This window comes from Diadema antillarum, unplaced genomic scaffold (genome assembly GCF_040938485.1).
Source record: "Diadema antillarum isolate AM-2024a unplaced genomic scaffold, OU_Dant_1.0 seq00000687_RagTag, whole genome shotgun sequence".
Taxonomy (NCBI): domain Eukaryota; kingdom Metazoa; phylum Echinodermata; class Echinoidea; order Diadematoida; family Diadematidae; genus Diadema; species Diadema antillarum.
Genome location: NW_027271592.1, coordinates 538,482 through 610,570, shown reverse-complemented (window position 1 = coordinate 610,570; position 72,089 = coordinate 538,482). Strand labels below are relative to the sequence as shown.

General features: G+C 38.5%; 3 protein-coding genes across 3 annotated transcripts; 1 reads left to right on the top strand and 2 right to left on the bottom strand.

The window, feature by feature from the left end:
* Nucleotides 1-17,921: 17,921 nt before the first annotated feature.
* Nucleotides 17,922-21,990, bottom strand: LOC139737245 (EEF1A lysine methyltransferase 4-like). The gene is made up of 4 exons (XM_071647921.1): nt 21,819-21,990; nt 20,831-20,987; nt 19,550-19,676; nt 17,922-18,233 (listed from the first exon to the last, which is right to left on the bottom strand). The coding sequence occupies exons 1-4, from the start codon at nt 21,988-21,990 to the stop codon at nt 17,922-17,924; spliced, it is 768 nt and encodes a 255-aa protein (XP_071504022.1).
* Nucleotides 21,991-28,489: 6,499 nt separating this feature from the next.
* LOC139737244 (cholesterol oxidase-like) lies at nt 28,490-52,605 on the bottom strand. The gene is made up of 8 exons (XM_071647919.1): nt 52,561-52,605; nt 42,951-43,003; nt 39,577-39,815; nt 32,069-32,202; nt 31,439-31,632; nt 30,537-30,711; nt 29,570-30,003; nt 28,490-29,087 (listed from the first exon to the last, which is right to left on the bottom strand). Exons 1-8 carry the CDS (start codon nt 52,603-52,605, stop codon nt 28,490-28,492), a joined length of 1,872 nt encoding a protein of 623 aa, XP_071504020.1.
* A 1,569-nt stretch (nt 52,606-54,174) lies between these two features.
* On the top strand, nt 54,175-54,681 carry LOC139737243 (D-galactoside-specific lectin-like). Its single transcript, XM_071647918.1, has one exon. The coding sequence runs from the start codon at nt 54,175-54,177 to the stop codon at nt 54,679-54,681; it is 507 nt and encodes a 168-aa protein (XP_071504019.1).
* Nucleotides 54,682-72,089: the final 17,408 nt, after the last annotated feature.

Below are 72,089 nucleotides of genomic sequence, written 5' to 3'. Positions count from 1 at the left end.
ATCTCGATGATTTTAAAAAGTCCCAATTTCTCTACATAGACTTGCGTGTATTAAAACTCTGCATAAGTCGAATTCTGTAAGTCAAATTATCGTCGATCAAATTCTCTGGTCCGTTTCCTATAAAAAGCATTAAAATTACTCCATCTAAGTCGATGCTGTTTACGAAAGTCTAGACTTGCCGTCACGCGCTCAAGGATTCCTATCTTTCGTCTCTTTCCCATCGATTCTTAGCTAGATATGCATGCAGTTACTACACAATTGAGCGATTGCTAGTAACAGAGACAATGTTTTGGTTTCCCATCGCAAGCCCGGGCATTTACTACATTGTACACTATATGTATACAACTGTGAGCAAAAGATATCATGTTCGTGCTTGCAAGCATGTTGTGCTTTCTTCGGCAGTCATGATAATGCATGTGTGCACCAACTCTTTGGTTGTAATGTGCATGTGATGAGTGCGTTGACAATGATGCATTTATGTGTTCGAAGCTTATAGTGAGATCACACATGAGAGAGTTACTCGTAAGCGAGATTTACTCGTAAGCGAGAGTTACTCGTAAGCGCCAGCTAGGAATCTATAGTAATTAATCAGTATTTAATTGTAACTAGTTTTTGCTTTACTAAAAGTAATGACAGAAGGGAGAATTCAGTCAATACAGTTCGAATACTGTGCATGGCAAAAAAAAAAGAAATTTATGTGTACTGTTTTAAACAGTAGCAGCTGCAGCTGTTGGCGCGGCTGTGCTGCCAGCCCATGTTTTAATGTATACCATGTACAATGTATATAGTGTATGTCGAATTTTCGACGTACGCGTAAGCCGAATATCGCCTAAGTCAACGCATTTCGCGCGGTCCCGTGAAAATCGACTTACGCGGAGTTGACTGTACTCTAGCTCTTTCTAGACATGTTGTTATCATATATGACAACATTTGCAAAATCCCAAAATTAACACAACACAATTCCAAAAAAGCAGTATTTCCAGGAAAGACAGTAATTGCAAAGCGTAAGGCCAGTGTCATTACATCAACATGCATTGCTAGTGTTGATTCTGATGGGAAACTCCAGTCATCTGAAGACTTAAAACCAGGGCATTGGCAATCCAGCGAAAACATAGCACAACAAATAAATGTCATTTTAGACAAGAACAGTGAGTTCAATAAAGCGGTGGACTCAACACGTTACCAGCAGGTTTACAAATCATTGCAAGAAGCAATCAGTACTGTGCAAGAGCAACAGATCCAAAAACATGAACAAATTCAAGACCATGTAGATGATAAAATTGACGGAAAAAAACTTGCCAAACAATGGAAAGTCTGTGCCAATTGTGGTACAAACAATGTAAGGACAAAACGTGTATGCCTGTCATGCTCTACCACCCTAAAAGCACAAACTCAGAGTGAGTTACTGCAAGATCAGCCAAAAACCTCTACCCAACCACAACCTCAAACTCTAACCAAAGGAGTCGCATACAAAATTGAAATATTTAATATACTTATGAAGATACATCTGATTCTCAAGGGAATGATTGTAGTAGAGTCAAAGTGCATGTAGGGGAGCCAGTTTTTGTCAACCCTAATTCATACGCAAGCGTGCTAAAGGTCTTCCAAGAAATCGGCAAGCAAGTTGGCATAAAGAAAAATGTTCCAGGAGGAGAGAGGGAGTGGTTAACAATCACCTGTGATGGACTGCCTTTCTTTTTTGCGCAGCAAGTGTTAAAGGAAACGTTTACGTGTCAGCACTGCAGGAAAGCAGTACGGGTATTCACAAGGACGGCCTATGAAACTCACTGTGCTGAACATCAAATCTACAAGGACATACCACCAACTGAATTACCCCCAGTTTATGAATTTGATTGGGAAGTATTAAGAATAGGACATGGACATGTTGAGATGAACATGGTTAGATCCTTTTTTGCCTTAAATTGGGAAGTATGCATGAATAAGGATCTGGCAAAGTGCATGGGTTTTTGTTCAGAAAATGCACAAAAATACGCCAAAGCTGGCTCGGACCACCACAAAGCCTGGGAGCTACTACAAATTCTCTATTATGGCACACTTCAGGAACTTTTTGTACCCTATGTAAGGGACTGTGTTGGAGCCAATATCAAGGCCACTGCTGATGGCTTTCTGCGATGGAGCCGAGATGTCCAGAGTCCAAGATACCATAGATCCACACATTTTATTTCCACTTGTAATTTTAAAAATAGGCAGTCAGCAAAGCAAGGTTTTCCCCTACGTCCGCTCATCTTATGAATATGTACGTTTACAGCAGCTCTGCTGTAAACGAATGGACACAGCTGCGTGGATGTGTACAAAGTGTTTGAGAAATGGATTACGTGTATCTGCAAATAACGTATGCTTTTGCTCTTGCTGCAAATTCTAGATCCAGAATCAGTTAACAAACGACGTCGAAGACGACTCCAGAGGCGACAATATCGTGAAAAAGGACCTAATTTCACATGGCATGTGGATTCTTATGATAAACTTAGGCCATATGGAGTGTGCATTAATGGTTGTATTGACGGATTCTCAAGGAAAATGATATGGTTGCAAGCCCATCATACCAGTAGTGACCCGCACTTAATTGCAGGATACTTCATCAAGGCAGTGTTGAACGTGGAAGGCTGCCCGCGACGAGTACGTGCAGATGGAGGAACTGAAAATGGGGTTGTTAGGGACCTGCGGACTTTTCTCAGACGAAATGATCAGTGAGGATAGTTTAGCAGATCAGAAAAGCTTTATGTATGGTAGAAGCATCACGAACCAGCGCATAGAAGCATGGTGGAATATTCTGAGAAAGCAGTGTGCCCAATATTGGATGAATGTATTCTCAAAACTGAAGGATGATGACCTTTTCAACGGAGAGTTAGTGGACAAAAACTCGATCCCTCTTGATCCTCCACCTCCCCCTCAAAATTGTTGGCAAATGCTTCAACCTCTACTCCCCCCCCCCCCCCCCCCAAAAAAAAAGGGGGGGGAAGGGATAAGAAATCTCATCCCCATGGGAATGCTACTTGCCAAGTTTGGTGAAAATCCATTATGTTGTTTTCAGCAAGATGAAAATTTAGGCCCGCATTTGGACCCCCCTTCCCATCCCGCTTCCTTGGGTCCCAAGGGGGTGGGGTAGGACACCCCTGATTTTCCCATGAACAAACTTGAAACAACAGTCATCAATATATTGACTCATTGTATCAACTTAGCTCAATCACGTCTGGTTCCAGAGAAAATCTGTAAAGATTCCATACAGGAGGGGGAGGGGGGAGACACCTGGGACCCCCAGGTGGAGCATGGTGCCCATTTGATGGAATGGAGATTCTTTCCCTTTAAGGATGCTACCTGCCAAGTTTGGTGAAAATTTGAGATAGGGTTTTCAAGAAAAAGATAAAAATTTACAATTTTGGTTCAAATTTAGGCCCCCTGCCTCCCGATGGGGCATGGTGCCCATTTGATGGAATTGAGAGTCTATCCACCTAGGGATGCTACCTACCTAGTTTGGTGAAAATTTGTGATAGGGTTTTCAAGAAAAGATGAAAATTTACAAATCCGGTCCAAATTTAGGCCCCCTGGGGGCCCCCAGGTGGGGCATGGTGCCCATTTGATGGGAAAGAGATTCTATCCCGTAGGGATGCTCTCTGCCAACTTTGGTGAAAATTCATAATGGCATTTTCAAGAAAAAGATGAAAATGTACAATTTGGGCCCCATTAGGACCCCTCCCTTGGGTTCCAAGGGGGGCACCCCTGATTCCGCCATGAACAAACTTGAAACTACAGTCATCAATGTACTTATTCATAGTATTAACTTAGCTCTATCACTTCTGGTTCTAGAGAAGAAGATTTTTTAAAATTCCTTAATCTTGGGGGTTTGGGACCCTCTGGAGGCCCCCCAGGTAGGGTATGGTGCCCACTTCAACAAATTAAGATCCTAACCCCCTAGGGATAGTACCTGCCAAGTTTGATGAAAATTGGTCAAGGGGTTCTCAAGAAGAAGATGAAAATGTAAAAAGTTTGTGCACAACGGACAACGCACGACGGACAACAGACACCGGACGAAGAGCGATCGCAATAGCTCACTTGAGCCTTCGGCTCAGGTGAGCTAAAAAGCAAGTGAAAGAATCTCTCTGTGTTTTTAACTGTCCAATGCCCCCCCCCCCCAGCTTACCGTACATGTGTATGTCATGTGCATGATAATCACATATATAGGGAGGATGATTTATACAGTTAAGGGCAAATCCAGACCAAAATTGTCACCATTCCATTTTTTAAAAAGGGAAATTTTCCTTACAAAATTGGTACAGAAATCATTTAAAAATGGATAAGAAAAGAGGACGTTTTTGAATTTTCCAAAATTTTTTGAAACCACTTCTTGACCAGTACCTATAATGAATATTCATCTGACAGAAGTGATGATGTCATACCCTCACAATTTTTCACACATATCATACATGAAAATGTGAAAAAATGTCATTTTTGGGCAGATGCAGGTAAAAGTATATTCCTGTAATCAAATGTGTAGAAATTTGTTAGGGTATGAAATCATAACCTCACCCTATTTAATATTCATAAGGACTAGTCAAGAAATGTTTTCCGAACACATGGGCAAATTTCAAAATATCATATGTCATCTTTACTTCTGGGCTGATTTTCATCATTTTTGCACCATTTTGTTTAGATTTTTTTCTCTTTCTGATTAAATTATTTATTCTTGGCCTGGACTTCTCCTTTAAAGGACAAGTTCACCTTCATAAACATAAGGATTGAGAGAATGCAGCTATATTCGTAGAACGCATCAGTGAAAGTTTGAGGAAAATTGGACAATCAATGCAAAAGTTATGAATTTTTAAAATTTTTGTGTTGGAATCACTGGATGAGGAGACTACTACAGCTTGTGAGTTATTATGCGTACAACAGTATAAAGAAAATGTAAAGAAATGTCAACATATTTTCACTTTTTTCGCACTTGACTTGCCTCTTTCTAAAGGCAGGGGGAATAATATTACCCATAACATATGTCGGTAACGAGTCAAGGGAATGTGTACTTTTTTCAAAAGATGAAATTTTGTGAAATTCTCTTTATATTTTCCTTATATTGTTGTACGCATGTGACATCTAAGTTATTCATACACTGCAGTAGTCTTCTCATCCAGCGGTTACTGCACAAAAACTTCAAAAATTCATAACTTTTGAACGGATTGTCCGATTTTCTTCAAACTTTCAATGATGTGTTATACTAATATTGCTACATTCTCTCAATCCTTATGTTTATGAAGGTGAACTTGTCCTTTAAGGTGAAATTGTCAAGATCTCTCGCCTTAATAGTTGTATTAACTATAAAGTAAGCTTTGTTTGAATATCAAAAAGGATGGTCTCAGAGAACACATTAATTATATGAGCTACATTTTTTCTATCATACTTGTGATATTCAAGTCTTTTACAAAAACAGCTGCGTAAAAAGTAAATGAAAAAAATGTAAGCACCAGGAGTGTCATCTACACACTGTACCTAATAAATTTTCAAGAATCATTAATTAATAAAAGACATGATATTTGTACTGCTGGTTTACATGGCCAGGCCTTTGGCTTCTACAGTGGCACTAACCCCAAAATAGCATTATTCATTAATTTCTTGCAGGTGCAGACCGACGGACCAGAAATTCGTAACAGGGACTGTGGTATCTTTCAGAATCCTGTGACCAACATTGGAGTAGAGTCTGTAGTGGATGAAGCTGCTCAAGAAGATGACTATTGTGCAGAGAGAGCTGAACTTGAAAACTCTCTTGTTCTTCTGGGGTTAGAACGTGATGGTTCAGCAGAAGAGTCCTCTGATTCAGAGACTGATTCATTCTAATTCTCCAGCACCTGTCCGATGTCCTAAGAATGCCGAGTTCTGTTGAATGACATTTCATTTGATTTCTCCTGGTACCTCTAGGCTCTGACTCTCGTGAGAAACAATGCTGAGTTGAAAAGTGACATTTCATTTGATTTCCCCTGGCACCTCTACTCTAGGCTCTGACTCTCCTGAGAAACAATGCTGTTATTGCTGTTACCATTCTGCATTATACAAATATTGCATTTTCCTACACTGATTTTTTTTTCCTTTTGCTCTCTGTCTTTGGTGCTGACTGGGTGCGTTGTGAATTTTTGATTTCGTTATTCATTAAATTGTTTTTCTGCATTCATTTTATCAAGTGCACTGTTTGTCACTATGACCTCCAATTCTGACATGCCATCTTCTTCTCGATCTCATTCTTCATTCTCCTTCATCTCCTGCATATTTCCTCCTCAATTTGCTGGGGATTTTCGCTCTGACTTTACTCAGTGGTGTCAGCAATTTGAGGTTTCAGCACGCACTGCTTATGGCAACGACGAGGCTAAATTTGCGCAAATTCTACCCCAGCATCTGGGGGATACCCCTCTTGATTTTTGGCATAGCCTCTTTGATTCCGAAAATGACGACTTCCAGACAGCAAAGAAATGCTTATCAGAGGCGTTTTGTTTGGAGGACGATGTTGTTTCTTTTCAGAATTCCATCTATGCTCAGCCTCATCAGCTGATCTCCGTTGCCTAACAAAGCTTGCATTGCCTGATCACAATACAAAGAGGGGGAGGCCAATCCTGCCCGGGAGGGTGCCTGGGGCAGTGACCTAGACATGGAGGTGGGGTTAGCATACCTGCTGGGAAGCCCTATCTTATCCTCCATCCAGACTGAACCCCCACCTCTCTTTCTGGCCCCCACCAACCGTGGAGCCGACCAACAAGAGCCTACCAGTAATGCCAGTGGCTCTATGCCTATCCTGCCGGCAGGCCTGCCAGCACGACCGCATCTGCTGGCAGGAAGAAATTTGTCGGCCCAAGGGAGGGCCAAAAGTACAAGACGTGGAAACACCGGCAGGAGCAGCTGGGAAAGTATTTTCTTGTTTCTATACAAACCTAATAAATATTCATTACATCGTTTGCATGCTCTCGCCTTGTTTTCTTTACTTTTTTAGTGACGTCATGTTGACACCTACTTCCTAAGCTTTAAATTACTACCTCATACTACTCCGTAGCTCTATCCATCGCAGAGCAATACAACAAATCACATGCATTAATACATGACACTGCCAAACTACACCAAAATTCACAGTAGAATTAGTTTTAGTATTTCGTTTAAGTGGATTTTGATTATCTTGCAAATACACAAAGTCAAGAGCGCTTCCTTTGTTCCATGTTTAAGCTCTGAAAAATAAAATGATATAGGAGTTTATGTCATTTAAACGTTTTGCATCAGGTTTTTTGAATCACATGTTTGAGCGATAAGGGTTTGATGTAAATCGGTAGTTTGTGTCAATGAAGATAAATGCTTTGTTGCGAATCGGAGCGCGAGAACAATTCATTTTCAGAGTATGGCAATAGAAATTTAAGCAAAACAAATATGGCGACTTAGGCAAGGAAAATCACACATCATATTTCAACTCAGTCGGCACTGAAAAGTTATCTTGACAGAATCATACAAATTCACACACATATATTCGCATCAACGCATTTGAATTTAAATCGCAAAGTTGCATGCAATTCGGGGAATATGAGTTTGATTTTTCATATCAAATTTAAAACGTACAGTGTCAAGAAACGGGCCCAGGTTTTCGATCCCGCTCTCTCAAAATCTCTGTAGAGATTTGGGAATTGTGCGTTGTCGTTAATAATCCACGCGAGATTTATGCATCAACTAAAACATAATGTATTATTGTTCTTAATGTCAGTAGGTATGTTTCGGCGGCAAAAGCAGTAAGATTTGGGTAGCGATCTGCATCGTGATCTCACTCTGTATAGGGGAAATTAGTTTTCATTTATAAGTCGACAAAATGTCAACTTACGCGTAAGTCGACATGTTTTTCTCAGTTCCGATTATGTCGACTTACGCGAGGTTGACTGTACTTGTAATAGCTGAATTTCGGTATTTATAGTTTCCTCTCTCATTTTACATTTCATTGTTGTAGCTACAAGAAGAAATTCATTCCCCGCGAGATGAGAGATCGAACGGTGCAGGCAGTATTGGATGCCACGGAACGTATTGCCCTAATCAAAAGGGATACCGGGCGGGAAGATGCAGCGGCAAATGGAAGACAGGACGCTACAGAAGGGGATGATGACGAAACGCAAGAATACGGCGTGGACGTAGAGGATGAGCCAAGTGACGGCCGAGGCGAAGTCAACGTTGCCGACCTCCTCAGCTCCTCAGATGAGGAGATACCTCCAGAAGTGAGAGGTGACAATGACCGCATCCATGAAGTTTCACCTGTGAGACGAAATGATGGAAGGGATTTTGGCCGCAGGAACCATTGATGAGGAAGAAGCTCGAGCGGATGTCTCGATCAGGCAGAGAGCGGAAGATGACTTGAGGCGCTACCTCGAGCAGCCAGCTTTCGACATCCAGTCTACGCCAGTCTACTTTTACCATAAACAAAGAAACAATTCCATGAAGTCAGTTCTGGAAATACAGAAAAAATGTCAGGTATACCTTGTGTTTAATAAAATACAATTATCTGAAATGTCTCAATAAACTGAGGCATGATGACCTTGACCTTCGTCATACCTAATTGAAAGTCACAAATTTGGACAATTCATTGTCTCAGCTTTCAAATGAGGTGCAATTTAGGTTTAGCCTATGAGTTTTGAAATTTCACCCTGAGGTTGTCACATTTACGGAATTGCCCAAATACTAATGTCCACTTTCTCGTTTTAATTGGATTTAAGACTAGAAAGGTAATAGCTTTAGGCTAGCTAGTTACATACAGTCCATAGAATGCATTTTATGACACTTTTTATCAAGAATATAAAGAACTGCTAAAGCATCTCTTGCAAAATAACACATTTGCCTGTGGTACACAGCCCCAAATCGTAAAGAGTACCCAAAACAGATATTTTGTCCCAACACTAGAAATGAATATCTTTAGTTTAATTCATCCGAAAGACATCACAGATGGGTTGCCATCTCCCGTCTTGATAGTCCAAATGAAAGAAAGGGCATGGACTGTGATAGCAACTGCTGTAAGACTTGTCAATGGAAACATCTGGACAACAGATAAATTAAGAAAGAGGTTTTCTTCAATGAAGTCAGAAGTCAAAATGAAAATGGCGAGAAGGCGATGGGATAAACAGAAGACTGGTGGAGGGCCCCCGCCCCCTGAACTTGACGAAGATGAACTTCTTCTCTCCCACTTCTTAGTGGAGGAAGTTGTGTCAGGTGTGTCCTCATCCCCAAAATTTGAGACACCCACTTTCTTGGTAGAGAGCAATCCTACAGTCTCCAGCGGGAAAACTGCCGCCCTCAACACATTGGCCGGTCTGGCCACAGGATTTAGTTTCTCCCTCGCAGGGGGTGAGTACATGTATGAGATTTTGTTTAATTTGTATTTTTCCGGCAATCATGTCATACTAGTAATATAATGGTAGGCTTACTCAAATTGTTTTGTCTCATTGTCTATGATTGGATTTTCACTTTAGTGTCTAAGAGTTCTACTTAAAAGAATACTAATGTCCACTTTCTCACTTTCAATGGATTTAAGACTAGAAAGGTAATAGCTTTAGGCTAGCTAGTTACATACAGTCCATAGAATGTATTTTATGACACTTTTTTATCAAGAATATAAAGAACTGCTAAAGCATCTCTTGCAAAATAACACATTTGCCTGTGGTACACAGCCCCAAATCGTAAAGAGTACCCCAAAACAGATATTTTGTCCCTTAGAAATTAATATCTTTAGTTGAATTCATCCAAAAGACATCACGGATGGGTTGCCATCTCCCGTCTTGATAGCCCAAATGAAAGAAAGGGCGTGGACTGTGATAGCAACTGCTGTAAGCCTTGTCAATGGAAACATCCGGACAAAATACATATTAAAGGCATAATTTACCACTTGCAGATGAAACAGAAACAAAGCATTAGTGATTTTAAATAGTTCTAAAATGCGAGTTAGGGATAGAAACAACCACTGTAAAAATTCAAATCCGTATAATCGATGTTAAGTATTATTTAATACACAAAATGTGAACAATAGTTATAATAAGAATGCTTCCACACTAAACCATCTACAGTTACGGTTAATGGAGAAAAATACTGATATCACCTTATATTTTAGGCTTTATTGCGAAAATTTTATATGGTAGTATGTTTTGTGATACAACAGATCTACACATATGCTTCAAATGTGACATCTTGAACATTTTTAAAATCACTCCTCCTTAAGGTAAACTGGACCTTTAAGGAAGAGGTTTTCTCCAATGAAGTCAGAAGACAAAATGAAAATGGCGAGAAGACGACGGGATAAACAGAAGACTGGTGGAGGGCCCCCGCCCACTGAACTTGACGAAGATGAACTTCTTCTCTCCCACTTCTTAGTGGAGGAAGATGTGTCAGGTATGTCCTCATTCCCAAAATTTGAGACACCCACTTTCTTGGTAGAGAGCAATCCTACAGTCTCCAGCAGGAAAACTGCCGCCCTCAACACATTGGCCGGTCTGGCCACAGGATTTAGTTTCTCCCTAGCAGCGGGTGAGTACCACATGTATGGGATTTTTTTTTTAATTTGAATTTCCTGGTAATCACGTCTTACTCACTTAGTGAATATATAGTATAATGGTAGGCCTACTCAAATTGTTTTGTCTCATTTTCTATGATTTTCACTTTAGTGTCTAGAGTTCTACTTAAAAAACAAAAAACAAAAACAAAAAACTATTAATTTCCACTTTCTCATTTTTATTGGATTTAAGACTAGAAAGGTAATAGTATTAGGCTAGCTAGTTACATACAGTCAATAGAATGTATTTTATGATACTTATATTCTCAAAAATATTGAGATAGTTCATGTATGATAGTAAATTAACGATTACTATTACTAAATTTTGTGCCTCTATTTTATTAAAAGATAATATACATGTACATGTGTAATGGGGCACAGTGCCCATTTTCAGTAGCTGGTTTCGCAGCTAGTTAATCACGAATAGTAAAATATGCATATTTCGTTTCTTTTATTCTCTCTAATGATCAAAATCATATGCTGAAATGGTATCAAGTGCATCTTTGCGTGTTCCATATGTCCCACATTAGCTCATATCTTATCTGATAAATCCTCACATAGAAATTTTTACTGACATGAACAGCATGTGACCAGTGTGCATTTTGACTAACAGTAAATTTGTAAAAATGCACTATTTTGTAAATATTATTTTTTTGAAGTAATGATAAACTTCTTGTTCACATTCATTATTGAAATGTGTAGCAGAAATATTGTTCCTGCCAAATACAGCCAAAAAAAAAACTTTTTTAACTTTAGGTATTCATTATCATTAACTTAAGGTATCTACGTATGCCATTTTTTATAAATTGGGAAAGTATTTTCTTGTTTCTATGCATACCTAATAAATATTCATTACATCATTTGCATGTTCTCGCCTTGTTTTCTTTACCTTTTTTAGTGACGTCATGTTGACACCTACTTCCTAAGCTTTAAATTACTACCTCATACTACTCCGTAGCTCTATCCATCGCAGAGCAATACAACAAATCACATGCATTAATACATGACACTGCCGAACTACACCAAAATTCACAGTAGAATTAGGTTTTAAGTATTTCGTTTAAAGTGGAATTTGATTATCTTGCAAACAGACAAAGTCAAGAGCGCTTCCTTCGTTCCATGTTTAAGCTCTGAAAAATAAAATGACTATAGGAGTTTATATCTTATGTTTTGCATCAGGTTTTTTGAATCACATGTTTGAGTGATAAGGGTTTGATGTAAATCGGTAGTTTAATGTGTCCATGAAGATAAATGCTTTGTCAGATACTTTACCATCGTTTATCGATTCTTGAGACCTTATTTAATACAGACAGGAATGAAGGAAAATTGAATTCATGTGTATTATTTGCTAGAAATCTTTTCTAACTTTATTTTCACCGTCTCCTGTGTGTTTTGGAACTATATCAGTAAAAAAAGAAAAAAAAAGTATTGTGGATTGGGTTTGTTTGGTTCTCTTATTTCACATCAATCTCAAAATTTTATTGAAGATCTTCTATCCAGGATGAGATCATTCTTTACGTTTAGAAGTACAGTGTTTTAATGAAAAGAGTCACATTGTGATGTTCTTACAAGTTAACATGAATTTATTAGTACAATTGGGGTTGAGTCTGCAACGTACAGTGTACGCCAACGGAACTTTTGATGCGTCAGATACATTACCACATACCGTTCTTCTTACAAGCCAAAATGTATTTAATCTGGCAGAGATGTTACCTGGCATTTGCTATTATTGAGAAGTGTGATACTTATTCATAATGTTTCATACAGAATCAATGAGACTGATATTATAATGCAAATGCAGGTGAAAAGTTAAATTAGGGTAACATATTTTAAGCCGAAATATGTATATGTTCTTGATTTTTATTTAGCAATCACTTTATAAATCATGATAATTTTTATTACAGATTAGATCAAGGCTGACTCCAAAATGTTTCCATGATGATTGTTTATGTTTTAGCTTGCAGTTTTACATAAACATTGCCATTTCAATGCAAGAAATATTAAGCAGAAAATCAATGATTTTTTAAGATGCTACGTACCTCTTGTAACGTTTCTGATATGTGGCTTTAACATGTAAAAATGGACTCTGCGTTTTGAAATGTTTCTAGAAATAAAAAGGAGCATTCAAAAATCATCCATTGATTGTCTTGTATTCCTGGGGGATTAACATTTCTGAATTGATGAAAAATGAATGAAATGTTTGATGCTGAATTTTTGTCGTTTGTACAACTGTAATTGCATACTTTTTGCCCACGAACAGCGCAAATTGGAGAAATGGTTTCGAACTAAATGTATTATTACCATCAATTGTATGTTTAATGAAGCTCTTCTTTGATGAATAGTTTTAGACTACTAGTACTTAATCATTTATTCATTATGTATTTGATAGGTTACTTAGATTTTTTTTCAGACTGTTATGTGGACTATGTATATTAATGTTGATGTTAACACAAAAGTGTACCATATTTTGTGTTCACATTTTTGTGTGCATATGTTGTTGCTATAAATGAATAAACTCAAATAAACTCAAAACTACCGAAGACGCAGCGCACAGAAGGGGAAAGTCGGAAAACACAAGCATCCTGCGAAGGTGCATGTGTGGGCCGGAATTTTGAGACGGGGTGCCACGAAACTTTTTATCTTCGATGGCATCATGAGGAAGGAGTTCTTCACTGACACCATCCTCAGAGCCTACTGGGTACCTTTCATCCGTATCCACAGGGATGTCAACTGATGATGGATAATGATCCGAAACATTCCAGCGTCTACGCTCATCAGTTTATGCAGCGAAACAACGTGAACTGGTGGAGGACACAAGCAGAGAGCCGAGACATCAACCCCATCAAGCAACTTTGGGGACACATGAAGGAGTTCATTCGGGGACGCGTCAAGCCAACAAAGCAATAACTCATTGACAGCCTCAAGGAGTATTAAGAGAATGCAGCTTGTGCATTATTGACTGTAACATCAGCAAACAACATAAAACAGTTCTACCATAAGTCTTTCTGAAGGGCAGAGTCTGAACCTAGTATTACGAGTGGACACATTACATATTTTAATTAAAAGTCTAATTGGAAAATAATTGCATAGACGTTAATATAAAAAATCGACAACCACAATGGGACATACATTTTTGTCAAAGAGGAAAAAAGGCAACATCAAACTGCAGTTGGTCTAAATATCATGCATACATTACTCACATAAATTTGATTTTTCTTGTTTTACAATAGGTGTGAATGTACAGCTTTCAGCCATCCAGTTCATCATGACCCGTCAGACTTCAAAATACAGGGCATATGATGTTTACACGGAAATATTGAGTGCATTATTATGTGTATTATACATTCATTAATCTAATGCTTACTTCTGTTCATAACATTCATTTGATACTCCCACTCCTAACCATAAAATGATTCAGTGTTCTGATCTGTTTGCTGAAAAAGTGCTTAATAATTAATGCTTTTATTCCTCTGGGTCATGGATCATATTCATGAAATGTGTGAAAAAATACAAACAATCATCCAGCAGAAATATGCAGAAAGGGCATCAGAAATTTGATTCAGACAACAAACAAAGGCACAAGAATCCATAATGTCACCAAATCAAGACTGCCTTCAGAAGCATATAGTGCAGAACAAAGTATCAGCCAATGATGCTCGATTTAATCATTTAACAACCCAGACAAAGGCACTGGGAGTCTGCAATGCCTCCTAATAAGGTCTCTTTGACCAAACATATCCACTGTGCCAACTATCAGGCAAAGATCTGGAGAAGGTCTCTGAGAAGCTTTATGACAACGCCCCACTCCAGTGAACCATGATTGGAAGCTGGAAGATGGAGCACTCTCCATTGACTGCGGACAGACATGTGGTTCCAGCCCCCAAGGAAATGTTGGACCATACATAGTGCAAATCAAAATGCGGCAGCAAGCAATACTCGCGCATTGCTCATAGCTTGCCTTGTACCAAGCTTTGCTCCTGTGTTGACTGCAGCAACCAAGAAGGTAACAGCTTGGCCAATTCAGTCAGCCATTGATGGAAGCTCTAAGAGGAAACTTTGTCCATCGACTGCATAGACATGGCTCCAGCTAGCCCCTAAAGTAGTGCTGGAGCTCACACAATGCAAATGCAAAAAACAAAATCAAAAGTGCAGCAGCAAGCACTGCTCATGTATTACTCATACAACCTCAGTACAATACAGCCTGGCAAACAAGTAACAATATTTTATTTTGTCTTTGAATTTACAGAAAGCTTCTCTTATTGGTGGTGGACGTCCCAACCAGACACAAGGTCTTCAGCCCCCAGCCCAGACCATCATGTATGGCACAGAGCACAGACGTGAGCTACTAGACAAGGCAAGATCCAGTATTGCTGCGATCCAGAGAGAGCTTGCCCTACAGTCCTCCAATCCAGGAACCTCCCAGCCACCAGCTCCCGTCATTCAGCCACCGGCCCCCGCCATCCAGCCACCGGCCCCTGTCGTCCAGCCACCGCCCCCCGCCGTCCAGCCACCAGCGCCCATCGTATAGCCAACGGCTCCCGCCATCCAGCCACCAGCCCCCGCCGTCCAGCCATCAGCCCCCTTCTTGGCTTCACTTGTCTCAACGTTAAGGGCACTTGAGGCCGAAGTTCAAGATCTGCGAGCCTGGAAGAGACGCGAGCTGGAGAACAGAGGGAGGACCCCCATGGCCACAAGCAGGGCAGAGATTCAGAGTCGTCTGGAGTACGTCTTTGTGGATGGGAAGCAAGTGCTTCAGATTAAGCAGGTTGTGATTGAACAAATGCTGCCATTATTTTGCTTCCTCCCACAAGAACATAGCCAGACGGCTCGTGAATCTTCTGTTTCTGTTTGAGGAGAGGATTGACAGAAACGTGCGAGGTAGGAAAAATCTGGCAATGGATCAGGAACGCATTGCGGCTATCGAACGCGGAGTCTTCTTGATTTGTCCAGCGGGAGGAGAGCCGGTGAAGAAGATTTGGGATAAGTGCGTTGAGGCAATCAACAGCCAGACTAGAAACCTTCGCCGGCCATAGGGACTTTGTATAGATTTGCCCAGTTTTTAGTTACTGTAACTTGTAAGATTTGAAAGGTTTGCTACTTTTAGTCCACCAATGTGGAATTTTCATATTGTTTCCATATAATTTTCAAGACCCCGTACACTTCTTATTTGCATTAAATTTCTTTTGTAATATTTCTTGCGATTATGCTAATTAACCGGATTATTCCCTTTTTATAGTTGGCAATGAACATATCTTCCGCACTCTAAATATCTTTCTGATTCATTTTTGCTTTGAATGCGAGATGTTAGGGGTCTTGTTAACTGCATGGTATGTTGCAGACCGCATAACTTACCACACACGTAACACAAGGCCCCTCAACTAGGAATAGGTCTCTCAGTCTAAAGACGTCAGGGCCTAGTGCTAGGGTAGCAGACTAGGCATAGGCCAAGGCTACAAATAACATCAAGTCTTCATTGTACATTGTATGCAAGGCTAGAACATGATTTGGAGTCAAGAGTCCTATTCATAAATTTAAGTTCAGTTTCCATTTAGAATATGAATTGCCTATGAACAAATTCATGGCATTCCTCAATGCTATAAATGGAAATGAGAGATCTTTTTAAGCTACGCCTAGTTTTCATTTTTTTTAAAGGTTGGTAGAACCTATTAATTACTACTTTCCTGTGTAAACCATAAAATTCACAACATAACTGCAGTAAGCACTGCCCAAGCTTATGTCACGGTACACCCTTTTGTCATATTGCGCCAGCTCCACCGAGGCATGCTTTATGCAACCATAAACTGAATAAACAAAGAGTAAACTTTCAAACTCAATTATCAACAAATTTGCACTATAAAGATACACCTTTATGTCGCAAAGCAGCTGATGTTCATACTGTGTACATTTAAAAAGTGTTTCAACATTACGCATAAAACAAGGCTCTGGATATAACAAGGTAATCAACTGGACCAGATGACCTCATTACAATAGGACTGCCCTGTACAAAATATTGCCCAAGGATTAGCAAAACAAAATGACACAAATTGTTTTTGCATGTAAGAATTATAGTTTTAGAGTGAGAAAAATTTACCAGTTTGCATTATCCATTTTGGGTACAAAGATTTAACACCTTTATAGTGATGGTATAAAGGGCATTTATGCTACAGGAGACAACATTTTCATGAGTTGTTAAATTCAGAATGAGTCGGCTGCAGTATTCATGTAAATGGAAACACTATAAAATATACTGTATGACAGGCAATAAAAATAAAAAGTCATCTTCACCAAAAAACTACCAGGGATTAATTGTATGACATGATTTCAAATCACACACATTAACATATCATAGGAATGCAGGTTTATATATAGGTTTTTATACACTGTCCTTTCTAAACAAAGCTTAAAACATACTAGCTTTTAGCACATTTCTGTAAAAAGTCTTTATATTGTGAAACAAGATTCATGGAATTGTGAATCTTAAAAACAATCAACACAAGGCAATATTTGCCTTCATCACCAAAACTTCACTATCCCTCTACTTAAAAAAGATATAAATGTAAAAATGTATAAACGTTTAGTCACATTCTTTGGCTATTGCACAAGATGTAATAAAACAAAACAAATAAAAACAAATTGCTTCTGGCTCCAGTATAAGACATGGTCATAGTACAGCTCTACACCATACAACCACTTCCCTCTTGCCAACACTCACCCTATAAGCCTGTTCGTAATTAGCTCATGTACACCTTGGTGCAAATGACCTTTCTTTTTTCTCAGTTGGTTAGGCACTTCACTCATTTTAAAGCGGTATAATTCATAAGCTTGCCCGACATACCAATTTGTGGAATTTGTGTTCAAACAAAGCATGAACTTGTGTTTAGAACAGGTGACCAGAATAGTCCGTCATACCAGTTGACTCTTAAGCAGGCATCTAATTCATTATTTCGTATGGAATGCAATAACAACCTTTTTCTTTTGACAATGCTAAATACCAGGCTTGCTATCAGGTGGATGCGCTGGCAAGCACTATTTAAACAAGGATCACATGAATAATGATCACATCACAGATACTTATGTCGGTGAATTAATAAACCAAAATGCCTGTTGGTACAAATGACCTTTTTCTGCTCATGCGCAAAGTGGAATTACGAACTGGTCTATTAAACACACCTCATGAATCGCTGAATCGCTCATTACTTCCATACATTACAAAGCACACAGAAAGACATGGATGAAATATACTTATGACTGGAGAACATGTCTGGAATGGTGTTTCCAAGGCGACCAGAGAGGGAAAACAACTTCACACCTTCTGCTGGTATGGGAGGTAGATGGAAATGTGAGTCAGTGGCGGAGGAAGCATTGGTCAGAGCAAAACTTTGAACAGGAAGGCATCCTCATCTTCATCTTGGGCCAGACGCTGCATCTGTGCATCGTCATGGCGACCCATCTCGTGCTCCTCCCTCTTCGCGAGCGTCGCCTTCTCCAGGGCCGTGTCCTTGGGGTCCAGGGGCTGTCCCTTCAGCATGGCGAAGAAGAAGAAGTGGAAGTGCTCCCCGAGGAGGGTCAGCTCGATACTCCAGTTGAGGCTGCTCTTTGCAAAGAGCGGTCGACGGAAGTGCGGCTGGGAAAAGGTGATGGAGATGAAACGGCCGGTAGGCTTCAACACCTGGCTCACCTTAAGTGGTGGGGAAATCCATTCAAAAGAGTCCAAGGAGAAAATGTGAAAAGAAAGTTAGAAACACAATGTACTACTGAGTATTAAGTATGAGGTCACAAACCAAAATCGATCACTAATCAATCAAAAGGCAATTAGTAAAAATCCTCCATAGAGTGTGGAGAAAATTGCTTTGAATGACTGCAATAAACTGATAAATGACAAGTTGAGCAGTTTCTGTAAATTTACCAAAAAGTCAGACACATCGAAATATCAACAATCAATCTGTCATAATATGCTTAAAAGCAGTTTACACTGATATATCATCTATCATGATTTAGCATTCTCTGTACATTTGTTTGTAGATTGACCACAATGAGTGACAATTGTTTTTAACCTTTATAAGTTAATGATGGTATAGACTTCCCCTTTCATAAAAAGATATCTAAAAAGAAAGTTTGTGTCCACAAAAAATTGTGAGGATCAGATGTTCAGAATTCAATCTAATAAAAAATGTGATTTCATTTTTGTCAGAAAAGTAGTTTATTAAAAAATTGTGCAATCTTTTAGTTTTAAATTTATACTAGTACTGAAGATAATTTGATATCATATTTTTTGCAGGTACCTACCTGGGTGCTTGGAGTGTAATAAGCCATTTTCATAATGTATTCAAATTTACGGATGTTTCATTCCCGGGAACACAGAGACAAGCTGTTCCATTTTGACTTGCCATTCTTATATGAAATTGAATCCAGTTTACGTATTATTTACTGCTATGTCGGAAAAGACTTGAACAAGCTTTCAGGTTGTCAAGAACAACCTCTGATTAAAAGGTATGCATAAAATTTAAATCTGTTATGAAAATTGCCTATTGAAAGTTGGGCAAGAAAACTTCAAGTTAGTTCTCAATGCACTCGCAGACACACTCATTGATAGCCAACTTAAAGTTCAGTCGAAGACATTTATTGAGCCGACTTCAAGTTTATATCTGTCCATAATACAGTCAAACCCGCCATAGCGACCACCTGCCTATAGCAGCCACCTGCCACATATGGTCAAGAAACTCAATTCCTCCCAATAGAAAAGTCATGTTAAAGACCATGTTAAACAGCCACTTTTTCTTACTCCCTTGGGTGGCCGCTATAGACAGGATTGACCATCCATCTTTGTGTTACAGGGAGCAATATTTTGACTGTTTAGCTGCAGACATGAATAACAGTCAACTGGCTATTTAACTTTATTAGTGACAGTAAAAACCCATCAAAGACTATAAACCATGGGTTTTTCACACTCACTGAATGAATGTCATATCAAATTTCACTGTCCTCCCAAATTACCTTTGCGAGTGTCGTCTCCATTGTGCGCAGTCCTTCATCTGACATGTACCAGGGATCCTTTTCATTGGCGACCAGTGCATCTAGGGTTCCCTTCTCTATGACAACGTTAAAACTGGAGTCGGAAAACCTAGAAGAGTCATGTGGGGGTTACAGACAAGGACGACATTTATTTGATGACATGTGACTTCTGCTGGAGTCTGGCTTCAAAACCTTCAAAATATGTCACTGTTGAATGTCATGTATTTTAATTGGCTAGTAGCCCATGTTTGCTCAGCAATTGCAATTCCCAAATAAGCCAGTTCACACCAATGCAGGCTTCTACCAACCTTTATTGACTTGCTGGCTAGCTTTCGTCCACTCCTGTGGACTTCTTGAACCTCCTATTGTCTGATCTCTACAACTGATGGAAAGTTGTCTGCATTAAACCGTTACTGAACGATATTTAATCTGTTTTCTCCTATTTCCATTCTTTCTGTATTTTTTTGTTTGTTTGTGTAAAGTGTGTGTGTTGTTGCCTCAAACAATGACAAGAAATTTTCACTCAAAAATTAAATTTGATAGCCCTTTTTAAGATTTTCAGAATCAGATGTGTCTAAAGAACTTCCCCCATTTTTCCTTGCAATAGAAGGGACAAGGTGTCTGTGTCAGAGCTACCAAGTCTGACGCATTCTGCGTGAGACTCAAGCATTTAGGGGCCATCTCACGATCTCACGCATGGCACCCATTTTTCTCACGCATCAGGCGAAGTCTGCAACTTGGGCCTATAATATGATGAGCATAGCTCAAAAGATTAAAGTGATAGTGCAAATGACGGCATATTTCCCTTTTGTCTTATAGTCACCTACATCTTGTAAGTATGCACCTGATCGCACCATTAAGAGCTAAAAATTGAAAAAGCTCCTTACCGTGGGACTCGGGCCACAGGGGAAAAAAAACCCTCCCACACCCTCACTCGCACACACATTCGCATGCTGAGATGCCGAGTCATGAAAATCTCACTCATAAATTCTTTTTTGAACTTGGCATCCCTGCTGTGTGGTGTGGCTGATAAGCTTGGATTCTAGATACACAAGTTGAAATCTTTAAATTTGTAAATTGTAGTTCTGTTACTTGTTGAAAGTACTTATGTGATGAAACCTGAACTGATGGGGAAGAACATTAATCATGTAATATCACTATACTGGGTCTACATGAATTGATAGAGGTCCTAACCCCAAATAAGAAACTTAGCTACTGTGCGGAGAATCTTGAAATGAGGGATGAACATCTGCAAAGACTTACTTGAGATCCGTAATGTCCATCACCAGCCATTCCATTCCGGCGTAGTCCTTGTGTTTCTCTCTCATGTTGTCGATACACACAGATGAGAAATCAACATTAACGATATTCTGGTAGCCATCCCTGTACATCTCTGCACTCAGCTCACTGTTACCGCAACCTGTGTTTATCGCAGAGGAAAAGAATGGTGTGGTCTTGTGGAGGCCTTGACAAGAATTTAGTCATTCTAAACCAGTCAGGCTGGCCTAGACCATTCTAGCTCTACAACGTACAGAACTGTTTTCTCACTTTGGAACTGGGTCCAGCACTATTAAAGCAGTGTACAGATCTAGATGTCATGACACGTCAGACTTTTGTTGTTGTTGTTGTTCTAAAGTGGAAAGGCCAAGTAAAATATAAAATAAATGGAAAATGAATAAAAAATAAATAAAAAATTAGTTTCTTGTCCAAATGTTGTGAAAAAAAGAAGAAAAGGACAAGAGCTCCTTTGCATTCACTCTCATTCTAAAATCCAGATGCCCATACTTACCATGCCTCCATGGGCATGGAGACACATAAAATTGCCGAGTTTGCACAATCCGTTTCTTGCACCGTACAAAGTGCACGTAGCGTTGTCCAGTCTACAATACTACTATTATTACTAGTACATGGTGCGCACACAGCCGAGCAAAATCACATACAAATGATAGGCATTCCATCGTGTTACATTTTTAATATCATTTAGACTTGTCACAAAGTCAAAGCATTGGTTCCAGGTGATACTGATCATGTTGATACACTAGTAAGAGTTTTTTATATGGGATGCCGGGTGGAATTAAGCAATGCTAATGCCGACTTAAAACCAGCCGCACAACTCGGCCCTGAATCAAAACATTATGGCCTTTGCACAGCACGGTCCTCCGCATGCCGCAACTCTCGGGCTAGTATGCCGAGGGTTGCCGTGCCGTGCCGTTACCCGCGTGCAGCTTTCGCGATGACGTTTTAGACTTACCGAGCATAAGTATTCTGTCTCCTTTGGACACATATTTCGCTATCAAATGTCTTATTTGACTGTATTTCACCAACCAGTCATACGTTTCTTCATCCTGAAAGCGACTGTCCCAGTAGTCCACCGTGGTAAAATCTGGCTTTCTGTGTCGCTTGCCCTCGTCTTCTCCAGCCATTGCGATAGACACATGTTGCATTTCTTCAACGCGCATGCGCTAAAGTAATCGTTACGAAAAATGTATATTATTTAAAGGGAGATTTTGGTTTTGGTTGGCTTCATGTTTCCAACTTTTTTTTTTAATTTCTGGGTTTTTTTAGGCAATGAGAAAACTCTTATGGAATGTGAAAGAACATGCAATTTTAGAACTTAATAGAAGGAAATAAAAAATCATTTGATGAAAATCGGTTGTGAAATGACTGAGATATCTAAAATTAAGCAACCATGATAAAGAGTGGGACTCATCTTTTATTATCATCATCTTGTTTTACTCTGTTTTTGGATATCTCAGCCATTTCACATGGCCGGCGCAGCCGTAGGGGCCGTGGGGGCTCGGGCACCCACACTTTTTGTGCACCATACAAAGGAATACATAAGGTGTCATCACTTTGGGCCCCCACACTTTTTTTTTTTAACCCGGAAGTACGTAAGTGGCACTAAAATAGCAATAGATAGAGATCTTGGAGTATGGCGGCGGTAAGGTTATGTTTTTTCTCTGAAGACCTTTTTTTTTTTTTGCTCGTCAGCTGAAGAAACCCGGAAGTGGACGGGGAGAAGAGATGAGCCTGTTTTTGTTTTGTTTTGTTTTGTTTTGTTTTGTTTTTTGCTTGTTAGCTCATGAAACCCGGAAGTGGGCCCCCACACTTTTGAAAACACTGCGCCGGCCCTGTTTCAAAACTGATTTTAATCAAATAAACTGGGAATCCCTCTTAGAATTGTATGCTCATTAATATTTCATACTGATGGCTTTGTACTCATCTCGCAAAAGCTGAATACCCATCATCTCAACTCAAGCTATAATCACCTCTTTAAGGCCCAAGGATCTGGGATGGAGAGTTTGATAGGCTGCGTTCACATATGATTCGGGTATTCGGGGCTCGTTTTCGAGGGCACGCGAATAGCTTGAATCGAACGATAGGATTTCCTCACACCGGTTCACATAGGAGGGCACTATTCGAAAGTACCGAATAGCTGCGAATAGTATAGCAAAGTGGGAATCGAGCTTGTTCGATTTTCTTGCAGCGTATACCGTCTCTCGTTTATGAAATAATGACAATTTTGGTCTGGATTTGCCCTTTAGCAAAAATAGCATTTAGACTGACATTCTGATGCAGTTTAGAAATTGTTAATAAGATTTGCTGGGATGTAGGAGGAAGAAATCCTCACTGCATGGGATGGTGAGTTGACGGTGCGGGTGATGGTGTACTCGGTGCCCGAATAGCGAATAGCGAATACCGAATAGCGAATACCGAATACTTCTATGTGAACGCAGCCTAATACCAAACGAAATTTACTTTCTCATGCTTGTTTACGTGGCATAAGAGCCCCGCGCGGCAATGGACCGTTTCTGTGATGTTTTACAGCCTCATGTTACGATTTATGGACGTTTCTTTTTCAACAGTCATGGAGCATTTCATTCACCTGCTCCAGGAATTCACACAGTTGTTGTTATAGGCATTCATGAAGCTACTTCATGCTATAGGTAGGACATAAGTGATTGTGAAGGGCAACTTTTTAGAGCAAAGCATGCATAAAATACATTTTAACCGGGCTATGCGAGTGAAAGTCCTCCACGGTGTTGCCAGCACATCCACCGGACAGGCTATAGTCCGGTATTATGTTAATATTCCAGGACCTCCTATATTAGCATTTAAAAAAAAAAAAAAAAGTTGTGAATGGATTCATTCAATGTTTAACAGCGAAATGGATGTTTTCCAATAATTATCAAGTGTCGATTGACGGACCATTCTGGTCCCCTATATAGCCGGTCCACGCAATTTTATTCTTTGTTTGAACATGTATTCCATTATTTCCGGTTGGCGAAACCTTTAGTAATATCCTAATGTATCTTGATTATGATAAGATAGTCACTTGTAATCAGACATGTATACTTGTAATGTGATGTCGCGTTGAAAACGAATGAAGCGCTTTCTATATTAGACCTTCGGTTTACTGGGGTTTTTTTTAATGGTAATTCTAATTGGAGGCTTCAAGTACATGTCTATTTAATACATGTAATAAATGATGCACTAACATAGGAACGCACCTGCCTCAATGCATAACCCATTGAAAGTGTTCGTTCTTCTTTGGACCCCCCCCCCCCCCCCCAGTATTATGGCCGTCATAAGTTACAGTGGTTTGCCCAAAAAGTCGGATCCATCTATGCTAACTGACAAATAAACAACAAAAATGGTAATTTTGTCGGATCAACTACTCGAAGTTTTTCTTCAAATCTCCGTGTTTTTAAAACCCCCGGACTCAGGAGCATTCATTATTATCTAAAAATAAACAAAACAGAAATAATAATAATGATAACATACATTATTGTAAACAACCATCTTCTGCACATTTGCGCATAACATTGGTCGTCAGGTTTAGCACTAAAATGTTAAATCTTTCGATTTAAGTACGTGTAGGCCAATGCAGTTGCACAATACAATATAATGCAGTTAGATAAAAATGCCTACAATTTTAATTTTCTTCGCGTGTCCTGTATTCTTTGCACACTAAACAATCGCAGCCTAAAATATCGAAGGGGACAGCGAAATGCTGCTGGCTATAGGTATGTTGTAATTTAGGAATGATGCATACTTAAACAGAAGTGCTGTCTGGTCGAAGCAATTCATGAACACCTGCGATAGAGTGCATAACTTCTCCGCGAAACGGAGCATAAGGAGACATTCTTAATTGTTTCTTCTCTAGATCTCCTCCTGTAGCACCTCACTGTTTGTACTAACGTATATAGGCCTACACATGAGCTACCGCTGTATTCATGACCTGCGAAATGGCTTACTGCGAAAATTATCATAGTTCTCATTTTAATACAGTTTTCCGAAGGAATTACACTGGCTTCCTATATCAAAACAAAGAGCAAATTGACAATATAAACTGGCCGTTTTTGGTTTACAAGTGCGTGACGGATACTGCTTCACAATACTTCTCCCACCTATCTTACCATCTATACCCAGCAGTATCCAGGTATCATCTCTGCTTAAAGAACGACAAAACGTTACTTCAAATCCCACGAGCAAACACGAAGGCTGTCGAATGCTCAATCCAACAATGCTGGATCCCCTACCTGGAACGTGCACTCTACTACTATAATTTTGTCATGTGATACAGAAAAAAACTTTCAAAGGGAAACTCTATGCAATAAAATTGTTCCCATCATGATTAAAGGGGCATTCCAGATGATTTTCATAATTTTACATCATGTAGTACATAAATCAACAGCTCCCTGAATAAATTTGTGGAATTTATTGTGGTTCTTGAGCAGAGAAACAATACTTTAAAAGCCTTAAACAAATTACACGTACTAAACAAGGATGATGACATAGCAGGCTCATATAATTATTTCAGAAATGTAGCAGTGCAATTCCACTACAATACCGCTTGTTTGCGAATTCACCTGCGTATAATCTATGCATGCCTTCTTCTTTTGTTCTGCTTCCTTGAGCCCCAACTCATGCATTCTTATGGTGACCCTGCCATGTCATCATCCTTGTTCACTGCAATTTGTTATAAATTTTGAAAATATTCTTATTCTTCATCCCAATAATCATAAATTCTGAAACTCAGTCCTCGGTATAACTAATCTATAGTTGTTCAAATGTAAAAATCTGAAAATCATCCGGAGGTCTCCTTTAATGTTTATTGTTTTTGTTGTATAACAGCGCTCTGAGCAAACAGTTTTTTTTTTTTCATCAAAAAGCAGGGAGACGGATAATGAATGACAAAACGCCAACAATAATTCATTTCATGGAGTTGTAGTTGAATTTTAATTCATACCAATTCTAAAAAAAGATGGCTATACACAGTACTAGTATCATTATTGATACGACAAACAAAAATCCTTATGTATGAAATGGATTGCATCCCATTTAGCTGTGAAAACATTTCCAGGACAAATAGGACTGGACACAGCTTGCCTTTTTAGGGCGTGTTCTAAAGCATGCATGTATACTCTTGAAATAAGCCAGTTCGTAATTTAGCTCATGTGCACGTTGGTACAAATGACCTTTCTTTTTTCTCAATTGGTTAGGTACTTTCAAAGCAACATAATGCATACCGGTATTCCGGTAAGTTTGCCCGGCGTAACAATAATGGAATTCGTGTTTATCAAACAAAAATGATCATATACATAGCTAGAGAGACTGGGTGACCAAAATGGTCCGTCAAACAACCCTCGGGGGAAGCATCCATTTTGTGTTTTGTATTGAATGCATCAAAACATGTTTTTATTCGTATTACCAAATACCAGTTTCGCTGCCAGGTGGATGTACATGTACTGGCAAGGATCATTTACAAGGATTGCATGAATAATCGTTATATGACAGATGTTTATCTCCGTGAATTTAAAAAACCATCATGCGTCTTGGTACGAATGACCTTGTTCTGCTCATGCGCAAAGTAGAACTATATACGAACTGGCTTATACGTCTTTGGCAGAGTGTTTGGTGATTGTACTAATAGGCCATTTTCGTAACATATTATTCACATTTTATGCATACCTTTAAAACAAAGGTATAGTTCTAAAAAATCTGAAAGCTTGTCCGAGGCTTGTCCGACATAGCAACAGGTAATATGTGCAAACTGGATTCCAGCAATTAACTTTCATTTCAGAATTAAAGGGGATAGCTAGTAACTGATCAGTGGGAATGCTGGGGGATGATTGTTCCAATCCTTGTGGGATTCATTTAATACTACATTACATATCTTTTGTTGTGTGAAAATTATTTGCTCCAGAATGGTCTCATATTCGAGTAACGTGTACTTTAATGTTAACGAATGCCCCGTCACTGTACAGGCATGCTAACCTGGAAAAATTAAACTGCACATTACTTGAATATGAGACCATTCTTAAGCAAATGATTTTCACAAAAAAATAAATATACATGTATAATGTACTCTTAAATGAATCCCACAAGGACTGGAACAATCCTCCCCCAGCATTCACACTGATTCCCACTGATCAGTTACTAGCCATCCCCTTTAATGGAATAGCTCATGTCTTCCCGGGAATGAAAATTCCATGAATTTGAATACTAATCTTAATGAAAACGACCTATTAGACACAAGTGCCATGTTGAACCTGATATAAACTCTTACATTTATGTTTTCATTACCAAAATTGTTTACCTGGTTGTTTAGGGGTTTCGGTGTTATTTTTGGTGTGATTATGGTTTTAATTATTGTCCAATATGCAAAAGCCGATTAAATAGCTTTGGACTGGTGTCAAAGATCGAGGCATTTTATGATAGATAAGGGAATGCATTGTAAATTGTAACACATGAAACAATTCGAAACAATGTACAGCCTATTTCATGCATTGTAAACTTACTGATTAATATAGTTGATGGGGAACACGAGCAGTGTACATTACTGCATAATATATCCGTCAAAACATTTCGCTACTTTCATGAATTTCGCAATCAAATACCAAAATTGACAATTCGCGTAGATAATTATGTGATTTATTCTTATAATTCCTATTGTCTTAACAAGAAATGATTTTAAAAAAAATCTTCATAGTGCATATAAGAAGGTGCTTTTTACAGCCTGTTAATACCTCACTAATTGTCTTGCAGTGGGAGAAAAAAAAGAACGCATAAAAACGTAAAGGTTTGTCACCCTATATATCAGTTGTCCTTCTCTCGTCCCTCTCTCTCTCTCTCTCTCTCTCTCTCTTATTTCCGTTTTTTTTTCTCACGGAGGTCTTCGTTATTTTTGCTTCACCATCTATTTTCATTGCCTGCATTATATCAATTACCAAAGACACTTAAGTTAACATTACCTTTTATTACGTATATGCGTGGTAACTTATAAAACATGACAACATAAATGTCCGGCTACTATATATAGGAAACACAAAGCGTGAAAAGATTTTTAAAGGAACATTTCATGTTAGCTCAGGTATATACATCATGCACTCCGTGGCTTTAAGCTTTCTCTCTTTTTTTAAAGTCCCCTCCCCCTTAGAAATCTTCATAAAGTAATATGATCGCAACAACAATGCGCTCTTCCTTTCGCTTGAGCCAAACACCTGCTTCCAGAGAGCATATGTTTAAGCTTATGACTTGTTTGTACACTTTACCTGTTGTACTGATACTTCATTATATTAATCATCCTTCACTACGGCTGCCACAATTAAAATTACGCGCGGATTCCCACCAATTGCCTCACATGGGTAAATGTGGCTTATACTTTATAGATTGCGAAATATTCGTGCCTTATAAATGTACTTGAAATGAAAATGACGGAGTTTTATTTACTTGATTGTCTGTATAGCTGCACAACGTCGAGAGTCTCTGTTGAATCAATTATATTGTAAATTTTCGCCAAAAAATAAATCAGAAGAGGACACAGAATGCCAGACTGAAAGAGAAAGAGAATAAAAAAAAGGACACAATAGAGTGATAAACACAGCGAAACGGAGAAAGTGTCGGACAAAAAATTGTTCACAACAGGATGTTGTCTGCTGCTGGAAAGGGAGATGTCGTCCAGTCGTTTTCCAGAGCAAGCAACCTCATGGTCCTCTCGGCGAGGGTACCAATGGTCACAGACGGGTTGACGCCAATGCACCGCGGCATCACGGATCCGTCGACGACAAATAGGCCCTTGTGAGTTTCCGCCGTATCCCCGACGAATACCTGTCCCATATGGTTGACGACCCCTCTGTCCCCACTCTCGCCCATGCCGCATCCGCCCAGCGGGTGGACGGTAATGATCCCGTGGGCGTGTCGGAAGTGGGAGACGACTCCGCGCCAGAAAGGATTCGGGATCAGCTCTGCCTTCATACCCCTGCACACTTTCTTCGCTCCATCCATCACGATCTGGAAGTTATCCTCGTTTCCGACGTCGGGGTAGTCGACGATCGCCCTACCACTCTTCTCGTCGAGAACGAGACGACCACGGGAATTATCTTGACTCATGGAGAGCAGGGCCAGGGAGTTATGATAGGCCCGTCCAGTCAGCATCCGGCCCAGCTCTCGCCAGTCGTTCTCATGGGGCGTGGTGTCAATGCCCGTATCAACACATCCGACCATCAACAGAAACCTGATCACAAACAATGATTAAACAATAATTATCGAGTTGGAATGTATATGTATACCTAGGAACATTTTCCTATAGCCAAGCATTGCTTGTGAAAACTGTCCCCTTCATTCCAATTAGGCTACATTACTGAAATTTTGCTAAAAGTGTTTTGTGTGGGTGTGTGTGTGTGTGTACATAGTCAGTGACATTACTTTAACTTTATACGTTTTCTAATGCGTTTCATTAAATGTAATTTCTTATACCTTTGAAAAATATGATCGATGTTGATAGTATTTTGACATTTTATGTCATTTCATTGACAAGGGAATGAAGACATAGAATTGAATTGAATTGAATTGAAATAACAGAGCTTGTATTTCCCTTGCATCTGGACATTAATTGAGCCCTTTTTGAATCTGTTGACTGAGATCGACGAGTTTGTTTGTTCGTGTGTGTGTGTGTGTGTGTGTGTGTGTGTGTGTGTTTGGGGGGAAGGGGATTACCTGTACATCAGTTCAACGCAAGACGGCGGCGTCCCGTCTTCCAGAACGTAACCCTTCTCGAGATCAAACTCCTTTCGGCGCATGTCAATTATTCCAGCTATGCAGGGGCCCGGCCCTGGATTCTTCGGTTTGGCGGCGTGCACGGGATCGACTTTCTTCGGCCGCTTTCCGACACCATTGGTGTATCGCTCGCCGTTGTGGGCCATATTTATCGTGTCGCCGTTCGTCGAAAAACGCTGCCCGAGTTTGGAGGAGACGCTCAGTCCCGCTGCCGCCGAGTTGAGGAGGATATTGGTTGATCCGAGGGCACCTGCACCAAGGATGACTGTACCAGCTCGGACAGTATTCGTGGTCTTTTGGCCAAGGTAGTCCGAAGAGATGTGAATCACCCACTCTTCTTTTTCTTTGTCACGGCTTACGGAATGCACAAGCATCTGTATAAATGGAGATTTATCAATTTCCGATTAAAAACAGGTGCAAGGCACATAAGCGCCAGACAGTTGTATCTTATTATTCATGTTTGATAGACCTATTCAATATTAATGCACTGTAACTTATGTCGGCCAGAACTGGGGGGGGGGGGGGGTATCCAAAAGGAAGGAGAAGAAGAAATGATTCAATGGGCGTTGCAATAAGTCAGGCGCATTGCTATGTCAGTGCATAAATCAATTATTGTTCGGCATACTAGGCCTCTCAGTTACGGTTGAAATAGAAAAAAAAAAACAAAGAAACAGCATCCAAATCGAACAAGTCTATTGTATTTACTAAAAATTAATGGCATAAGTCGACCTCAATTCCTCAGCAAACATTTATTCCCACCTGAAACAAGCTAAGATATTAGCTAATCTAAAGTTACAGCCGATTTAAACTAGAAAAAAAAATATGTCGATTATTAAAAAAAAAAACACGACTTTTGTAAATTGAGCATTTTCACTTCCTCTCATGTCCTTGAGTTACTCTTTCATACCTTGGTGTAAAATTCTGCTCCATTGGCCTTGGCGTCCTGAAGGTAGTTTAAGTTGAGGGTGTTCTTCGCTCCCGTGTTGCACCCACTGCAACAATTGCCGCACCCGACACAAGCTGGCTGCGGTACGCCCACATGGTTCTCCTCCATGTCATTGAAGTTCACGTACAGCGGCGGTCTATGTGATGAGAAGCGAGTTTTGAGAATTATTTCTTCTTTTCGATATTAAGCCAAATTGTTAAATGGCTTAACAAAAATACTGCAAGGGAGCTTTGATTTCTTGGGATCTGCAGGCTTACCCGAGTCAGTTGGACAGATAGCAATGGGATGAATTTCAAGATGAATTTTGCAAAATTACGTGATCATTAGCTTCGTACGTACATTCTTCCATGCAGGCGTCACACTGTCCCCAAATTGAGCAAAGATGCTTACAAGATGAGGGAAAACGCAAAATTCGGCTCTGATCGCATACGCTTGCCGTCATTCGTGAGGGCATCTTAGCATGTTAAGCTATCGGAAGACCCCCGATGGAGTTTCTCAGGCTCTCCGCCCGCAGCAACTTCGTAAGCGGTGTCAAATCTTTTGGCAAGCCAAAAGGTTAACCCAAAGAACTTAGTTCATTTTAATGTTTATTTTATTATGAGGATTCATCTTTTTTGTAGACTTCTTGAGTTGTTCGGGTGTCATCTGGTGACCTTTTGTATAGGCATTGCATTTTCTTGGGCTCTTGATTGGTTTTTAAACAAGTTTGGGGCCTAAATTCCACATTCGTGTTGCCATCTTGTGTACATTTCTGGATAGTAAGACGCCACCCCAAGCAAGAATTACAACGAAACAATTTTTTAAAGACCGTCTTGGTTACATCTGCTACGGCAAGCCATTATAACTAAAGAAGAATCACCTACTTTGAGAACACATCGTCGGTTCCCAGATCCTCTATGTCTTTGACCAGGTAATCGACTGCATCCCTCATGACGTCCAGCTTGGTCAGGGATGGAAAGTCGTCCGGGTACGATGCCGGCCTCATCATATCGAGGAATCGCGTCCGATCCTGACCGTTGATGTTGTCGAGATCGTCTCGGAGGGCTTTCGGCCACACCTGATCAGTCAGAAAATAACAAGCAACAAACATATCTTTAATTTCATTTCAAAGCAGAAAAGGCTAGCTGCAAATTAATAGTTCCATTTTGTTTTTGTGTCCTGAAGATTTAAAAATGGATTCAACTAATAGTGACGCAACCTTGTGTACGCAAAAAAGCGAACAATTGTATACAGAGCATGATCTTTTCCAAGTGAAATGAAGTCATACATCATAACGATTAGTATTATGAAGCTGATTGTTTATAGAAACATTATATAATCAGTATCTAAAAAGACACACATCATATATTCATTTAAACACACACACACACACACACACACACACACACACAACGGCATCATAATACAGACCAAAAACAGAGATTGCTTACGAAGCTGTGACAGTTATTCTCATTCACAATAACTGTAAATCTCTATTCCCTTTTCCTCGTTACCTCATCATCGAAGACTCTCGGGTCGGCATCGAGAGCGACATTGGCATTGATCAGGGACGTTCCTCCTAGCCCGCTACCTTGAAGAACGGCGACATCGTGTCCGACGACGAGGTCGTATAGACCGGTAGAATGACCTCAATGCAAGGAAACAAAGTGGTAATAAGTATCAAATCACCAAAGTTTATAACAAACACTAGTGCGGAGTTCGTCTATAAATGTATGCATGGAGTAAATAATAGTATGTTTGTTTATCGATATTATATATATATACATGTATATATATATATATATATATATACATGTATATATATATATACATGTATATATATATATATATATATATATATATAAGTAACAAAGCTGCAACAAAGTTCATGCTGTATTCACCAACGGTTTATTTCTTCACACAAATTTTCGAGCGTCTCGCCGCCCTTTCTCAAGTGTTGATACTGAGAGAACAATAACAAAATTAAGCCATAACAATATATTGCAACCGTGTTACCAAGGATGCGCGCTTTAACGCATCAATGCTAGGCATCCTAACACCCAGCGCGCATCCTGGCAACAGTGCAATGTTACGTCATAATGAAATTACAATGAGTATAAAGCAAAAAAAAGCTGGAGAAACTACGCGGTGAGTCAACATTCCTTGCTGGTACAGGTACTAGATCTCCTGCTAGTGACAGTGAGAGGAATAATAGGCCTATAGTTAACTTATCGAGTTACACTTTGTCTGAAGGGGAGGAGAGCGTACTTCGTCTCGGTATGTCTTTCTGCCCTAATAGGCGACTCGATAAAGTGCAACTGTGTGCCGACACTTTCCAGTTCACATAAAAAATCCGCCGAACCGAACTCCGCGCGGCAAACAGGTGCCCAGAATCAGAGGCAGTGGCAGAGGAAGAAGAAGCGTCGCAACCTAGGCCGACGAGGAAACCAGTCTATCAAAAGCGACGCCCTGCTGTCCCCAGCGGAAGAAACCCCTTCATCGACTCGTTTGTGAGCAATGTGGAGAGACACCTCGACAAGCTGCTGAAGGAGACTGAACGGGAACCCTCATCGAACATATCACGGAAGCAGCAAGACGCCATCCGATCCCTGCGTGACAACGCTGACATCACGATTAAGCCTGCTGACAAAGGGGGAGCCGTCACCATCCAGGATACAGCGGACTACATCACCGAGGCGGAAAGACAACTGTCCGACACTAGATTCTACAAGAAGCTTGACAGTGACCCTACGAGCTTGTTCACGAAGGAAGCTGAGACTCTTTGTAATAACCTGAAACACATCGATAAGAGAGAAGCGAAACAACTTGTACCAAGTAAGCCGGTAACTAGTAGATTTTACACATTACCTAAGATCCATAAACTTCCGACGATGGTAGCAAATGCCACTGACAAAAATGCTGACGATTTGGAAACTTCCGAAATTACTGAGTTATCGAGAGAACATAAGATCATTCCGCCTGGACGGCCAATTGTTTCCAGTGTAGGTTCACTTACTGAACCGATGTCAGCTTTCATTGACAAGTATCTACAAGGGGTCTTACATAACATCGAGAGCTATGTAAAAGATACCAATGATTTTCTTAATAGACTCGACAACATTCAGCTTCCTCCAAATTGCTCTCTAGTCACTTTGGATGTCGTCAGTCTGTACACGAACATTCCTCACTCCGATGGGGTTAATGCATTGCGTAGATTTTTGACCAAACACGACCCTTCTTCTGACATGCCCATAGAAGACATTTGTCGTTTTGCCCAGTTCATCTTGAAACACAATTACTTCACATTTGATGATGAATGCTTTCTACAAACTCAGGGTACTGCCATGGGTACAAAATTTGCGCCAGCATATGCCAGTATTTTTATGGCCGTACTCGAGGAAGAATTCCTCTCGAAAGAAACTCTAAAACCTAGCATGTTCGTCCGCTACATTGACGACATTTTTCTCATTTGGCCCCATTCTGACGAACAGCTGTCGAAGTTCCACTCCAAGCTCAACATGGTTCATCCCGACATCAAATTTACTATGGACAGCTCTAGGTCAGAAGTACACTTTCTTGATGTGACTATCCGCAAAGAAGGAGGGAAGCTGAACACGTCTGTTTACCACAAACCTACAGACAGACAGACGTATCTTAAGTACAACAGCTTCCATCCTAATCATATTAAGAGGTCAATTGTGTACAGTCAATGCTCCGCTACAGACGAATCATTTCTGATCACAAGGAATTTCTGGATGCGTCTTTGAAGCTGGGGCAAAAATTTGTTGCAGCGGGGTACCCGTTAGACATTGTGCAAGCAGGTAGGGACCGCGCGATAGCAAAAAGACGCTCATCCTTACTACATCATGATAATCTGAAACCCAAAGACTCACACACACGCAAAGTCTTTGTAACAACATATCATCCCACATCACAACAGTTCATGAAGGAAGTGAGGAAAGAATGGCCTACTCTCAAACAAGTCCATTCGGTAGCTCCCGAGTTAACAGCACGTCCCTTACATGCACAACGACAGCCACGCAACCTGAAAAGTTTGCTTACACGATCTCGAGTCAACAGAACAATCAATCCTACTGGAAATCACAAATGTGGAAACAAACGATGTGAAATATGCGCTCACCTAATCACAGATACAGATATCACACTTGGCTCCGGCCACACGTTCCATCCGACGTCAGGGGACTGCAACAGCAAGAATGTAGTATACAGCCTTACATGCAAGCAATGTCCCCTGGCTGTCTACATCGGAGAAACAACAAACTTTCGACAACGTTTCAACAATCACAAAAGCACAATTATTAGAAGTCAAACACAACATCCAGTCGCACAACACTTCAACAAAACAAATCACACACTAACAGATCTGCAATGTTGCATTTTATACAAGGACATGGAAGCATTTGAAGAAAGACACGTGAAAGAACTAAAAACAATCATCCGCACACGAAGCTTCCAGGGACAGGGCATGAACATAGATCTATCATGGCTCACGAACTACACTTTTTACAAGTAGGTGCGCCGCTTACTGTTGTATGTTCTCCCGTTTACCCCGCTGCAATAGATCTTATCATTATATTGCTTGAGTGATATAATGCTGACGCTCCTTTTAACCATTTCTTGGAACCAGTCTTTTTTCCACTCCGAGACGTATTGTGACGTATCTATTTAATCAAAAGAAGAAAAATATGATTTTTCACGTATTTCATATTCATGCTATAGTCTCAGATTATTTAAAGACTATCTACTCAACAGAATTTGGAAGTTAATGTATGTGTATGCTGAAGTTTGAAAGGAATGGTAAACTGCTTGCACATATTCTGCATAACCATCAGTGTGACGATTCAGTTTGATTTTAAAAAATCGAATGTTTATATTAATCATGATAATTTCAGATTATGTAAAGATTATCTATACACTAGAATTAAAGTTAATTTATGTGTATGTTGAATTTTGAAAGAAATAATGCACTGCTTTTACATTACCACCGCAGCTGCGTATTCAGAGGAATTACTTCTGTATCAGTCGTGCCAAGTTTTTTCATGTATGCTTTATACTCATTGTAATTTCATTATGACGTAACATTGCACTGTTGCCAGGATGCGCGCTGGGTGTTAGGATGCCTAGCATTGATGCGTTAAAGCGCGCATCCTTGGTAACACGGTTGCAATATATTGTTATGGCTTAATTTTGTTATTGTTCTCTCAGTGTCAACACTTGAGAAAGGGCGGCGAGACGCCCGAAAATTTGTGTGAAGAAATAAACCGTTGGTGAATACAGCATGAACTTTGTTGCAGCTTTGTTACTTATATATATATATATATATATATATATCATATGTGACCGTGCATCACAAAACGAACAAAAAGTCGCACACGCTGATTTTGCGTGAGGACTGAAAATAAGTGAAATGGGTCAACCTAGCCGATCATGACTTTTTCATATTTCTGAAAGAGCAAATCTTCTTTTACATTATGCTAACATTTGGGATCATAAAACGGGCAGGAAAGTGTGTTTTTAGCAGTTTATCTCGAACATTTTTGGTACAATAGTGTGATTAGGTGTGTCTTTAGAGTCCCCTTTTCATTTCTGAAAAACCTTATACACACTCTTCACTTTCAACTGTAATAACTTTTGAAAGGATAATGCTACTGCTTTGAAAGTTGGCATTAATTATGGACAGAATGTGTTAATTAGGCCTGCTCAATTTCAGTTTTATCTGATAATCCTTTCATTGTTGTTACTCCTGTGGTTTACTCCCTGTTTTTTGTCCCATTCATCGCACAGCCAGCACGGCTTGGTAAAGATTAAGCGCTTGAATAGACACTACTTTAGAGCCTCTTTTCTCAGTTCACTCTTTTCCTGAGTTTGTGCTTTTTTCCAATATTTAGATAGGTTAATAGAGTCAATGCGATTTGAGTTATACATCGTTTTAAAGCTTAAAGTCTGCTCTTTCAGAATATGGTCTCAACTAAAAGTTCATGTCTGGCGTCTTTTTGTTTGTTTTGTGGTGCAGGGTCACATATCCGGACCACCAGACTCTATGCAAGCTTTACAGGGATATGCAATTTGTCTTCCTTTATGTATGTCCAAAAACATACAACAGAAAGCGGACCATCACTCGAACATATACTTTAGAAAGACGACTTTGAAGTGAAGATACAAAAATCAATTCTGCAGGGTGTTAGGCATTAAAACGCAACCCCTGTAGCAACATTTGAGTAACATGGTAACATACAGTCTTTGTTATCCAGCAGGTTAGTTCTTTTCAGTATTGCTCTCCTCTATACCAGAGGGTCCTGCAATTATAATTACCCTAGCGTTGCCAGGTACCCATTTATACACATGGGTCGAGAGGGACGTGGTAGGATAAAACATCTTGTCCAAGAACGTAAGCGCTGGGAAGGAATTGAATTCGGTCCTCCGATCGGGAGTTGCTAGTCTTATCTACTATGCCACAGCGCCCCCACTAGGGTAATATTATCATACCATAGTACCCTATTATAGTATAGCGTTGCCAGGTACCACTTTTAAAGGGACATTCCAGACGATTTTCATAATTTAACATCATGTATTACATAAATCAACAAATCCATGCATAGATTTGTGGCATTTATTGTGGTTCTTGAGCAGAGAAACAATACTTTGAAAAACCTCAGACAAATTACACTGAACAAGGATGATGACATAGGAGGTTCACATATTTCAGAAATGTAGCAGTGTAATTTCATTACAATATACCGCTTGCTGGCGAGTTCACCTGTGTATAATCTATGCATGCCTTCTTCTTTTGTTCAGCTTCCTTGAGCCCCAACTCATGCATTCTTATGGTGACTGTGCCATGTCATCATTCTTGTTCATTGCAATTTGTTCTAAATTTTGAAAATATTCTTATCCCTCATCCCAATTATCACAAATTCTGAAACTCTGTCCTCAGTATAACTAATTTATAGTTGTTCAAATGTAAAAATCTGAAAATCATCCGGAGGTCTCCTTTAACACCTCTTTTGAGAGGAACATGGGGTAGCCAATGGAAGAGATTCAAGCTCGAGAACCCCGCCAAGAATGCCATCCACTAATAGTCACAATGCCCCTTTGCATTACTTCAGAGACGTTGTAATACGATTGCAATCAATGTAAATTTTACCTACATTAATGAATAAAATATATAGGCCCTATGTATGTATACAAACATGCATAAATTATATTTTCTTATAATCTTACATAGGTATACATAATATTAATATATATATATATATATATATGAAACTGATATGTATGTATATACCGTTAAACATATCTTCGGCGGCCTCCCGGGAGAGACGAAAAAAGGTGGCCGCTGTGGACAGGTGACAGCTATAAAAGCGTGACCGCTAACCAATTTGATTGCATATATAGGTTTTCCCGGCCAATTTTGCACTTTTGTCAGTCCGTTTGATAGAAGGTTCATTCAATTTAGCAAAAACCTCGTTATCGCACAGTCTATCTTTCAAAATTGCAACTTGTGCGTTCAATTATTTAGTATTTCGATCAATGAAATTTGAACATGTGGCTTTTGAATTCGTAAAAATGTAATTCAAATTTCAAATTGGCTGGTACTATACGTTCATTCAAATTCGCCACCACTCTCCAAAAAGGGTATTTCAGTCATTAAATTTCGCAATCAAATTCCAAACATTTTCATTCAAATTAACGTCATGTTATTTCTTGTTTTTGAAAAGGTGGGAACATTTAAACATGTATTTCTATGTGACTTTTAGTTTCATCCAGACACTGTTAAGCAGTGAAAGTATCATTTTTTTAACCTTATATAACTCGAGTTTGTTGTTCTGTAACGCCCTTTTCTTTCATACATGTTATCATAGGCCTACATGTACCAGTACTACATATTAACTTCATCTTCTTACAGTTATGACGGCACAAGTTAGATACAGACGTATTTCTCAAGAAGACAGAAAAAGAATTATAGGAACATTTTGATGATCATAACCATGACTTCCGAGAACTGGCCGACACACTCGGAATAAAATGCTCAACGGCCAGATAAGTTGTAAGATCTTCGGACTGCGAGACTCAATAAGACAGGGCTCAACACTAACGGTGGCCCGGTGGCCCGGGGCCACCAAAAATGAAAGTCGGGCCACCAAAATTTTTTGAAAAGTATGTGAATAAATTCGTAACTTTTTGCGCCGGAAATTAGCAATTAAATTTGTTCAAAGGATGGATGAAAAGGACTGATTGAATGCCTGAGAGTGAGTGTTGCAAGTTTGTTGAAGTTTATGTATGAGTAGACATGTCCAACTTCTAATTCTTACTATCATAAATCTTAAATATTTGACTCATTAAAAAAAAGAGGACTTTTAATGTTTTTTATTGGTTTTTTTTTCGGGACACCAAATTTTTCTCTCGGGCCACCAAAAATATGAAATTTAGGATTTTGGTGGCCCCATCGGGCCACCAAACAAAAAAGTTAGTGTCGAGCCATGAATAAGCACACTAAAAAAAAACTGTTGCCAAATCTCTCAAATGAATACGAAAATATGACATGTAATGTTGCTTACAAAACAATAACTATATTGGAAAAAAATAAGAAAGAACCAAAGCATAAAAATGTGTGCTAAATTGATTGCAAAAGATGTTAGATTGGATGCCCAAAACTGAATTTGAATGAATGAACGCAGCATATACGTGATCACGTGACTATATCATTCTAAACTGAATGAACGAATAACGAAATGGTGCTTGTTTTACGCATTTCAGTTGAATATTGTTAATTAGAATGAGGTTATAGGTAATTTGAATGCTCCAAAATGAATTTGAATGAAGAGATCATAAAATTGAAATACCGAACATGTCATCTACGCTAAATTTTGCTAAATTGAATGCAGCAATCAGGAATTGGACTGACAAAAGTGCGAAATTGGCGTTGAAAAACCTATATTTTTATTTTCAATAGTAAGAATTAACCACAAACACAATGTGCGCACACGCAAACAGTATTTACCAAGCAATTGATGATGACCGCTGGCCGTAACCTGAACTTCTCTCAGAGACTTTAGATCTGTTTCCGGGAACTCCCCCGGGAGCCACTCCTTGCCACGTTCCAGGACGCACACGGACTTGCCCGCCCGGCTCGCCCGGCAGGCGGCCACGGAACCCCCGTATCCCGACCCAACGACGACAACGTCGTACCGCGGTTTGAGTTCTCTGCCGTGAGAGGAAAGCCTGAACGACGAGTAGTCGATCTGAGGTGGCAGGATGAGGGAGAAGGAGAAGATGCCGAGGAAGATGAAGTGAAAAAAAAGACGAAGGAGGTATTAAAGGGATAGTACAGCTTCGATTGACATGGGGCGTCAGGTTTTCAACGTTTTTTTTTATGATGATGTTTTGAGATAATGAGAAACCTCTTATAAATACAAAATAGCATAATTCTAAGGGGAATCGAAAGTTTACTTGATGAAAATCGGTTTTGAAATGGCTGAGATATCTAAAAAAAAAAGCGATCCTAATAAAAGTGGGACCCACCTTTTATTAGCCACCTTTTATTAGGATTGCTTTGTTTTACTTTGTTTTTGGATATCTCAGCCATTTCAAAACTAATTTTCATCAAATAAACGTTCAGTTCCTCTTAGAATTATCATATGCTCTTGAACATTTCGTAAAGTGGTTTCTTGGTATCTTGCAAAAATTTAAAAGCTGAATCCTGACCTCAACCATCCCTTTATGAGAATTAAGATGAGATAAAAGAGGATTAAGTGATAAAACCTCTGACATAATGAGTGAAGAGTTTTAAGGAGGTGAAGTACTTTTTCCATACATTGAGTTCATTCGTGTAAAACCAATTATGGTCTGTCAAAATAATAGTGGCGATACAAATTCCATGCAATGCATTTGAATTCAGTTCAATTCAACTTAGTTTCATTTTTCTTCTACAGAACATGATGTAAATACATTACGAATAATTGAAAATACACATGAGTTGACTGCAAGAAGGAAATTCGTGGTTACTATAACCAAAAGCTAAAACTTATTGCAGCTATGTTTTAAAAAAATGAGGGTCCATTAAAAAACACTATTTCTATCATTGTGGACACTCAAGAAATCGATGCAGAAACTTAGACTTTCTTAATTACAACAGTATAACTCAAACCGAGACAGACACTACGGGACAGAAAACACACATTGCAATTTAAGAATGAATAATTTAAAGTCAATAATGTTATGTTAGTAACACTATGTAGTTTGCCGCAGCCTTGAGGAAGCGGGAAATGAATCTTTGTCGGCTTTTATAGGGTGTGTCATTTTACCGAAATTCGCATTTCGACTTTGAATTTATTGACGAGGAATGCGTACCTCAAGAAGGTGATAATGTTCGTGCAGTGCGTAGGTTTACGGGGTCTTAAAGAATTATCAATAATAACTTAACACAATGCTTGTCCAAGTCAAGTGCAACCGGCTAGCCTGCCGCTCTACTTGTGTCATAATGTTTGACGGCAGTCTATCTTCCATTTCTCTACTTCAAGTTTTCTAATTTCTGGATATCAATGTATTAAATATTTTGAACATGTTGAAACCATCGTTCAATTTTGTAGATACACGATTGCTTTAGTTACTTGCTTTCCCGATTGCTGCCTTTATGTTTCACGATGTTATGAAACATGCTCTATCAGAATTTATCTGACCATCAATCATCTTTTCAATATATACGCCTGCGCATATTATAAACCAAACTTCTACTACTGTAACCACTATTACTGAGACTCTACTGTAACAATGTTGTCATTCAGATATACCTGCATAATATCTGAATTTCTATTGTTGCCGCTGTCAACGTTACCATCAGTATCACATCGTCATAACTATAACTTCTGTTTTTGTTTGCTATTATTGCCGTTATTACAATTGATTATATCACTATCATCATTGATGTCGTTCAATCTTCTTATACTGGGTGTTGCAAGATGAATACCTCTGCAACCATGTCTACGTCACTACCATTTCTTGGCGGTTACATAGCGCATAACAGCTTTTGTGCATTACACTCATTATGAATAGTGACTGACATTAGTCTGCAAGCTGCAGGCAACAGCAAAAGTCTGGCATATTTGTAATCATTATTTGACATGTCTTTTTCTTGTCTGCCCACACCATTCCCACGCCATATTTTGACACTTCCAGCTGCTGTGTCGTCACACACTGCTTGTTTACTGATTTTCATTTCATATCTACTTAATCGCAACAAATTTATAGTCAGGATCATTCTACCAAAATGTTCACGAAATGAAGCCGTGGAGAGAGTTGGCTGGAAGAACCGCAATGACGTTGTAAAATAATCCTTAAATGCGAGTAAATTGTCTAAAATAAACAAGAAAGCAGATGAAACATAAGTTGTGCAATATGCCCTTTCAATAATCGACGTATTGTTCCTTGTAAGATTATCACATCTTCAGGTATGTGGGTGATCACTTCACAGGCAACTGAAATTTGGTTTAGTATCAATTACAGTCTAGCCAACGATAACACTCGACAATAAATGTTTTAGCTCAATACACGACGAATATACAAATTGTAGATGCAGAAGGTTAAACTTTCACTTTCAGAAAAATGGTACGACATAAAATTAAAACAAAATGAGAACTTTACCTCATTGTGCTTCGAAGCGCAAAGTCCCATTATGGAATGATCAAAGGAATATCGCGACGTAGCATGGGTAAGATCTGTATTAAGTACATGTCACAGCATTCCAATGTTGATACTACCCCTATATTGTTATATGGTATAAGAGGTCATGGACATATAATTTTATTGAACAACACGCGCCACGTAACACAACATAGGGGCGTATTGGACAAAATTGATGACGATACGTCGAGGGGAACATCTGATCTTGTCTGAAACCTAGATCAGTGCCATCTGCCGAAAATATTCAGAGAAAGAACGAAATGGAATATATTCTTAAAATGTGGAGATGATACGAGGGTTTTGGATCGTGTACCTCGTCAACAAACCATTCTTTAAACGTCTATGTATACCTACGTGTGTGTTCCGTTCAGGACTTTCCTCTATTATTGTCCACACATGTTGGTTGGTGTATTTGGCCAATGAGCGCAATAATTGCATCAAATAGATTGTATCAAATCTGATGAAAATTATTTTCATCAGATTTGAAAGGCGCTGTGTGCTTCTAATGTAAGCCTACTACAAAGTAGGAATATCAAATGTGGATTCTTTTTTTTTTCTTCTGGAAGTTTGGGCATTATTTCCTTGCCAAAAAAATTTCACTCACAAAAAAAAAAAGAAAACACCATGCAACATGATAACTCTGATAATAGGTTAAACAAGGCTCATGCAGATTAATTTTGGTTTCATATACATAGTTATTTGGACATTGCTGGACGGACGCTTGGGGTAAAACGACCCTTAGGTTCTCCCTTTCCTCATCCAAGTACACGGGAAAAGTTTGGATGACCTTTCAAGTCTTTGACTGCCTTTAATGAAGCATAGCACTGCCATCAACACAAAGAAAATGAGCACATGACGAAGGATCATTATAGCTGCACAGTTCACCTCTTACATAGAGAATGAGTGCTCTTGAGCTTAAAGGGATGGTATGGTATTGGTCGAGGTGAGAATTCAGCTTTTAACCTTTTATGAGATACTTAGAAACCACTTTATGGTGAAAAAGAGCACGCAATTCTGAGAGGAATTCAAAATCTATTTGCTGAAAATCGGATTTAAAATGGCTGTGATATAAAAAAAACAAACAAAGCAAAACAAAGCGATCCTGACTGGTCCTAATAGAAGGTGGGCCTTTCCTTTTAATTAAGTTTTAAAATTTAATTTGGCTATGTCAGCCATTTCAACATTAATTTTCATCATATAAACTTTCCATTCCTTATAGAATTATATGTGATTCATGAAATGTGATTCATGAAATGTGATTCATGAAATGTGATTCATGAAATAATTTCGCCTCTTACTTATATTTTCAATCAATCTTTATCTACTGGTAAAGTTCCTCAAAAAATGAAAGTAGCCAGAGTTGTTCCCATTTTTAAAAAAGGGCGAAAAGACCTTGTCAATAATTATCGCCCCATTTCTCTTTTAACTTCTTTTTCAAAGATACTCGAAAGACTTGTGTACAAACGCACCCTTAATTTTTTTTCTTCAGGCTAAAATATTTACTGAATCTCAATTTGGATTTCGGAAAAAACATAGTACAACTCACGCATTACTCAAGTTTATCGATAAGATAGCTCATGCTATAGATGATGTTTCTCACACTGTCGGTGTTTTCCTTGACTTCTCCAAGGCGTTTGATACAATAGACCATGACATTTTACTTTATAAGTTAAATCATTACGGAATTCGGGGAAGGGCGCTAGAATGGTTCACTGATTATTTAACGAATAGAAAACAATTTGTAAGTATTCACGGTCACGATTCCCAACCAAAACTGATTTCTTGTGGTGTTCCACAGGGTTCCTTGTTAGGCCCACTTCTCTTTATTCTATATATTAATGATATCCAGAACTCCTCTACGATTCTCTCCTTCGTTTGCTTTGCAGATGATACAAATTTGTTCTTCTCTCATCAAAATCCTGATGCGCTTATAAACATAATAAATAAAGAACTTGTTTCTGTCCAATCTTGGATTTTTGCGAACAAATTATCCTTAAACATTGATAAAACTCAGTATATGTTATTCAGTAATTCGCTACCTGTGTTACCTCTCTCTGTCAAGATAAGCAACATTGATCTGTCACAGGTCAACAATACAAAATTTTTGGGTCTTCATATCGATAGTGATTTATCTTGGAGAACCCATGTTAATTATGTAAGCAGAATTATTGCTAGAAATACCGGGGTTCTTAACAAACTTAGCTATTATTTTCCAAGTAATATTCTACAGAGCATACATTCAACTTTGATATCTCCCTATCTCAACTATGGGATTCTGGCGTGGGGAAATGCTTCTAAAAACCTTATCGATTCGTTATTTCTTGTACAAAAACGAGCTGTTAGAATTGTTAACCACACTGGATATTTATCCCACACGAACGAACTTTTCGTTAGTAATAAAATTTTGAAAATTCCTGAGTTATTTTATTACAACGTCGGCCTGTTTATGTTTCAATTTTCAACTGGCCAATTACCAGACGTATTTTCCCAAATGTTTACAAGAAATTATACAGTTCATGATTATCCAACTCGTCAACGTTACGCATATCACCTTCCACGTACCCGAACAATTTTCGCGAAAAAAACCATTATGTTCGCTGGACCCAAATATTGGAACGAACTCCCTATGGAACTTGTAAGTTGCACCACTGTAACCTCATTCAAACGAAAACTGAAGCAATATCTTCTTAGCAGCTACATTGTACGGCATGCATAGTGTATAGTTCTTGTTGCTCTTTACATGTTACCCCTTGTCTATCCCACCTTAGTCCGGCGGGATCCTAACCATGAACACTATTTTTGAACAGTCTGCCTGTTGCGCTGTTCATGCACCTATTGTTCCACTCGGTTATCGAAATTCTCGCGCGTGACAGCTGTCGGTTACTATGGTCACACGGAATGCTTGGTTTTAGGACCCATGCTGGAATGTTACTCCGAGCTTTCGGTATTGTTTACATTCACGACAAATCTCATTATCCCACCTTCTACTTATGTATTTATGACATACAGTTACGCCATTTTCTATACTCTGCAACACACTCCTTGAATCTCTGCAGTTGTTGTTCACTGCTGCAACATGTGACCTTTCTGCTTTCTGTTTTCTGTATTTTTATTTAGTGACATATATTTAATTGGATTTTTTGTTTTGTTTGTTTTAATCGGTTTCCCCAGATATAGTTGGTCTTAAAAAACATCCGTACTTTAAACTCCCCCTAATCTGATTACTCACGGGACCTGCGGCTGTACAAGCTAATGCTTTTACGCAGGCCCCATCATATTTTTTTCGCATTATGACCACAGTTTAAATTCGCATGCATACAGACCTCGTGTTTATACCAAATCAAACTTCTGTACATTCTGATGAAGTCTCATCTAAATTATGTTTTGTATAATTTTCGTATTTATATACTTTATTGTGATATATGTGAGAAATATGAAAATAAAATTGAAATGAAAAAAATGAAAATGAAATATGCTCTTTCATATTTCATAAGAGGTTTCTCATCGTCTAAAATAAAAATCATCAAAAAATGTTGGAAACCTCAAACCCCATCTCAACCGAAACTGTATCACCCCTTAAATGTAGCGTCATACGTAAGAATTGTGATGTTATTGTTTGTTGGTTCCCTGTTTGCTTTTGTTTTGTTTGTTTTTTTATTTTTACGCCCAGTGAATGGAATCTATACTGGCTGCTGGCTTAACGTAATCTTGTCAAAGGTAAACATTTAAGAATTCGCTACAAGCAAACGTATCATTACAAAGATGAAAGAAAGAGGTCACTGTTTCGATACAGTGCATGAATATGATTTAAATACTTATTCTAGACCATTATTTCTAAATTCACATAAAGAGGAATCTTATCACTGTCACTTAATCTGTAAATACATCTATTGAAATACCAGAATGTTACAATCATAATTCTTTTCCGTTTACAGAAAAAAAGATAACTTCATATGTATGCTCATCAACTCTTCAAATTCAGTCAGATCATTCAAGACAACTGATTTTTTTCCCCTAAAACACGTGAAAGTTTGAAATTATATAGTTAAAATATCAGGTAAATTTTTGCAAGTATTGTTAATAATTGTGAGCTTGATTCAATCAAGGATAATGGCTATAATATGTGTGTGCGTATCATCAATAATGTCAAGAGAAATGTGGTTGAAATCGAATTGAAATTAAAGGTTTTCGACTGCATGCTGTTACCTGATTATATGCATTACCTTTGTGATTTATGATTTTCTGTTGTAAACCTATCATATTCGTTTATACTTGTATCCATATACCATAACAAGTGCTCAGCACATCTCTTCCATTTTGAACTTTTGGACAAAACAAGTTTAAGATATAAATACTTTATTAAGATTACTTTTGATATAATCAATTACAATGTACAATCTGGTTAGAGTAATTATTGTTTGTCATGTCTACTAGTTTTCACATCAGTATGTATTTTGCATATATAAAATCAAAGTGATTCTCCTCTGCATTACAGCATGAGATGACAGAAAAAGAATTTTGCATATAATTTCAACCATCTTAAAAGTTTGCTACATTTTACAGATACGTAAGACCCAGGCGAAAGTAATTCTGCTGGTACAATATGAAGGTATCGCATTTCGAGGTTGACGTCTCCAGTTTTGCAACAATATGAATACAGAGTCTACTAAAGATTAAGTGCATAGTGCAGTTTTACAGGGTACTGAATTTTGCTCAAGGAAGGACTGCTGGGTATGGAAAGCGTATGCATTGTGTGACACGAGTACAGGGGCGGATCCAGGAATTCCATAAAGGGGGAGGGGGGCCTTTTTAAAGGGAGCGCATGCACGTGCCCCCATTTTTCTTTTTATTTCTTTTCATTCATTCATTCATTCATTCATTTATTTTTCATTTCCAACAAAAACATATAAATATATTACAAAAATTGAATACAGTGCATAAATTTCATCATACAAAGTAAAGGATAAATTTACAGAAAACTTGTAGGTATAGGAAAATGTTGGAAATGGGGAGGAATGCTAAAAAGCTGAGCTTGTAGGCTGCATTCCCCCCACACGTAATACAAGAAATTATATGATCGATAGACTGATAAGCATTGAAAATGGATGAAACAAAGAAACTAAGACAAAAAGACCTATAACCTAACTTATCCGAAACAAAAACCCTGAACAAATCCCTACACTACACTAAGTCGCTGTCATGCCGGAAAAGAGAGGAGAGAAACAAAATAGTATGTGTGTGTGTGTGTGTGTGTGTGTGTGTGAGTGTGTGTGTGTGTGTATGAGAGAGAGGGGGGGAGAAAGCAGCTTAATGCGTGGTGTGAAGATAAGAGACAAAAAAAAAAATAGAAGGACACGAGAGGTAGTGGATGGATGGAGCCGCTTAGCTGTAATTCCAATAGAATATAAGGTTGGATTTTACACTTCTTTGCAACCAATAAAGAATCAACAATTCTTATAACTGTTCAAAATATTTTTCTTCAGATTACTCTTAAAGGAACTTAAACTTGGAGATGTCCTCAAACTGTTAGAAAGGTTGTTCCAATATTTAGGTCCAGCAAATGTAAATATAGAATGTGTAAACACTGTTCTAGTTAAAGGCAGATGGAATTCATCTGAGTGACGAGTTGGATATTTATGGAACGAGCGGTTTCTCGCAAACATGCTTGTGAAGACAGACGGCAACAAATTATTAGAAAGTTTATACATAAATTGGCCAAGACAATAATAATAAATATCAGTTATCTTTAAAATTTTGTTTTCAGAAAATAAAACATCGGTGTGGGCTCTCCAAGAAACATGACAAATTATTCGAAGAGCTTTTTTCTGGAGACGGGACAGTCTGTCGAGATATGATGGATGTGTGTTCCCCCAAGCTATGATGCCATAATTCAAATAAGGTAAAATCAAAGCTGAATATAACATTAAAAGGGTGGGAATAGAAAAATAATATTTAACTCTATTAATAACACCAATATTTCGAGATATTGTGTGACAAATACTATCAATATGTGACTTCCATGAAAGTTTATTGTCAATAACCAAACCTAAAAACTTCATTGATGCAACTTCGTCTATAACTATATCATCTATTTTTATATTATTAGGAAGATTATTTAAAGTATTACTAAATAATATACATTTAGTTTTAAGAAGATTTATAGACAACTTATTTGACCTTATCCAACATAACAATCTCTTTAATTCAGAATTTAACAAATCCACCAAAATATGAGGATCTGAATGAGAAAGAAAAACATTAGAGTCATCAGCAAAAAGTACAAAAGATAAAATATTAGAAGCATTTGTTATATCATTTATATACAAAATAAATAAAAGAGGTCCCAGTAAACTACCCTGAGGTACACCACAGGTGACAGATTGGTTGCAGGAGTTTTGACCAGATAGAAAAACATACTGTTTACGATCAGAGAGGTAACTCCTGAACCACTCCAAGGCCTTGCCACGTATACCATAGTGACATAATTTATGAAGTAATATTTTATGATCAATGGTATCGAAGGCCTTGGAGAGGTCCAGGAAGACACCCACTGTGTGATGAGCCCTATCTACTGCTTTGGCTACTTTTTCAATAAAGGAGAGAATTGCTTGAGAAGTGCTATGTCCTTTGCTTTAACAAAGAAGTTAAGGAGGGCTCGCACCTGGTGCTTCCCCGTCTGGATCCGCCACTGCGAATAGAAGCTTTTTAATCCACAAGTAAAGGAATAACGATTTTAGTGACATGCAGAACTGTCCGCCAGACGTTTAAGTTGCAGCTATTTTTTTCTTTGCAACAACAAGCCGTTCCATGAAAGCAACTAGTACATACCTACATTACATTGGGACGGTTACAGTTCGTTATTCCGAAGGTTCGTTATTCCGAAGGTTCTTTAGTCCGATGGTTCGTTATTCCGAAGGTTCGTTATTCCGAAGGTTCTTTAATCCCAAAATGTGATAAGGTTTGTTTTTCGGAAGATTCATTAATCCGAAAATGAAATAAGGTTCGTTATTCCGAAGGTTCATTAACCCGAATATGAAACACAGCTCGTTATTCTGAAGGTTCGTTACGGACCCTATTTCATTGTCAGATTAACGAACCTTCGGAATAACGAACCCTGATATGAAAATGCATTACCCAAGGATAGTTGAGGTTATCATGCATTTCTTCTCTTTCCTTGCTAATTCAAGGCTTTTTTTTTTCTTTTCTTGCTCCGTTTCAGTTACTTTCTTAATGAAAAGATATCTAAAGCAACAACGACAACATTAACTTTGTATCTGCATGGAACGAACCATCGTGGATTGGAAAAGTAACCCAGAATACATTAGAATGAGTAAAAAAAATTCTCAAACAATGTAACCTTTCCTTTATGAGATACCGCCAACGATAACAGCAAAGAAAAGTGTCGATATCCCTACCCCTCTCCTTCCAACTCCCCGGACTGTGTAAAATGTATCGTCATCAGTAATGTCCCTCTGGAAATATAAATCATATTGATTTGATTCTTAAAGGGATCTTATAGTTTTGGTTGAGACCTGACTTCAGGTTTCTAACATTTTTTTGTGAGATAATGAGAAACCTCTTATGAAATATGAAAGAGCATGTAATTCCATGATTTATTGTTGATTTATTTGATGAAAATTGGTTTTGAAATGGCTGAGATATCCAAAACAGGGCGATTCTAATAGACTGTAGGACCCACCTTTTATTACGATCGCTTTGTTCTACTTTGTTTTTCGATGTTTCAGTCATTCCAAACCCGATTTTCATCAAATCAATTTTGAATTCCTCTTAAAATGGTATGCTCTGTACTATTTCATAAGCGTTTTCTTGGTATCTCTCAAAAGTTAAAAGCTTAATTCTCATCTCCATCCACCAATACTGTACCATCCCTTTAATTTATTTCGATTTAAAATAAAATGATATAAATTGATAGCTACAGAAAGGCTTGCCGAACATATGCAAAGTGTGATGCCGAGGAGGTACGAGAAACTCTCTTATCTCCTTGGAAATACCAACTTTATGAAAATGTAACAGAAGACTATAAATTCCTACCATTTTATCTTTACGACCAGTGGAATTTCACTCCTTTCATTCCTTTAAAGGTTACTAATAATCTCGACACATTTAATCACAACAAAAGTCCCAAAACACATTAATCCAAAGAGTAAAACAGATAAACAAATAGACAAATACGTTTGACAGTCTGGTAGCACACAATGAGCAAACATAGACATGTTAAGTACATAGTCTCAGTCTCTTTTCCTTGGCTTAAATACTCTCAACCTTCTGAACCTGTAATTCCATGAATGTCCGTACAAAATAGCAGCAGCGTCTCCATCCAGAAGACAGTTCAACAATGATCACACAAACAACCTTTTCTTTTTTTAGGCAACATTGTGATCTTTTAAAGATATCATCTCTGTCCTCTCGGAGAAATGTATCAAGAACTAAAAGTCGGCCTTGGAGATTTTAAGACAATCTTCTTTGTCAGGTACCATTCGCCGAAAGAACTACACGGTGGGCGAATTTAAGCTGTTCTGAGGTGCGACCTTAAAACGATGATTATGTTTCTCTTTTTCATTATATTTAGTGAGAGAAAAGATTATAGTGAATTAGGTACATTCATTTAGTGCGCTACAACCTTCATGCTTTGATTTTGTTTCCTCTCATATGAATATATCATCCACGAATAAAAAAGCATGGTGACCGATTTTCAGCTAATGTGATCTGATCCAGTTAGTGGTATGCGACCTCTAGCAATATTCTTCATTGCTATAAATATTCACAGTTCTTTCGAATTTTTACTATTCTCTCTCCTTACCTAAGTCCAAGTGAGATCTCCCAACCATAAGGTAAGTGCACGTTTATTCATTTTCAAGATTTTTGTTTGTATCATCAGGTCAATGTTTTTGACTCGGGAGAAGTACGTTCTAATCCATGACAGATTAGTATGTAGAATATTCCCCAGGAATCAGATAATTTGGTCGACAAGCACAGACTTGAATTTTGTAATCTTCTTGCGGAGAAGAGATGGTTCCTCGCCCCTTCACTTCCAACATTTTGGTGCAAAATTTCCCCACTATATTTTATTTTTGTCTGGGATGATGTTAAAATGTGCTTAAGAATTAATGCAGATATTTACTATCAACATTTACTAACTCCCAAAATACATGTGGATTGAGTGAATGGAGCAATAGTCGTAGAATACATCAGTGAAAGTTTGAGGCAAATCGGGCAATCCGTTCAAAAGTTATGATTATCATTTTTTTTTTTTTTTACTTTTGGTTACGACACAGCTGGATCAGGAGACTCCTACGGATCATGACATCACATTTGGACTACCATAATTATAAAGAAAATGTAAAGAAAATACAATATCACTTTTCTAGCATAACGAAAGAGCACAAGACTTACCTCTTGCGGCAGGGGGAATAATATTACCCTTGACATAATTTATGTCAGCAACAAGTTCAGGGAATGTGTACTTTTCATATGAAATTATATTTTGTGAAATTGTCTTTATACTTTCTTTATTATGGTAGTCCATATGTGATGTCATGATCTGTAGTAGTCTTATGATCCAGTGGTTTCGTCACCAAATTTAAAAAGAAATCATGACTTTTCAACCGATTGCCCGAACTTCTTCAAACTTCCACTGATGTGTTCTACTAATATTGTTGCATTCACTCAATCCGCATGTATATTTGGGGTTAACCTATACAACACCAAATTCTGCTGGGAGCCAATAATGAAAATTCTAACAGCACTATCGCTTACATCTGCTACCTTTAAAGTGACCATTAGAACTTGGAAAGGTAAGCCAAAAAAAAAATGATGGACTGTGCAACCATACGTTCTGCTAATATTGCTGCATTCATTTCATGCACGTATATGTTTGGCTGAACTTGTCCTTTAAACTTTGAGAACTGAACTGCGCATGTCATAGATTCCGAAAGGTCTACGTCATAATGGTAAGTCTTTCGTCAACGAAAGGAGATAGGAGAGAGCATGACTTAACCTTGACGTCGATATTAAATTACAACTGTAACTACCACTTATTACATTTGTACTTCATTAACCGAAAGGTGAATGCAAGATGATTTCACATGCCATGCTAATGCCATGATCAATCTAACCTAATTCAAACAAAACCAATACGTTCCTTTCATCATTTAATCACACGTGTGATTTTGTTTTTACATGTCTGATTTTGTCTTTTGAAAGTAGTCATGATCATTTAAGTGTTTTCTTCTTCTTCTTCTTCTTCTTCTTCTTCTTCTTCTTCTTCTTCTTCTAGAAATCGTACCAGGATGAGGGGGAAGCTGTTGTTGGTCTCCCTCTTTATCGGCATTTGCAGGGAGGTTACATGTCAAAGGTCAAGGCGTAAGTGAAACCAATACCGCTGCCTGTGTGTATCTCTCACAATAGACATGTGTACTTGAAGAGGCCGCCAATTGATATCAATATTTGATATGAAAGTTCAACGAGATTTATAATGCGGTTTCACTCCATTTTCGAGTTGACAAATTGAAGTGGAGCACAGTACGACCTTCAGGAATAGTCTTTAATTATTGTTGACATGGTCGACACCATCACTCTTCAACTCCTCAACTGGTTCAAACAATAATATAGATATCAAAATCGTATTTCTGATCGATAATTTAGCGAATGCAATCTCTTTCGAAGCGAGGACACATACTCATTCTTATTAATTTGAAGTCAAAGTATAGGAAATGGGCAGTGAAGATTTATGAATACTTCAGTGGGAAAGCGGTGATTTTGATGGGCTTTCAATCATGAATGTCGATATAAAATGAGTAACATGAACACTGGGAGTCAATTTACAATTTTATGGAAGTCCTACAATTAGCAAGTGGTAGACATTTTTTATTTCTAGGGGAGTATTATATACCTCCCTTCCTCCCCGTCCGCCCTCCCTACACCTCCTCCTCCCCCCCCCCCCAGCCTATTTTGTTTCGGATTACCGGTGACGCCAAGGGATGTGTTCTGCAGTGTCGAACATCTGAATGCCAACTCTAAATACCCTGTGAAAGGGTGCACGTCACGAGACCGACACCCACGAGTCATACAGTTCACGAGTCATACAGTCCACGAGTCATACAGCTCACAAGTCATACAGCCGTGAGCTATACCATGAAGCTACAAGTAGCTTCATGGTTATACCGCTCACTAGTAATACAGCCCATTAGTTCGACACTAAGCCAATAAGGCCCACGAGACCGACAAATTAAGCCCAGTGTTGTAGCTGTCGAACTCTTGGGCTGTTTATACCTAGTGTCAAACACGTGGGCTGTATGACTCGTGAGCTGTATGACTCGTGGGCCTGTTATCAATGTCGAACTCGTGGGCTGTATGACCACAGAACTCAGTGTGTATGACTCGTGAGTGTCAGACAAATGGGATGACCCCCTGTGAACAATTTTAAATGCGGACACTATGGCTTAACATTTCGCTCTTAAACATTTGCATTGTAATACTTGTATCTATTGTTTTGTGCTTCGAGTAAGAAAAAATATCCACCTTGATCTATAATAACAAAATAAAAGTATTTCAACATTTCTATTTATATTTTTGCCACTAATGTGAAAGTTTTCTATAAAATTAGACATTACGTGAGTGTGCATTTTGTTGTTTTTGCAATAACTTGAGTGTAATCAGCGATTGCGTAATAGAATTACATGAGTGTACTTGCTGTTTTGTTTTATCTCTCAATTCTGAGCAAAGTTTGACGCACTGTCTGATCACTTTTAATCATTTGATCACAGTTGCCCACGTTTGTCACGGTAAGAACCTCAATCTGCGCTGTAATCCCACACGAGAGGGCCCATTTAATATCGATATTCTCTACGCCAATTACGGAAGACTTAGCAGAAAGCTCTGTGGGGGCACATCCAGGGACATGACCAACTGTAACACCATAGTCAACGCGAAGTCCGTTGTCTCCAATGCTTGCGAAGGTAAATCGAGGTGCACCGTTCCGGCAACCAACAGCTTCTTCGGTGGAGACCCCTGCAGCGGAACGTCGAAGTACCTAGCCGTTAGGTACACGTGCGTGCCTCCCGGAACGCCGCTGAAGAGATATGCCTGTCAGAATAGAGTCCTCAATATTCGCTGCCCAGCAGGACGAAAGCTGCAGATTCGGACCGCTGTTTACGAACGCCGGAGAAAGGATTGGTGTGCACAAGTGACGAAGAGCTCTTCGTGCAGATCTTCAGTCCGCACCCTCAGCAAAGTAAAGTCGATCTGCCAGGGAAAGAACTCTTGCCGGGTATCCGCTTCAAAGAGAATGTTTGGCGACCCATGTCCTGGCACGCAGAAGTACCTCGCAGTTCATGCTCGGTGTAAGTATGAAGATACATCGCGTGCACGTCTGGCGCTTGCAAACCTCAAACTGAGACAGCAATAATATCTTTACCCCCTCCCCCCCCCCCCCCCCCCCCCCCTCCAAAAAAAGGATGCACACCACGAGCTCGACACCCACTAGTCATACAGCCCACGAGTCATACTGTCCACGAGTCATACAGCCCACGAGACATACATCCCTCAAATTATATACATTGTAGCTCAAGAGTCATTGTATATGGTATAATACATGGTTCATTAGATTTCATTCATCTTTCTAAATGATTGATTTGCTCTTGAAATATCTGTGAATGTTTGTGTATTGGTTTCAGTTGGTGCTTGCTGATATTTTTCATCATGGTCAAACAGTCCAAGAACTTGTTATTGAAGAGGGGCCACGAGCACGTCATTTCATGAGCCACGAGCTCGAAAGGATAAATAGCGCCATCTATAAACCGATGACAACTTGCGAAGCGAGTAGTTCATTCACCACCGTGGGATCCATAGAGACCAGTGAACTCATTGGGCTATTGAGCCAGTTTGGAGTTCCACTTTGTGCATAAGCAGAAAAAGGTCATTCTACCAGCAGGCATGTTGATTTTTAAATTCACTTGGATGAGCATCTGTGATGTAATGGTTATTCATGTGCATCCACCTGACAGCAAAAGTGGTATTTTGCAATTTCAAGATAAAGAGACTGTGAGTAATTGTATTCAATGCAAAATAATGAAATGGATGCTCTCCGAAGTGTTAATTGACGGATCATTCCGGTCATCTGGTCTACTCAAGTTCATTCCTTGTTTGAACATGATTGATGAATCCCATAGATTGCTCCGTAAAACTTATGCATTATGTCACTCTGAAAACTATTGAAGTGCCTCATACCCGACTGAAAAAAAGGTAATTCGTACCAATGCGCCGATGCATGAGCTAACTCTGAACTGGCCTATTATTTGCCTTGAGTCTATCTTGTTAGTCTGTTATGCAGTGTACTTTATATTGTTTTGGTAGTGGGCCTGTTTCACGTGGTATTTATCTAGCTCATGGGCTCTATGACACGTGGCTGTATCAGTCATGAACCATTTTCGATGTCGAACTCGTGGGCAGTTTTACTCGTGGGTGTCGAGCTCGTGGGACGACCTTGATGAAATGACCTGCCGAGTCGAAAAATACGATACCTTGAGAAATCAACACTCTTTGATATATGTATTTCGCAATTGTATCTTCTCAATAACAGCTTGGTAACAACGATCGGATAAACAATCACCATCTGTGTCTCAGTGACACCCGAAAAGAAGTTTAAATAGAGGGCGTGGGAAGCAAATAAAAACAAAGATTAAAAACATGGAAATAGTCAATCGACTAAGAGAAAAAAAACCCAAATCAACAGCAGCATCTAGCATTTACAAGACATACACTGCAAAAAGTCCGGTGCTAAATAGTGAACACCGAGCTGGTGTTAAATTTTTGGTGCTTATTTATGGTGTTAAATTAACACCTCCTGGTGTCATTTCCAAATCTTAAACTGTTTTTTGAAGAGTTTCTTAGTAACTGCACTTCTTGTTGATTTTTAATTTAAACAAGACGATCAAGAATTTTACATTAAAATACTAGATTTTTGAAAAAATGTGAAAATAGATTTACACCACAGTAACACCAGCTGGTGTGGTCTTTTATTGAAGCTGGACGGGTGTTAAACCATTGATATTAACACCAACAAATATCAAATCAACACCATGTGGTGTCATTTTTTAATTAACACCAGTACAGTGTCAAAATAACACCAGGTACAGTGTCAAATTAGCACCACGAAGTGTCAGGTGAACACTTTTCAACACCACCACAGTGCATTTTCAACACCTGTGGGTGTGGTCCTTTATTGAAGTTTGACCGGTGTTAGATTTAATACCCGTGGTGTTAAATCTAACACCGATGTTTTTACAGTGTACAAATAACCAAACAAAAATGTAACAAAAGTGAACCGAATCTCACTGATTCCTCCGCAACAGTTGCAAATGTTCAAATTAGTTAATTTTATGCGTGGAGTTGTTGTTGTTGTAACTGATCGACAGATTGCCCTAAATCTATTATGTAAATAAGCATCCAATTAATCAGTGTTTAGTGGTAGCCATGATCAAAACATCATGGGCATAAATACCCAGGCAGGATTCGAACCTACGACTTCTTGATAACCGGATAGGTGTCCTTTCCATTAGACCATGCACCGGGCTTCCACCCGACAGCCAGTCAACTGGATGTAATCCTTATAGCATGCAGCGGGAGCTGTGTAATTATTAAAATTCATGATTTGTTTTTTTTTTATGCATCGAGTTGTTTTCATTGTAATTGATTCTCTGTTCAATGCACTTTGGGCAAATCAATTTAAACTTAGACGTTTGTTGTTATTTAATTAAGACAGCACGTGTTTTCATGTATGTAAATTCACAACGTTGTTATACATCTTTCGCAGATATATTGATAAAATCTATTATTGTCTATATACCGAAGAAGTATTTCCCCTGGGACGGACTGAAATCGTCGTACGTTTCCATTTACCGTTCACATTTACAGGCATCCGGTAGTCGTAAGGAAGGATGTAGCTGAAACGGATTTACGCCCTCTTCGGACGACGAACGACCTTGGAACCTGTACACTTCTCTCAGTGTGTTGACCACCTCTGGCATCTTGGCGGAGCAACTTACCCATCTTTGGACTACTTTATTGTTTCATAACAAACAAACATATAGAACATTCAAAAACCTAATGTGTAAGAACAAAGTTATTCAACAGTTTGTACGTTCAATGTACAATGTAATCTATTATAGCGTAGCTTAAATCACTGAAACTTAACAAAAGAATTGAAAAAAAAATGAAAATGCGAAATTGCCCTGTAAAAAGATAGGAATGCATTGAAATACAGAAAAAGTATAAAAAATTAACTGGTCTAATTTCTGATTGGCAATGACTTTAGATTGAAGCCTGATAAAGCCAGAATGTTGTTGGCTGTTCAATAAAAGACCTAGCTCTCCGCAGTAAATGCAGGTTACAGTCATACAGTCTTTGATAAGACATTCAATTTGCTTAGTCAACGTTAAAGGACAAGTCCGCCTTCATATGTGGATTGAGTGAATGCAACAATATTAGTAAAGAACACATCAGTGAAAGTTTGAGGAAAATCCGACAATTCGTTCAAAGTTATGAATTTTTAAAGTATCTGCGCAATCACTGCTGAATGAGAAGGCTACTTCTGTGTATGATGTCACACGCGTAGAACGATACAAGGAAAATAAAAAGAGAATTTTACAAAACTTTACTTTTTGAATAAAGTGCACATTTCTTCGACTTGTTACTGACATAATTATGTTAAGGGTAATATTATTCCCCTTGCCTTCTGGAGGAGAGAAGTCGAATGCTCTTTTGTTATGCGAGAAAAGTGAAAATATGTTGAATTTTCTTTATACTTTCTTTGTATTGTTGTACACATATGACCATAGGCGTACCCAGGATTTTTTAGAGGGGGGTGTTCAGTGGCGTACCGTGGGTCAAGACATGGGGGGAGGGCACCTCATGGAAGCAACATCAGAATTGCATAACTGTACAATTAAATGCGAGCGAGCGGAGCGAGCGAGCTTGAAAATTTTGACATTTTACAGTCCCCAAACTGCCGTTTGTAGCTACATATAATAATATATGTAATAATTATATATATATATATATATATATATATATATTTATTTATTTATTTATTTATTTCCTTTGGAAATTAAGGGGGTAGTACCGGGTGCAACTGCTGGCAGTTGCTGGCAGTAACATCAGGAGAATGGCATAACAATTAAATGCGAGCGAGCGAAGCGAGCGAGCTTAAAAATTTTGACATTTTACAGTCCCCAAACTGCCGTTTGTAGCTATATTTTTTCGCTTTAGAAATTAAGGGGAGGGGGCGCATCGGGCGCAACTGCTGGCAATTACTGACAGCAACATCAGGAGAATTGCATAACGATTAAATGCGAGCGAGCTTGAAAATTTTGACATTTTACAGTCCCCAAACTGCCGTTTGTAGCTATGTTTTTTCGCTTTAGAAATTAAGGGGAGGGGGTGCACCGGGCGTAACTGCTGGCAATTAATGACAGCAACATCAGGAGAATTGCATAACGATTAAATGCGAGCGAGCGAAGCGAGCGAGCTTGAAAATTTTGACATTTTACAGTCACCAAACTGCCGTTTGTAGCTATATTTTTTCGCTTTAGAAATTAAGGGGAGGGGGCGCACCGGGCGCAACTGCTGGCAATTACTGACAGCAACATCAGGAGAATTGCATAACGATTAAATGCGAGCGAGCGAAGCGAGCGAGCTTGAAAATTTTGACATTTTACAGTCCCAAAACTGCCGTTTGTAGCTATATTTTTTCGCTTTGGAAATTCGGGGGGGGGGGGCGCATCGGGCGCAACTGCTGCTGGCAATTACTGGCAGTAACATCAGGAGAATGGCATATAACGGTTAAAGGGAAGATAAACCCCAAGAACAATGTGGATTGAGTGAAAACAGCAACATTAGTAGAACACATCAGTGAAAGTTTAAGGAAAATCGGACAATCGATGCAAAAGTTATGAATTTTTAAAGTTTTGGTGTTGGAACCGCTGGATGAGGAGACTACTAGAGGTTATGACGTATGAGTGGACAACAATACCAAGAAAATATAAAGAAAATACTACAAAAATCCATTTTTCATGAAAATTGCAAATTCCATCAACTTGATATTGACATATGTTAAGGGTAGCAATTATTCCCCCTGCTTTCTGAAAGCGGTTGGTCCACTGCTCTTTCATAATTCTAGAAAAGTGAATTTTTGTTGAATTTCCTTTATATTTTCTTTGTATTGTTGTCCACTCATACGTCATATCCTCTAGTAGTCTCCTCATCCAGCGGTTCCAACACCAAAACTTTAAAAATTCGTAACTTTTGCATCGATTGTCCGATTTTCCTCAAACTTTCACTGATGTGTTCTACTAATGTTGCTGCTTTCACTCAATCCACATTGCTCTTTGGGTTTACCTTCCCTTTAAATGCGAGCGAGCGAAGCGAGCGAGCTTGAAAATTTTGTCATTTTACCGTCCATAATTGTCGTTTGTAGCTACATGTATATATATATTTTTTCGCATTGGAGGGAGGGGGCGCCCGGTGCGCCCCCTGGATCCGCCACTGGTAGTCAAGGATGTCAGTTTATGTTCATGATTAGGGGAGGTATGACCAGCGAGGGGGCGTCGAAGTGACCAAGCGGGAGAAGAATGTCCAAAATCTGCACTTTATATAGAGCATCCCCTAATTTGTTTGTGTTTGTGAGTGTGTGTGTTTCAAATAGATGGAAAAGTTATGAAATAGCCAAGGTCAAATCTTATTATTGGCAATGCAAGGCATTTTAATATAGACTAGTATGTAAAGCAACACTGCAAAATCAATGATCAAGCTTTGATAGCAAATGTGTACAACCTATCAAACATCACATTGCGCAACATTGCAGCGACTCTTTTTGCCATTCCGATATTCTGAGTGCACTGCGCACATCCTGCTTGTATTCAAAATGCCAACCAGGAATCACGCTGAATCACAATCTTTTGTCGTCTCCGGGCTGTTTGAACAATGTTATACCTCTTAAATTATATGGTTAAAAGAAATCTTAGAAAAATATATTTTTTTCTTGATCATCCTTTCATGTCGATTTTAAAAGCAGTTTACTAACCCTTGAATTACCATTTTCGTAGGTTTTTTTCCTTTTCCCCCTTTTTTTTTCTTTTTTTCTTTTTTTTTTTTACCAGCGGATTGGGGGGGGGGGGGGCACGTGCCCCCCATGCCCCCCGTAGTTACGCCACTGTCAGTGGCGTATCTAGGGAAAACGGCGCCCGGGGCAAGCGCGAAAATTGCGCCCCTAATTTCTGAAAAAGTGTTCAACCTCAACCCCATCCCGGTAGGGACTTTAAAGAAGTCCTCATGATATGCTAATTTTTGAAGCACTTAGAAGGGGTCTTTTTAGGGTGATTTAAATGTAATAGATATTGAAGAATTTTGGCGAGTGAGTGCAGCGAGCGAGCCGAAAATTTTTGTATTTCAGCTTACAAAACATGGAATTCTTGTCATTTTTGGTTATTAAATCTTCGAATGACAATTCTAATCAAGATATAGTGACGGTCTTATAGATAACGATTTATACCAACAGTGTTCAACCCCAATCCCATCCCGATAGGGACTTAAAAAAAGTCCACTTGATATGCTTTTTCGAGCACTTAAAAGGTTTTTTTTTGAGGGTGATATAAAATCTGATAAATTTTGATACATTTTGGCGAGCGAGCGCAGCGAGCGAGCCGACAATTTTTGTATTTCACCTTACAAAACATGGAATTCTTGTCATTTTTTGGTTATTAAATCTTACAAATTTAATCAAGATATTATAGTGACGGCTTCATAGATAACGATTTATGCCAACAAACTAAGGACTTGGAAAAATACTCTAAATTACTACGAGTGAGTGAGCCAAAATTTTTATATTTCCACGTCATCATTACGTTTTGTTCTTCTTATCTTTTTTTTTTTGGGATAAATCTTGGCAAGCGGGCGCGGCGAGCGAGCCGAAAAATTTTATATTTCAGCGTTACAAAACATGGAATTCATGTTTTGTTTTTATCTTGTTTGATTTGGTTTTCTGCCCCCCCCCCCCCCCCCCCCCATTCTCCTTCCCCCCGTCCGGGCGAGGGTTTTTTCTTCTTCTTCTTCTTCTTCTTCTTCTTCTTCTTTTTCTTCGTCGGTTTTTTTTTTCTTCTTCTTCTTTTTTCTCGTTTTTTTTTTCACGTGCCCCTCTTGCCCCCCCCCCCCCAGATACGCCACTGTTGGTAGTTGATACTACTAACTTAGCATGCAATGTGCTTATAATAGGCTGCAGCGCAGCATGCATTGTACACACATAATATTATGCATCATACACAATTTACGGTACACCGCGTACGGTATAACACCGGTAAAGCGGGGTTCCCATTATCACGATTGGCGCCACGATTGAAATCGTGGTCTTAATCGTGCAGCAAGCGTGATGGTCTTATCAGATTGTATCAGATCTTAAGGTCAATCGTGGCAATCGCGTTAATCGTAGGAAAATTTTGGACGGTTCAAATATTTTCTACGATTAACACGATTAGTTTTTGATCGTGATCATCGCATCAGTTCGTCTAGGATCGTATCCAAACGCAACAAATCTTTTCTAATCGTGCTTCTTAATCGTGTCGATCGGGATCGGCTTTTTCACTTCACTTCCGCTTAAAATAATTATTATTATTTGCCCATTTGCTCTTATTTTACTCATAAATTGATTTATTTTGTATTCTGATAGGTGGTAGCCTGCATCTTTAGATTATTATTTCCAAATGGTAAATTGTATGACGGTGTGGGGTTTAATTGTCGTAATTTTTAAGGTACATTATCAAAATAATTTTTTTATGATTTCATAAAATGAAAGTTGTATTACAGATTTTTAGATATTTTCATACATTATGTTAATGATGTTTTCATCAATGAGTTGCTATTACCATTATACAGACACACAAAACGGGATATGGGATAACTTTTGTAACGAAAACAAAAAATGAGCAAAAATAAAATGGCAATTGTATGTCTGCACGTATTGACTAACGTCAGTACAAAGATGAGAATAATTTAATGAATCATGCTTGAATGGGTACATATCAAAGGCAAATGGTTAATTTTTAAAAGTATATTACAAAGTATTTTTTTTTGGAGGGTGCAGTATCGTGCTGTTTGTGTATTGTACATAGTAATTAAGAGTTGTTGTTTCATCAGCCATCGTTTGACCCCTTTACATCTATTTTGACAATTTTCAATGTCTTTTTTTTTTGTATGTTTGGTAGAGCACAATTTTAGAGGAAAATGGTTATTTTCAACTCTCATTATTACTGCAAATGTAAAATTGACCATTGTCGTGGATGTGAGATCACTCGTATGATTATGACAATGAAGATCACTCTTATTATTTTTCACAGTTAGTTATTCAATAAGTGTAGCAATATACCCCTGCGAAATAATTTTGCGTAAAACCTCCTTTTTGTTAAAAAGTGACATCATTTTGATTAGGGAGTCACTTTTCTGTTGTGTGTGTGTATCAGTTATGTTAAACATTGTTAAGTAAAACACTAACTCAAGTCGAATAAACCAAACTTTTAATAACCCATGAGATAACGACATTTTGAAATAAAAAGGCATATGATACATACACTTTGCGAATATGAAATCGAATACATAAGCAATACTATCCATTCGGCCAACTTTCTTATATCGAGCGTATATAACACGTAATACTATAATACATAACATTCAAAATGATCCCATCCTCTTTCTTATCTTCCATTTCATCATATAATCATTTTCTTCATGTATTGGAGAGAAAGGTCATTTTGTCTTGCTGGGTTTTTTTTTTTCTGGGGAAGAGGGGCAATCATCTGATCTTATGTATTTGGGTTCGTTATTTCATTTTTTTGTGAGGGGGGGGGGGAGGATGAGCATATCGTTTTAATAATCTATTAATTTCTTTACGTTTAATATTAGACGAGGGAATATCTGAGGTTATGGCTGGCCTGGGTGCTGCTTTCTCTCTGATAACATAATCGTCATTAGCAATACTGCAAAGGTTACGTTGTCATCATCGTCAACCTGTCAAGCCTTGCCATCATCAATGGTTGTGGATAAAATTAATAGGCCTAATCACTCTGCATAATTTAAGGGAAACAATGAAATCCATCGTCAGCCGGACTATAATATTCCCATTCGGGTCCAATCGCGCCTTAAATGGGGGTCGACTCTGATCCCGATCGTAAAAGATATCGTATCTTATCTCAGCAGGCCGTATTGGTTCGCGGTATTCGTATTGGAACGTATCAGTACGTTGCTGCACGTACCAGATCGGGGATCCTGATCGTAATGGTCATATTAGATCGGTACCAATCGTGAACTCAATCAGGACAATCCTGTCGGATCGTATTTGAACGGCAGACCAGATCGTGACAGATCGTATCGCTTGAAATAGACCAATCGTGACCATATCGCATCCAAGCGTACCAACACGTATTGACTCGCATAACCTCGTATCCAAACGTGAAATTTCAGACGAGTTCAATAGATTTTCCACGATCAGTTACGAATGTCCAATCGTGGCGTTCGCAATGGATCGCACGATAGTGGGAACCCCGCTTTTACGGTGAACATTATGCGCAATGTATCTTCGCGATTCGGCCAGAAAGCAAAGCAGGGATCGGGAATGTCTACTGTTTGCGCGTCAGTTTCGCGCGCGGTGCAGTAATGTACTATTAACACGTACTGTACACGAGTTCTTTAGTGCGTATAATATTATGTAACTCCATAATGTATCATCATCCACACAAACATTATAAGAGAGAGAGAAAGTGAACGCAAAAGAAAGGAAAGGCGGAATTCAAAACGGAAATAAAAGCGGTAAAGACAGCTTTTGTTTCATTTGTCAACATCTAAACATTGCTGAAGAGGGGTGTTGAATAGCTCAAACACCTCCCTTTTGCCCAAGGGAGGTGTTTGAACACCTCAAACACCCCCATTTTGGCAAAGGGGGGTGTTTGAACACCCAAAACACCCCCCCCCCCCCCCCCTCGGTACGCCCTTGCATATGACATCACAAGCTATAGTAGTCTTCTCATCCAGCCTTGAGTGAGCAGAAACTTCAAAAATTCATAACTTTTGAATGGATTGTCCGATTTTTCTCAAACTCTCACTGATGTGTTCTTCTGGTATTTCTGCATTTACGTACCCCACATGTCTATGAAGGTGAACTTTTCCTTTAAATCACAATGATTGATCACATCGCTTTCACCCTGATTGGCGTTGTTTTGATATACATAATTTTTGTAAATTATATGCAGACATTGTTAAAAGGTACCGACCGGTTTATAATTGTGCGCTAATCACAGTGTGGTCACATTTTGAAGTTTAGAAAGTAAAGTGACTGTGCAAAAAAAATAAAATAAAATAAAATAAAAAGCAGTTTGACACCCAAACTCTATCATTGTTAAAAGCTGATTCTAAATCTTGGCGGATTTTGAAGTTACAAGCAGATGCCATGTGCGTTTGACAGCAATGAGCAAGTGGTATAACCGACACCGTTTTACATAGTCACCATGTCACGTTATGCATATAGACTATGATTAATCTAAGCTTCTCTCTCTACCTTTCCTTAATTCATTGGGAGTTTATTTACGAAATGGACTTACAAAATCCATGTATATTCATATAATCAGTTCTCCATGGTTTTTAACATGGATGTATAACACGTGGTTTACGGTATAATCATATTTGAATGTTGTAATCGTTATTGATTTCTTTCATGATTTTCAATACGTCTAGTACAACCTGTTGCTCACATTTTTTCTTCTTCAGTATCATTATAATTATAATCGTGTCCATTTTTGGCATATTCCACCTTCGCCATAGCAGGAAATAAAATAGACGTACAACGATCTTTCAAGCATGTAGCTCCGGCTGTCACTCTCCCTTTACGGTAACTGAAAAATATGCTTTCCGTGTCATCTCATCAACCTTTTCTTTGCGGTGAAAGGAGAAACAAGTAAACAATAAAATAAGGTTCGTATTGCAAAATGACTGCGTGCGTGTTCTTATTCCAGTGATGAGAGAGCGTTGTCAGGTTTGTTTGCTTGTTTGTTTGTTCTTTGTTGTTGTTGTTGTTGTTGTTGTTGTTGTTTTTAGTCCAACTTGAGGGCATGCATGTAAATATTTTGTAGACAGGTTTTTGTCTTTTTTTTTTGTATTTACGTCTAGGCGTACTTTTAGGCAATATTTTCGCCTGCAGGTAGACTTTAGAGACGCACGGTATTACCAATTTACATCCTTTTCAATCGAAATGATCTGACATTATTTTTTTGTTTTTGTTTCGTAAACTTGATGGTTATCTGTCAACCTGCCCATAAAGTATATCTTCAAAAGAAATGATTACCAATGGTTGTCAAGTGGCTGGGAACCAGTACGCCATCTATCGTACAAAGCACGCTAACTTTAGAAAACCTGCTGATTCAACCTGAACTCGCACCATCTATCTGTCTATCTCTTTCTATTCTATACTCTGTGCAGTGTACGTACATCTTTGGCATATCTATGTCATTCCTCCCGTTCTCATTTGCAATTCACCATGTAATTTTGACGCCAAAATACGAGAAATCCAATACCACCATATACACACATAAAAAAGCAGAAAAATAGCCCATGTGACGATTTAATAAAAGGAGAGATATATCAGACAAAGACTGATCGAAACAGCTTTATTCTCGTGAACAGTTCACTCTGACGACATTTTGATTTCAACATTACAAACTGATGTGTTATACAAGTAAAAACAGAGCTGAGACGATAGACGTTGAAATTCCCTCCCTCCCCCCCCCCCCGCAATAAGAAGTGAAAAAAAAGGAAACGAAACGCTTGAATACAAAGGGGGGCAAAAAAAAAAACTCTCTCTTGCGCCCGTACACACACACGCGCGCTCGCGCGCACACACACACACACACACACACTCAAGAAATATGCTGACGGCGTTTCCTGTTTCTTTCGACGATCGTGCCGCACAGACGATGCTTCTTTTTGCAATTTGAAGGTCGACGCTGAAGGTTTAGATTTCGCACTATCGTCTACTATCCTATCTTGTAATAGTCTCCCTTCATCTGACGTCTACGCATATCCAGGTAACTCATCAACTTAATTCATGAATTGCGGCTGATACAACAAAATCTTGATGGAGATAATGTTGTAATAAATAAGACATTTAAATAAGTTATCCAGGCAAATCGACAAAACAATTTCATGTTAATCTAGAACGTAAAAGGAAATACAATTTTGTTGGTGTGTGATCTTGATTGATTTTATGTTTGCGCTCTTTTGTGTGTGTGTGTGTGTGTGTGTGTGTGTGTGTGTGTGTGTGTGTGTGTGTGTGTGTGTGTGTGTGGGTGTGTGTGTATGTGCTGAATTTGTATGCACGTCGTTAGTGTTGTGTGCGTGTATGTGTGTGTGTTATTTGTTTCATGTTTGTTTTTGGGGTTTTTGTTGTTGAAATGGTGCAAATTTCGTCTTTGAAATGTTTAATATTTCTACACCAGTGCAATTTATTCATGACTCTTGTAACTTCCTCTTCTATATACCTATTTTTCATTCAGATTGATATTACCCGAAAAGTTGTGAATTTTCACTCATAGAAATGATTACTACCACTGAGAGAGACACTTTGAATTGAATTGAAATATATTTCATTATATATTTTGTTTAGTTTATTCTATGTTTTGCTTTTCTATCCATAACGTTCCTCTACGATCACATGCAGAGATGTTCAATACCCAGTAGGAATCTTCACACTAATGTAAATGGACTTCGATTAGCTATATTAGTACCAGCCATGTCGGAATACTTCTTATTCGAGAACTTCTTATTCTGACTTTTGCACGAGCACGTTTTCTATGTAATCCCTGAATTGGATGAATACCACAACTCAGTTATATGTTATGCGTTGTGGTTGTTGTTGATAATCCTTGCAAGGATTAAAGGGATCGTATAGTTTCGGTTGAGACCTAATTTCAGGTTTCTAAAATTTTTTGGTGAGATGATGAGAAACCTCTTATGAAATATGAAAGAGCATGTAATTCTATGAGGAATTCAACATTTATTTGATGAAAATTGGTTTTGAAATGGCTTAGATATCCAAAAAAGAGCGATTCTAATAAAATGTGGGACCCACACTTTATTACGATCGCTTTGTTTTACTTTGTTTTTGGATGTTTCAGCCATTCCAAACCCGATTTTCATCAAATAAACTTTGAATTCATCTTAAAATGATATTTTCTGTACTATATCATAAGTGTTTTATTGGTATCACGCAAAAAGTTAAAAGCCCAATTCTCATCTCCACCAAAACTGTACTATCCCTTTAAGCAATGCATGTGCATGATCCCGTATATAGCACAACTGTTCAATACTTTTCTTTTTACTTTCTTTTCATTCTCTCTTCTTTTTTTTTTTGAGACGAATTTAATCGGCGTAAACGCGAACCATTTGTCGATTTGTTGACATAGGTGATGCACTTTCAAATAGCTTACCGAAACTTACTTCACTTTGAAAATCTGGTTTGGTATGAATTGACAGTGATAAGTACATGACGCTTGACAGCACTACATGTTTTTTTTTTTTTTGTTTTTTTTTTGTTTGTTTTTTTTTTAATGGGGTTTTAATTTGTTTAGTCCTCCGAATTGGTTGGAGTCGAATGACCCCGCGCTCTTGACCTCAACTCCTTTACCTTTTCAATTTTCTTCAATTTTGACACTAACGTACTCGCAATTAAACTCTTACATCTTTATTGTTGACGATAAAACCACGGAGTTGATTTTTTTTTATATACATACAAACTTCTGCAATTTGGATTTGATTGATTTTTACGTGTGAAGCAATGCGTCACTTTCCCACACCTTGTATGTAATGAGGTATGTGATGAAGCATGCCCCTGCACCTGTTTATTTCTTGGGTCTTTCTTCTGCTTGTTCGCTTTTCTTCGTTGTTTTCTTTTTTCTCTCTCTCTCTCTTTCTTTCATTGTAACCAGTCTAATTTTGTACAAGCACAACAGGTGATCCCATTTAGTCATTATCCCCAGGGAGGCACGCTTTACACCATTTGGGGTGAGGAAGTAGACAACTCAATAGGTTTGACTCAACTAACACGTTATGTAATCCCGAGTCTGATGGAGGGGGGTATCGCTCTGATTGATCCTGTTTTGCTCTGTCTGTAGCTATAGGTGTTATTTTCACTCCCAGCACAACGTATCTGATTTGCATAGGCATTATTTGTTGTTAGAATGTGCTAATTCTACTTGAAAGCAAGTCGTATTTGACAGATGATCTTTTCTTCTTTTCTTCTTTTGCCAAGCAATGTATCATGCATAATAACCCAAATACCTCTATGTTTGTTCATTTCGTTGCCTTTTTTTTTTCAAGACGATATTCACAATGTAGCGTGCTATGTTCGTACTTTCTTTCTCTCGTTCTCCCTCTCTTCCTTTTCATGAAGAAATAGCTGACAATCTGAATGGTTCTTTCGCACCGGGCTATGACCATGGTCTGCGCAACGATTACTTGTCACATGAGATTTTTTTTTCTTTTTGTTCATACTCTGAATAGGTGGCGTGACATCGCCTATCAGTTCAGTGAACTGTTAATGTAGTGTATAACCATGGACCTACAACGCATGGACATTCATCGCTCGTTAATTAATTCGTGCACCTGTTTCTGTCAAAAGCGTCACAAAAACATTTTGAACATGCTTTCCTGCATTGATCCAGTGTTGTCCACCGACAGCCAGCCTGGATAAAAAACAAGACGGCGCTTTGACAAATCTAAAAACTACATGCGCAGAAGCTAATAACTCTCTTAAATCAAGAAAAATGCATGTGCAGTTGTAGTGTATAAAGCGAAATCATCGCTAAAGCAATTTCATTTGCGAAATGCAAATACTTTACAAGAAAAAGCAGCTAGCATAAAGCAGATTGACTGTGATTTGTAATCTATTTTTCCCCAATTAAGTCGCACATTGTTTCAGAGTAAACATGGGCAGTGACAATAGACGACATGCTTGTCTTGCCATTCAGGGATGTTACATGCATGGCCGCAAGTGGCCGCTTCAGTAATTACCAATTTTGTGACGCAAAATTTGGCCTTGTTTCAGGTTCGGTGCTCCCCATCATTGGTGTTTATTCAAAGCAGTCGAGTCTGAAAAGGCACCTCAGCCAAATAGGACCGAAATGAGGGAAACCGGGTTCTTTTGTCAGTGATGATGCACGATTACACAATCGTCATTGTCCAAACGTCTGAATGTACTCATTAAGATGCACATAATCAGGTGGCGGTGGTGAACATTGGATCAAAGAAAGACCTCCGTTCATGGTCCATATGTGTAGTAGGTCCATGGTATAACCAACTATGGCACGTATGTTGTAATACAAATCTTGGAGAATGGATGTAGCAGTGTTGCGTTATGTAATCCCGTGTTCAATTGGAATGGTGTCATATCTTTATACCGGGTGTTATTTATTCTCCCTCTTTTCTCTCAACAAATTGATTTTGAATTGCATTGACTCTAATGCTTTTGTATAAGATGCCATGGCACGCCACGAATTTGGTTTTATTTTTCCTTTTTTCTTTTGAAAATAGGGTAACGAAACTGGAGGCCTTGTTTCATATCATGTCATGCCCATGGTCAATGGCGTCACTTTCTGTCACTAGGGCTGCTGTTTTTTTTCTCCTTTTCTTTTTCCTCTTCTGCAATTTCTTACTCCTGTGTCATCCCTCAGCTGGGTGGCTTGATGTTGCCTGATGATTCGCTGAATTGCTGGTTTAAGTACTATGAGTAATAGCATGTATTATATATATATATATATATATATATATATAGTGTTTTTACGTAAGTAAAAATGGGTGTGGTCATGAGGTGTCACTTAGCTTCGGCTCTTATTTCAGGCTCTCCACCTGATGGAGTAGCGTCAATTTGATTCTGTGATGAAATGTAGGTATAATTATGATTAATGATATGGAAAATTTGTTTGAAAAGAATTGTTAAGATGATGTATTTCCAGATTCTATTATATTACAATGTAATGGATGTTTGACTGCTGTTTTTTTTTTTTCGAGGATTGGTTTAATTCGCCCCTTCTCCTTTGTTAGGAGAATTCTTGTTTTAACTCTGAGTTGACGAATAATTTGATTTTTATTGAACTTATAGTTTGGGTTCGGCAAACTTTGATGGGGGTGGGAAGGGCTCTCTTTTTTGCATGTTGTTCACTACTCATGAATAAGAGCTATATGTGTATAATAAGCTTTATTTTTTTTGTTCTTGTCTTTGCGTTGCCCTTGTTTATTGTTGGTACTCTTCTCTCTTGTAACCCTAGCACCTTGTCTTCTCTTGCTTCCCTCTCCCCCTTCTACTATTCCTGCTTCATTCTTTTCGCAGCGTTGCTCGCATTCTTCCGTTATCCCTTTTCTTCTGTTCTTTGGGTCATCGCCTTGTGCACTCGAACGCACTCTGCATGCATGGTTCTCGCTGAAACTCGAGTTCGATCTTGCCATTCATCCTTTATATTTTAGATGATGCGAATTGAAAACTTCGCTTTCAGTTCACTAAATAACGACGAATTTTTTGAAATGTTTCATCAAGATCCAGTATCATATACATTTAATGACCCCCAAAATGATGAGTATCCTGCTGTTTAGCAGATTTCGATTCTTATGAAACAGATGTAGAATTTAATGAGGATAATTATGAACAATATTCAAGTTCCAAATGCTATACTATGAATCAGTTCAAATCTTTAACCGGACTCACTGATTGTTTTTCATTATTGCATTTGAACATAAAGAGCTTGAACGAGAATTTAGATAATTTTTATTGTTTTCTGGACAATACTCATAATATATCTTTTTTTTATAATAGGTCCTAGTGAAACATGGATTACTCAGGACTGTGCTTCCGCATATTCTCTTCCAGGCTATAGAAAATAGTAGACGCGATAGAATGGGTGGAGATGTTTGTTTATACGTTAAACAAAACCTTGATTACGTTATACACAAAGATTTAATTTGTATGAACGAAGTCGTTGAGTCATTATGTGTTGAAATCAAGGTCGCCCATGCCAAAAACACACTTGCATTTATAATGTATATACCTCCTAATTCTAACACCCAAGATTTTTTGGATTATTTGTAATTTTCATTCCATAATCCAATATTTCATAATAAAGACTGTTATTTTATGGGAGATTTCAATATAGATTTATCTAAGTTTCAAACAATGAATACTGCTCAATCTTTTCTTTAGATTATGATGTCTTCATCTTTTTTACCCCTTGAACCAAACCAACTCGAGTACCAATCACTCGGCAACACTTATTAATAACATATTTTGTAATATTAATCCCTTACCGGTCTCTGGTATCATTCTTTCAGATTTATCAGACCATTACCCTATTTTCACTGACATACCCCTTCAGAAAAAAAAAATACCATAAACAACCCGGGGTCAACTTTCCGGATGGTGACACCTGGAAATATAGAGAGGTTGCAAAATGACCTTGGTAATGTGGATTGGTCTTTTGTATATAATACTGAAAATACAAATGAGGCTTATGATTTATTTATAAGTGCTTTAATTTCGGTTATGGATAAGCATGTTCCTGTTGTTACAAAGGAATCTAGAAATTATAAAAGATCCCCTATACTTCGATGGGTATCTAAGTCTAATTACTACGGTCAATCAATCGAAAGAATAATTTGTATTATGCTGACAAAATTAAACGTGCCCAGCAATCTCATGATGAATACACTTCATATAAATACGTTCTCACACAAATATTA

Bases quoted from the DNA above. Each gene is read 5' to 3' on its own strand.
- LOC139737243 (XM_071647918.1), top strand. From the start codon at position 54,175: ATGACCAACTGTAACACCATAGTCAACGCGAAGTCCGTTGTCTCCAAT.
- LOC139737245 (XM_071647921.1), bottom strand. From the start codon at position 21,990: ATGGCTGGAGAAGACGAGGGCAAGCGACACAGAAAGCCAGATTTTACC. The intron at 19,677-20,830 runs GTAAGTCTTTGC...TGACTCTTCTAG, and splicing joins ATGGACATTACGGATCTCAA to GTTTTCCGACTCCAGTTTTA. The intron at 18,234-19,549 runs GTAATTTGGGAG...CCACCACTTAAG, and splicing joins TGGAGACGACACTCGCAAAG to GTGAGCCAGGTGTTGAAGCC.
- LOC139737244 (XM_071647919.1), bottom strand. From the start codon at position 52,605: ATGCCGATAAAGAGGGAGACCAACAACAGCTTCCCCCTCATCCTG. The intron at 39,816-42,950 runs ACTATGTATATG...GCCACCTCAGAT, and splicing joins CGTCCAGCAATGTCCAAATA to CGACTACTCGTCGTTCAGGC. The intron at 29,088-29,569 runs GTAATCCCCTTC...GTTTGTGATCAG, and splicing joins TGCGTTGAACTGATGTACAG to GTTTCTGTTGATGGTCGGAT.